General features: G+C 50.3%; 1 protein-coding gene across 1 annotated transcript; it reads right to left on the bottom strand.

The window, feature by feature from the left end:
- Window positions 1–35,545: 35,545 nt before the first annotated feature.
- On the bottom strand, window positions 35,546–68,511 carry NOL6 (nucleolar protein 6; the record flags this gene model as incomplete). Its single annotated transcript, XM_084278539.1, has 26 exons — window positions 35,546–35,888; window positions 37,114–37,215; window positions 45,485–45,682; window positions 51,098–51,187; window positions 51,345–51,469; window positions 55,262–55,359; window positions 56,101–56,253; window positions 56,706–56,869; window positions 57,097–57,251; window positions 57,394–57,511; window positions 57,814–57,954; window positions 60,020–60,095; window positions 60,843–60,991; window positions 61,130–61,252; window positions 61,642–61,819; window positions 62,225–62,340; window positions 62,872–62,973; window positions 63,133–63,191; window positions 63,572–63,692; window positions 64,102–64,265; window positions 64,388–64,522; window positions 65,258–65,426; window positions 66,148–66,327; window positions 66,556–66,672; window positions 67,605–67,885; window positions 67,953–68,511. 26 exons carry the CDS (start codon window positions 68,509–68,511, stop codon window positions 35,739–35,741), a joined length of 4,023 nt encoding a protein of 1,340 aa, XP_084134665.1. The 3' UTR covers window positions 35,546–35,738.
- Window positions 68,512–71,599: the final 3,088 nt, after the last annotated feature.

Here is a 71,599-nt window from a genome sequence, read left to right as displayed (position 1 = left end):
AGTCACCATCTCTGGAGGTATTTAAAAGATACTGTAGAAGTGGTGCTGAAGGACATGGTTTAGTGGTGGACTGGGCAGTGCTGGGTTAGTGGTTGGACTCCATGATCTTAAAGGTCTTTTCCAACCTAATGACCCTATAAAGTATACATAGTTTTCAGTTTGTTCCATTTTAATACAGCTGTATCCAGAGTGCCAGATTCTGCTTGTCTGAAAACCTGGATGGTCTTTTCCAACCTTAACGATTCTATAATGGTAGCACCCAGGGGCAAGTTATCCATTGTTATCTGCAGAGATCTGTGGCATAGAGAAGCTGTGAAGAGGCTCCCATCAAGAAGCCATCAAGGCAGGGAACAGGCACTGCACCAGTGCAAGACATGGCCACGCTCTGGTGGGTGTCTTGCCTGTGGTGATTGGAGCCAAGCTGTGCCTGCCTCTCAGGCGTGGGAGTGGGATGTGCTGGGTGCTCATGTGCCATGCGGGGTAGCCTGGCTGGCATGGGCAGTGGAGAAGCCTGTCACAGAGCAACACTTCTGGGCAAAGGAGGCAGGGATAGTTTTGACTCTAAGGTCTAAGCATCTGCCTGCACAGGCATTCTGCTGTGCCTTATTGCCACTGTTACGAGCACAGCCTATTGCTCTGCTCCCAAGCTCACTCATAGCATTGCCAAATAGGCACTGCTGGGGGTTGAACATTTTCTGCCTTGTTTGTTTGCCTCAATCATATATATACATATATATATACATTATATATATATACCTCTTTCTGCCAAGACAATTTCTAGCACTTCCAGAGGTAGACTTGTAACAAATCTACAGTTTTGCTCATCTTTAAATCATAATTGTAAAAACACTGTGAGGTGGTTTGACACCCACCAAAGCCACTCTATCACTCCACTTTCCAGCTGGACAGGGGAGAAAATACCTATTGAGACGCTCAGGAGTGGAGATAAGGACAGGGAGAGATCATTCCACAATCAGCATCATGGGCAGAACAGACTCTCCATGAGATGGTGTTTAGGAGGTAGGACCATTATCTGAGAGGTCACAAAGCCAGATTGAGGTGGAGGGACAAGTACACCATGAAATGAATGCTAGTGACAACAGGACTGGGAAGATGGTGGGAAGCTCTGTGCTTTAAAGAGAGGCAGGGAGATGGAAAGAAAAGGGATGAGGATGGGATAGGGTTTGGTATATGGTGCCAGGGAAAACCTTTCTTGGAGAGATCACCTCATGTTTCCCAGAGAGAAACCAAGACAGACAAGAAAGTGGTGTAACCCAGAGATGGTTGGGTGACAGGGACCACCATCCTGTGGAGGACATGGGAAGGGATGGGAGGGCTACAAAGAGACCTGGCATCAGGGACTGCAACAATGGCCAGGGAGTAGGTACATGTGCAGCTGATAAAGGGCTCAATAGAGGCAGCAGAGAGACTATGCAAGAAAGCTGTGCACAGAGACATTTTAAACCAAGACCTTAAACTGTGAGTTGAGCCTCAGCAGAAAAAGGGTATGAGTTTAAGAAAAGGAAGGGGGTTGTCTCCACTGAATGGCAAAGAAGAAGAGAACAGGCAGTAATTTAGGGCTTAGGAGGCTGAAAGCCTTGAACTTGAGAGATGGACATGGAGGAGGGCAAAAAAACTGGCCTGAACAGGAAGAATAAATCCAGGGAAATGATCATGTATGAACCACAGTAGCTCTGCTGCTGAGCCCAAAGAGTGTCTCTTCTGTCAGCAAGCAGTCATGAGGACTTGCAGGCAAATCATGCTTTAACCCCACTCCATAGTGTCCAGGGCCCCCCACCAAATGGTCATCCTGGGCTCCCTCTGCTCTGATGGAAGGGGATGAGGCGTAATGGATCATGAGGACTAAGATCTAGGTTTTGATCAGTTGGGTGTTTGGAGGGGGTTTTTTAACTATAGAGGATGTCCCCAGAGGCATGCATTAAAATAAGTTTGTTAAGACTTTAAAGTCCATCTCTCCATTAGTAGGAGCCAGCCTGAAAGTCACCCACACAGCCTTGGTCCAAAAATAGACCTATTTGTCTTCTTTGAGAGCGGTGCTCAACTCATAAGCAGTTATTGCATCTTCTTTTTTCCTCTTGCTGCTTCACACCTGTTTTCAAACAGTTCAACTCCATTCCAAAGGACCATCGTGACCTCAGCTTTCCTGTGTCAGTCACCCCCTTCCAGTTGGAACATTTCATTCAGGTCCCTTCACTCCTTGGGATGAGACCATGGGAGGGTGGCACTACCCCCTCTGCAGCTGAGCACAGAATTAAATCTTGGAGGTTCTGCCTTTTGATGCTCCCCATGTCTGTTTTATCAGAGGACACAGTGCTGCACATTCAGGCCCAGCTCACATGGTCATGCAGCATTGTACACTGACAGTAAAATCATTAACATGAAGAGCTCTCGGTTCAACCCTGTTGGAGGAGGGGAATGACATAAATCACACACCTGGTAGCCAAGGTTAACACTTGGAGAAGAAGACAGACCCTGTCCATAGCAGGCAGGTTCCCAGGCACACAGCTTCTCTTGGGTTGAGATCACCAAGATGCTTAGGAGTTTTTGGAGGAGAAAGCAGATCTGCCCAGTTCTCAGATATAAATTCTGGGAACACTCAGCTGCCTCTCATCTTGTCACACCATTGTCATGCAGACATTCATTAAGTGGGCAAGACATATGCACAAGCAAGGAATGAAGTCAAATCAGCTGACGTTGAAGGAAGACAGGACCATGACTGACAATTCTGCGGGCCAGGGTCTGACTTGTTGGTCTGCAGTCTTCCTGGTGCTACTGATTTCAATAGACCCAACACTGGAGAGAGGATACTGGTGGAGAAACCCAGTATACAATGAGCTTTGGGGATGAGGAGGGACTGAGAACTCTAAGGAGAACAGTAGGTCCTGCAGTAACCCTGTTCCTAGTGCACTATGGTAGCACCAGCAGGCAGATAGAGACCTTTTCCAAAGCTTCCAAATTACTTGGGACCAAGTGTGAACTAAATATAGGAACTGGGCCCAGCAGAATGCTTAGACTTCTCACCTGAATAACCTAAAACACTTTTCAGAGGGTGCTCACACCACCATACTCAATGTTTCAGATATAGCTACGTCCTTAGAGAAGGAGACTTGGATGCTGTGAAACACATGCACTGACAACATAGGCCATTAAGTGAACATCTGGGCCACAATTCAGTTATCCAAAACTAGGTGTCTCTGGGGTGTGCTGAGGAACCTAAATCAGCTGGCAGATCTGACATAGGAACTTCAGGAGAGCTTTGTCCTTCCACACAGCAATCAGAGGTCAGGAAGGACATCCAGGTCATCTCAAAGAGCCCCGAACCTCCACACTTAGGCAGCTGAATCAAGCCTAGATGTGAGACACGGGTATGAGTGTGTAAAACCCAGGCAATGTCTAGACACATCTCCCTTCACCCAAGTACTTTGATCTATATCTGGTCCTTCAACTGGCCATTACGAACTTTTGCAAGGACTTTGACTCCCAAGACGTTCAGGTGGTTTGACAAATGCTGTCTTTGGGCAACTGAAAAAATGTCTTTAAGATATCACACCAGATTCAGCAAAGGTCTAGACCCATCCCACTGTTCTGGCCCTGTTAGATGCCCACCTCACTTTTTGCACCAGAGTCTCAATGATTTCCAAAGTGTCAAACAGCAGCAGAATTATGAAGTGGTAGTGAGCAGGCACAAGCTGACAGGAATCAAGGTCTCAATTAGCCCCATGGGGGTGTGTTCTGAACATCAGGGGAATGGGATTTTGCCCTCTGGATTTTAGCCCAAACTTTGGCTTTGCTGTCTTCATAATAGGGCTGCAGCAGCTTTTGAGGCACTGCAAACCCTGCTCACAGAAGTTCAACCTGCCTGATCCTGATATTTCTTCCTGCCTCAGTTTCCCCTTCTGCACAATAAAACTTTATCTACCTCATGTGAGCTATGCAATGATGACTAATTAATGTTAATTAAGTGCTTTCAGATTATCCAATTTGAGGAGTTATATGATTTCAAAATATTAATTACTATTTACTTATTATCATGAAGCCAATAGCAAAACCAGCTGCTTATCTGCCTCAGCCATGACTCAGAAGGATGATGGTTGATAAGGATAGATGCATTGAGTCCAGTAATCCTGTACAGTGACACACGTGTATGTGTATGTGTGTGTGTGTGCATGTGCAACAGCACTTCACACAGCAGGGCCAAGGACAAATTAGGCCATACTCACCTCAAAACCATGCAGACTGGAAGTCCATGGAGATGATTAAAAACTCATCTTGCCAAAGACCCAGTTGGGAAAACGGATGTCTAGCAATGATTCACATTTGAAAATCATGGTCATGAAAGAGACCATGTGCCAGAGAGAATTAGCATAGTCAAAGCTGTCATAAATTCCTGTGAATGACTAAAAAGTTGTAGTAAGCATAGGCTATCTTCACAATGTGGTTGAGAACAACATTGTCAAAGATAGCAAACCACCTGTGAGAGGCAGGGGAGAAAAGAAGCAGGGAGAACAACATCCAGGAGTGGAGAACTTGGCAGACAGATTGAGAGGAAACTGAGATTAACATTTTGTCAAATTCTTGCAGGATCATAGAAACGAGTTTTGGGTTGGACTTTGAACCAGCTGGTGGTCAGAGGACTGGAGCACAGTAGGTATTCCACAAACAAGGACCAGATAGGTGATATCCTGTGATTAGCAGGTGTTTAGGGCTGACTGTGTTGATAGAGCAAACGAGACTGACTCTACCAGAATAGAGACAATTCCAAGCAAACTCTAGTAGACAGTTTCAGGAAGAACCCTGAAGAGGGATGAGGAGCACTGAGCTTGATACAGCTTGTTGAAGCCTGAGAAGAGGGGTGAAGGGCTCACGTTGCCAGATTAAGAAGAGTTGTGCTTTGCAAGGAACATCCTTTGGAGGAACAAAGGAGTTTTGAGAAAAGGGTGGACAGGGTCCACGAGATTCATAGAGAAAAGTGGGGGTGCATTTTGGAAATCATGGACAGTGAAGAGCTTTACCTTACAAAGGTTTCCAGGCACTTACAGGTGCCTCCAAATTACCATCTGACCTCAAAGGACTTTATGCAGTCTAGCACCCTTAACGACCTCAAGCTGCAGCCTACCATTTACACCGAAATGTAAAATAAACTTCCTTGTTATGCCATGGAAGAACGACTTGGAAGCCTATGGCTTGGCCTATGGCTCCTGCTTGGCCACTTGCACAGCACCAGGTGCCTCTGAGCTACGCAGACTTCCTGTGCAGGTCAGTTGAGGTACATATACCATCAGCTCTCCACACAGAGAAGCCAGACAAACTTCCATGAACAGGTCCTAAGGAGAACAGGAGGCGGGTCTGACCTACAAAAGCAGGACCCACAAGTCCAAGACCACTTGCTTTCAGAGGCATTTAGTTAATATAAATTGCTATAATGTACTAATCCAAGTTGATGACCCTCAGTAAGGTGAAAGATGTTGCAGCTGATGTGCAAACAAACCAGATGCAGAGCAGGAACGTACACGAGTCAAAGGCAACAGCCAACAGATTTCTTCACATGAAAAAGTATTAGCAGGACCTAAGTTGAATTATGGCTGGGGGGCCTGTGGGGCCCTCAAGCTGTTTCCTCTCTTCCCTCCAGAGCGCAAAAGCAGTCAGGCCCAATCTAAAAAGTGCCATGATTCAATGTCCTCCACACCCTCAGGACTCCCTAGAGACTATGTTTTGCTGTCCAGAAATGGTGATGCAGCTCTCACTGCAGCAGTGTCTGTGAGCAGTCTTGTATTTCATCCACTGTTCACTGTGGAAGAACTAATGTCAAAGTTGCCATCAAGTACTTCTTTTTTTTTTTAAGTAGGTTTTTTTTTTTCTTTTTTTCTTATCTCCTGCTTTGTGACTTCTGCATACCTCCTTGGGAAAGATGTACAGTAAGCAAGAAGCTCCCATCAGGAAATCACTGCTGTCCTCTGAGACACAGTGACACAATGATGTCTCCTCTAAGATCTTGGTGTTAGGAACTGTCTGGGTGGTTGCACTCAGAGAGTTGTGGTCAATGGCTCAATGTCCACGTGGAGGTCTGTGGCAGGTGGTGTTCCTCAGGGGTCAGTACTGGGACTGGCAGTGTTCCACATCTTTGTCAGTGAGATGGGCAGTGGGATCAGTCCACCCTCAGCAAGTTTGATGACAACACCAAGTCATGCGGTTTGGTTGACATGCTGGAAGGAATGGGATGCCATCCAGAGGGACCTTGGCAGGCTGGAGAGGCGAGCCCCATATGGACTGCATGAGGGCCAAGTGAAGATGCTGCACATGGGTTGGCACAATCCCAACCACAACTACAGGCTGGGTGGAGAATGGATTGAGAGCAGCCCTGGGGGGAAGGACTTAGGGGTGCTGATCAATGACAAGCTGAACATGAGCTGGCAGTGAGCAGCTCAGAAGGTCAACCATGTTCTGGGCTGCAACAAGAATAGCATGGCCAGCATCTTGTGGGAGGTGATTCTGCCCCTCTACTCTGCTCTTGTGAGACCCCACCTGGAGTACTGCATCCAGTTTGGGGGTCCCCAGTACAGGAAAGACATAGAACTGTTGGAGTAAGTCCAGAGGAAGCCATGAAAATGATCAGGAGGCTGGAGCACCTCTCCTGCAAAGACAGGCTGAGGGAGTTGGGGTTGTTCAGCCTGGAGAAGAGAAGGCTCCGAGGAGACCTAATTATGGCCTACCAATTTTTAAAAGGGCCCTACAGAAAAGTGGGAGATGGGTTGTTCATCAGGAAGTGTAGCAGTAGGACGAGGGGTGATGGTTTCAACCTGAAAGATGGTAGATTTAAGTTAGGCATTAGAAAGAAATTATCTACTATGGTGGTGGTGAGGCGCTGGAACATACTGCCCAGAGAAGCTGTGGAAGCCCGATCCCTGGAAGTGTTTAAGGCCGGGTTGGATGGGGCTTTGGGCAACCTGATCTCATGTAGGGTGCCCCTACCTATGGCAGTGAGGTTAGGACTAGGTGATCTTTGAGGTCCTTTCCAACCCAAAGCATTCTGTGATTCTGTGATTCTGTGATTCTGTGATTCTGTCTATCTCCTGATTCTATCCCCTCTTCTGACAAAGGGGCCTAGCCTGAGGAAATGCACTTAAACTTCAAGGTGTCTGCAAGATATGATCAGTCTGGAAGGTCCCAGTCTGATGAGGAAGTCTCCTTCTAATATTGCAGATGAAAGTTCAGAGGAATTGGAGGATTTGCCCCAAGCTATTCAGAGGAGCAAGCACTCAAATGCCTTTTGTCTGACATCTGAGCAACTGCACCAATACCTTATGAGACTATTGTGCCCATTCTCCTACTCATAAAGTGCCCCCCAGTTACTCCTGGATATGGTGGAGTCAGTTTGGGCAACCTGAACATCACAGAAGTTCATCAATAGGTTCTGCTGGTGGCTGTTGTGCTTCCAAGAATACGGTTATCTCTGTTTCAACATTACTTTTAGGAGCAATATTCTTCCTTATTACTTTCTATCATCCCCTTGAGATTCTGCTGTGTCTTTTGCACCGTCAAGATCCCATTGTGCATCTGGGATGAACTCAACCATTCAGAGAGAGAAAACAATTTAAATATAAACTGATTTTTCAGTATTATTTTTTTACAGCTACAGACCTTTTTATTCCCATCCATCAAGCTCCTGGAACCACATCTTTCCAAACATCTCAAGTGATCAACTTTTAAAGCCTTGCCAACCATGTCTGGGCCCAGATTTCCAAAAGCAACCCACGTTGCCTTCTTACAAAAACACAGCTTCTTACCTTCATGTCGAGTGCTTTTATCAGCTTTGACTGAAATTGTAAGTCTTAACAAGCAGAATTTATTCTTACAGCCTCTTGCAAGATCTCTTTTGTAGCCATGAATAAATCTGGGTGATGTTTACATTATAACACTAGCCTGATCATAAAGCCTAAACTAACATTTAATGGTGGTGGTATAAATAAGACTAAACTGTGCTAAACAGAAGTAAATGGATTTAAAGATATGTGTTGGGCCCCACTCTAACCCTGGAGTCTGGTTCTCTTCAGTCTCTTTTGTGTCTTCTGCCTGGAGGTCCTAAGAGGAGACATACCAGTGGCCATAAAGACTACTGGTTCTGGGGTGTGGAACTTGAGTTTGTGGCAGGGATCATTAAAGAGAGAACTTGCCTGGTCCCCCGATGAATGCAGAGTCAACAAGTAAATTGCAGGTTTCCAATCTGTCTCTTACTGTCCAACAAGAAGCAAAAATAAATAAATGATGAGTCACAGCATCTTCCTGTTTATGCTTCTTTAGCTAAGATGAGGTAGATTTTCATCTGAGCAACTCCACCCCGTCTGCATCTATTGTCTGACTTGTCCTGGCTCCTACACTTGCTTCTGTTACACTCTTACTCCGTCTACAGCACTGTATGTCCTTCCTCATCTCCATGTGTACCAAATAGTTGACCTCTCTTCACTGTAGAGAAGCTAGTCCTCCTGACCACCCTTGCAAACAGGACCTACCAGAAACAAGTTCTCGCCAGTGCTTCAGATTCAGTCCTAACAGTGGACCTACTTCAGTATTTCTGTGTTCCCCAACACAGAAGTGCTTATAAAGGCAGAGCAGACCTACCCACGTTTTATCAAATGATGTCTGCAAATCAGCCTAGATCCTTCAGTAAGTTGGGATTGTGCAAACATCTGAACTACTCATGACATGCATCTCTCTTGTAGTTGGGTTTCCTTCCATGGTGAAAGTTGTAAGGCAAATGTACACCAAGGAGAGGAAAGGAGAGGAAAGGAGAAGAGAGGAAATATTAGTGGCCTTGTGAAGCTGGGGCCACTTAATCCTCATCTTGCACCAGCTATCAGATCTCACAACTTCCTCCTCTATGAGATTCCTACTGGCTCTGGCCAACAATTCCACACTGGAAGGTGCCTTTATGTCAACAGGGACAGGACTGACAGCTGCCCTCAGGATGTCAGGTACAAACTCTCCCCTGTGTTCCACAGGCTGCAGGAGGCCACAGCAGAAGAGGCAAAAGTGGACTTTGGGTTACTGCATACATTCATCAGCTCACACTGAAATGCCCTCCACCAGCCTTCCCACAGCACTTGTATTGCTTGGATCTTGTGTGGTAGTAGTAGAATGAGGACAGTGGGCTCCAAATAAGAGATTTCAAACCTTCATAATGGTTTTCAAGCAAGTGGTCAGCAAACCTGGGGAGCTGACCTCAAGAAAAAAAAATGTACATCAAAAACATAAGTGCAAGGAGAGCCTGCATGCTATCAAAAGACATTATGGATGTTGTTTACTCATCACAAGCAATCAATTACTGCATTACTGCAAATAAACTGATGTGATAATTACCTATATACAAGGGACTATTCCATTGCAAATGGAATAAAAAGGATTTGCTTAACCCAGCCATGGAGATGTTTAAGCTAACCCATTTAATTTCACAACCAGGACAGGCTCAAACAGAAGGAGAGAGTCAGTTACTATGTTTCATCTGACAGGTAATAATTTCTGATGATGAGTTGACTTAATTCTCTTGCAATCACACGAACATGCCCTTAATTAAGCACACAAAGGCAAACTGTCCTGACGTGCAGGGGAGAGAGGAAGTAGAGTGACAGATGACAGTGACAGCATAAGTCACTGGTTGGTGACCTGGGAATCAGAAAGGAATTGTAGAACAAATGGAAATCCTGCTGTACAAGTAACAGTGAGGACTAGAAGCTAGTGAGATATAGAGAGGGTTCTATAGAAAAGGTTCTTGAATTACATTGGAAGTAAGTGAAAGATAAAGAAATGCAGAGCTGCTACTTGCAGGAAAAGAGGACCAATGGCAAGTGACTGAATGAAAGCTGCTGTGTCCTGTGGTGTGCTCCAGGTGGAGTAAAAAGTAAAATGAGCCAAGCTACCAACAACAGAAAGTGTTAATAAGGGGTGGGAGAAGGGTCCAGAATAGGAAAAGCACAAGTCAAATTCCAGTGGGAAGAGTCTAATAAACCAAGGGTACCAAAGGAAGCAGCTGGAGACACTTTGGACTCATTAGTAATTATCTCTGAGATCTCTTGGCATTCCTGTGGGACTGCTGCAGGGTAAACACAATATCTATCTTTAAAAAGCAAGCCCAGGAGGATACCGGGAACCCCAGCTCCGTCAAGCCACCTTCTGTACCGGGAAAGATCCGTCCCTGCCCTGTTAACTGGTCCGTTTGTAAGTGCTGGGAACAGAACAAGGTGATAGGTGCAGCCAAGATGGGTCTGCTGAGAAGAAACCACGTCAAATCAAACCTGTTTCCTGGTAGATTACTTCATGGTCTGGGAGGAATCAGGAGATGAGATACCATTCTTGGCACTGTCCTGTGTGAAATCCCAATACAAAATCAACAGAGAGCAGCTGCACTTCTGGTTGAAAAAGAAATCTGCACTTGGAAACTTTGTTGTGCAAAGCATGGTCTCAAATCTGGAAGTGTCTCAGAAGGATGCTCAGAGAGACCAGACCCAGGCATCCTTTTGGTCTGTGTTTTTCCTGAATCCCAGGCAGAAAAAGATGAGGTTTATGAGTGAGGGATTAGGAGAACAGGCTCAAGTAAACTACAAATTACTTTACTAAACTAAACTAAAAAGCTGTAGTGCCCAGGGGCAGGGGGAAAGCGGCTATTCTGTGAATGGTAAGGACAGGAAAGACAGAAATGGGGCTTGGTAAATTGTTTTCTTGTTTTTTTATGGGGCTGATGGAGCTGAAGTCCAGTCTTCAACTGAAACAGCACAGACAAGCCAGAGGGAGTCGGGACAGATCAGGGTTGGAGGTTTTGAATGGAGAGGCTTGATGTGAGTTGCAGCCTGCCTGGAGCACAGCTTCCAGCTGCCAGAAGCCCAGTATGAAGACCGTAGGCATTGCACATGGCAGGGACATGCAAGCAGGCTGGGGGCATCCATGGGATCTGAGGAGAATGAGGGTCCTGCAGGTATCACTGGGGTGCTGGTGCCAGTATTTGTGGTCTCCCAATTCTAGCATGTGATGGCATCACTGAATCCCCCTTTCAGTCCTCCCCAGAGTTTTGTATCAGAGTAGCTGGATTCACTGGGAACTTTGCAAGTTCCTGGCTAGTTTGGGGGAAAACAGCACTGTGTGTGCAAGGCATTTGCACAGGAGACATATTGCCTTTGCCCACACAGACCTGGACTTCATGGTTTCCACCAGTTGGTACCCATTTGTGGCACAGACTTTTCTCCCAGTTTGGCCAGAATACACCAAAGGATATAAGGCCCTGGCTGGAAACCAGAGAGATGGACATGTTCAGCAGCAGGCATCTAGTGGGGGCTGATGAGAAGCCCACAGGAGCAAGGCAAGCAGGGTAAAGGGAAGTAGCAAGGAGCCACTGTGCCCCCATCTGTTCAGTTCCCTGAATCATGCCTGAGTGACAGAAGATTCAGTGAGGATAGAACCAGCACCCCACTCTCTTGAACCCCCCATGAAATCCCTGTTCCCCTTGCCACCCCCAGTTCCCCAGACAGAGATGACACTTGGGTACCCAGAGCCAGCCTGCCTTCATACACCCATCCCCTCCCTACCACAGTGCCACCTCACCTTGTCCTCAGTCATCCTGGGCAGAAGGGATTCTGCCAAATCATGATGCAAGAGAATTATTCATTGGCAAATGGGAGAAAGGGAAGTCAGGTTTTACTTTCACAGTGACTTTTTTTATGCCATTCCCTTCCTCAGGGGATGCCTGTGCTGTTGGCATTGACCAGGATAAGCCAGGACCACCAAGCAAGATTTCCATCTTCATGGGGCTGAAGGACATTCTCCCAGGTCAGGGATGCTCACCAGTCACATCAGGCTGCTACTGCAATATTCTGAATGGGTTCAGGAAGGAGATCAACCCAGAAGGTGTTCATGCGCACAAGAAATAGGTTCATGCCAACATTTATGGCCAAGCCTAGCATCATCTGCCCCCAAACTGAGACATGTGGGCTCAAGCACGGCCCCATTCACATGAAGCCCCACCTTACCCATTTATTTTACATCACCTGTACCCAAGATGCTCCCCCATGCTCTTCATTGCTGCAGCAGAGTCCTTTGGGTGGGGGTCCATCTTTCAGAAAGCAGCCCTCAGTCACAACAGCCCACTCAGCACAAAGCAACATGGTTTGCTGTGCCCCTGCTTATGAGATGGAAGCTGTTACCACCTAATCCCAATTATTCCCCAGTCTTCCCCTGTTTGCAGGCATGGTACGTAACACATCCTTCCTGATTAGGTCCACAGCCCCCTGCTCCTGACTTCCTTTCTTCCTCATGTTGTCTAAAAGTAGACAATTTTGGACATTGACCTGAAAGAGAATATTGATCCCTACCCACCAGTGAGCATGGCTACTGGAATTTATGTCAAGTACTGAGCTAATCAGGCCCACGTCCAACTTTTTTACTGGTGTCCATGCTCAATCCCCATCCCACACAGGGGCAGGACTTGGTGCTACCAGTCCCAGTGTCCCCAGCAAGCTGCTTAAAGAAAATCCCTTCCATCTCAATTCCTCCTGCACAGAGCCTCTGCCATGGCTTGTGCTTCCCAGGGCAGTCATGGTGCCTTGGGTCCAGCTTCATCCAACTATGCACAGCTCAATGAGGTTCCTCAAGACCTCCCACTTTCACTGAGAGAGCAGAGTCCACCGGGACCTGGCAGTCTCCACATCCCTTGTGCTAAGATCTGCCCTTGCTGAACAGCTTGAGTCATCTTTGCCCCAGCTTAGAGTTCTGCACAAACCGTGGCACTGCTGAGAGAGGGTTAAAAACCCACTGCTTGCATATTGGCAGGGTGCTTTGGAAACCATGAGGAGTTCAAGCTACCTTGCACCAGGGTGGAGAAAGAAACCCAGAGAACCACAGGTAGCTTAAGATGTGGTTTAGGAACCTCTCTGCCAGCTGCCACCTCTCAGTTGATATGTGGTGCTGTCGTGTGTAGTAATTCAGATGCAAAACAGCAGATCAAGACATTCACCTGAACTCGATAACAAACCAGAAAATAGCCTTTACATGCAATTTATAAACCTGCTTTACATAACAGGTTATCAAACCACAGACCTCTTGGTCCAAAAGTCAAGGAAACAATGTCTTCTTATGGGAAGGCAACTCCTACACATAGAAGACATCAGATTGAGCATAGACACAACATCTACGTGAGGAAAGCAAGGTTTGTAAGATATTTATGTTTTTCAATGAGCTACTATTGTGCAAGAAGTATTATATGTCTTGTTGGCTGGGAATAAAGATGTAGGAGGGTGTTATTAGAGCCATTACTTATATCAGAAAAACATGAGCCTACGTTCTGCTTGGGAAAGATACTACTTTGAGAAAGACACTGGTTTAAGTAAGGGCAAAAGGAGCTGCAGATTTTGTGTGAGAAGTATGTTCTTCTGGAGGCATTTTCTGTGCCCCAAATGTCTAAGATTGATAGATGGCTGGGTAAGTTTCTACATTATTGTTCTGATTCAAGACTCTAACTCTCCTTGGTTACTCTTTAACTGAGTGCAATGTCAAAACTCTTTGAAGAAGTTTAGTGTGGATTTTTTTCACCTTATACCAACCTTTGTGTAATCAACCCTTCATTGCTTTTTGTGTAAATCACCAAGTGTTTATGGTGCATATGGCTAACTCCCTAGAAAAATTATCACGAGCAGCACATGGACATCTTCCTTTGAAAATTCAGAAAGATCTGAAGAATGCTGGAAAGAAAAGGCAGTGGGATTTTTAAAAAGAAATTAAGTTTCAAGACTTTCTTCAATAATTAATATAATTAAAAAGACAACTTGCCTGCTCGAGGACTTTTATACAAATAGTAAAGTTTGCTCAGTTTGTCTGGAACAAACTCTCTACTCCTGTAAGACTAAAAAATCTAGAATGGCTTATCACCACATTGATAAATCCATTCAGATTATTTCTCTAGTCAAGGGAAAAAAAAAAAAAACAACCCCCAACAAAAATAGTTTCTGTGAGAATGAGAGAGACAACAAAGTCATGACCTCAAATTTTGACAAGATAGCTCCACAAGGACACTGACTCATTGCAAGGACGTGGAAGCAACACAACAACTTATTGCAAATCCAGACAAGTAAGAACTGTATTTTCTTTCTTCTTCAGGTCTTTGGAAATAAACAATCATCAAAAAAAAAAAAAAAAAACAACCCTCTGAACTGAACATGTAAATGTGTCCTCTATCTTCATCCCTCAGCACTCATCACACCCTCTCTGCAAACAACCTCATCAAGAGGAACAACAGAAATGAAAGAGTTTATCGCAGAGCACAATTGTCAGACTCAGCAAAGTTTCAGCAGAGTGACATCTCAGAGACTTTTGGGCTCTGGGTGGGGCAAGGCACTTAAACCACTGCCCACAAATCAGACTGACACCTTTATAGATGTTAATGGATTTTTTTTTAACGTTCTGGTTAATTCAGTATATCCCTGTTAATCTCATGATTGGGATGTGTTTCCTGGAGATGAAACACAAGCAAAATTTCAATGGGAAAGAAAACCAGTAGGATTTGATTGCGCTTTGGCTGGTTACTGAGATTTGCTATCTGAAGACAAGTCTTTAGCTGACTTCATCTGAATAATAGGCTTAGAGGATTATTAATAATGCTTGTGTTTGTCCATTCAACCTTAGAGTTTATTCTTGACATGCCTGTAAGGATTCTCCAACAAGGAAATGGAACTGCTGCCTGTGAAGCAGGCATTACTATTACCTACTGATGATACTTGCAGCAGCTCTTCTAATTTGGGGTAAAGAGTGAGCCTGCTTAGCTCTGTGATCTCTGCAAGGCCTCTCTGCAGAGGTGCTGCAGCTAGCATGAAACACTGAATCACCCTAAGCTAGCATGAAACAATAGATCACCCTACAAAATAACTTTGCCTTTGACTATGTTGCCCCATAAGTCTGGGCAAAGACACCCAGAAAACGTGGAGTATCTTTTCCTGGAGTGGAAACCCCCCTCTCCACAAATCAGCATTAAAAGAGTGTGTTATGAAAGGTTAGACAGCACATGTAAGTGCCCTGAGTGGTGTCCACACTGAAGTGAGCTTCATTTTCATCAGTGCTGTGATGCTGTGTGAGGCAATGAGCTATGGCATGACAGAGACACAATGGCTGCCCAGTTCTGCACTGTGCCTTGATTTACCAAACTCTTTTAGACACATCAGTCAAGGATTTAAAAGAGAAGAAGCTTTTAAAACTGCAAATGAACTGCAATAGAACCAAAAAAAACCCAAGAAAAAAAAGTCCCTGCCCTTGCACTGGCATTACAGAGGTAATCTACCCATGTGGAGTGCAAGTGAATCACCTCACCTGGCTCATCTTCATTAAATACCCCGTCCTCCAACTACCTTCCAGGTCCATCAGCTCTTCTACTCTTTCTCATACTCCTTAGTGAGGTCCTCTGCAAGAAGGTCCTCTGCTCTCTAAAGCTACATGTACAATAAGGCTTTGACCTGCTTTCAAACACCTCTCCTTGCTAGCAAACAGAGGTATTGCGCTCAGTAACTGCAGATTTTGCTTTCTTCAAGCCACAGCAAGTGTTTTTATAGGAATCGGATCCTTGTCAAACAACAGCATTAGCATCACAGCCAAGGGTTCTGCCTGCAGTTCCTGGAACTTTTGTCTCACTGCTACCAGATTAGGGGAGAGGTGGATGACGCTCAGGAAGGTTTGTTCGTCAGCGCTGTGAAAAGTTAGGATTAAATCTGATGCTTTTTTTTTTTTTAAAAAAAAAGACTATCTGAGGCTGCTGGTTTTCCCTCCCAGAATCAACATGCTGGTCTTGTGATGCAGAATCATAGAAAAATATGATGGGAAGGTCTGCCTAGCAATTCATCGATACCTGGGGCTGAATTGGTGGATTAGTGTTGCTCAATATACTTTTACTAATCCAGAAGAGGAAGTGAGCAGTTAGGTGACAACTAGCTCACTACTCATCCCTTCTCAACTGTGTTTATGAATATATTAAATAACAGTGACCATAAATTAGCACTAGTTCATTACACAATGGTAGAGAATTGGGATGCAAAGTGACCTTGAGATAGCCAAGAAGGGGTCAGCCCTGTCCTTGTAATTACGCAGAGATGTTTATCTAACCTGTTCTTTGAGATTCCCTGCCAGGAATTTCAAGCCAGCCCAGATGACACATTCCAGCACCTAGCGATCCTACTACCCTAAGATTTCGCTCCCTCCACCTCCACTGCTACAATGCACTCTCCTACCCTTCTGCCTGTCCAGCTGAGAGAACAGCTTCATCGTTCAGTAGTATTTTTTAATGCATTTGGAAATGGGCAGTGGGCTCTTTCGAGTCTTCTCTGTGCAACAGTAATGGTTCGCCATCTCTCACTTCAGTGTTGGACCCAAAATAAGTTCTCCTACAAGTGCAGACTTTTTTTAGAAATATCATATCTGTGGACAGCTCTAAAGCACATAGAAAATCACTTTTCTTACTCGCCCATTCCAGATACTTTAAAAACAGACCAGAAGACAACAAACCATGGTTTGAAAAATCACTGCTCTACATGAACTATCTCATCAGCCCTTCACCTGCCATGTTTTCCCACCCTCCAACCACCTCTGTTGCATTCCTCTGGACAGCCTCCCACTGGTATGTACCTTTCCCAAAGCGCAGTGCCCAGGGTTGGTGTAGGCATGGTCTACACTAACAGACAGTTGGAGCCATTTCACGTGTCCTACAAACAATCCCACTGTTTATATGTCCCAGGGATGTTTAACTTTTCCTTTCTTTTTTGCAAGACCATGACACTGTTGACTTACAGTCAGCTGATGGTTACGATAACTACCTACAAAGCCTACCCAACTGTTTGCCTTCCTCTCCCCTGTTTGTACAGAGGACTGCTCCTGTACTTGTACTGAGACCTGGGCTGTCTTCCTCGAGTTGCATTCCTTCTCTCCGGTCAGAGCTGACAAAAATGGTGAATGAATTGCTGATGAGTCTGGGCATGGTGACCTTACAGTGGTCTCTCATGCTGGCAGATGGAACTCCATAATGCCAACTGCAAGGAAAACAACATAGGAATTTTTCAAAGCATTTATTGGTCCAGTCTTTCCTCAGAGACCTGACCACCACAGTAGACAACTCACTGACAGCTTCCATTGCATCTGTGACAAGTCACATCATTTGTTTTTTAATTAAATCCCCGTTTCTATGTGGGGAATTCTCCCAGAACCTTTTGATTCCTTGCTGGCAGTCTGGAAGACAGCCCAAACAGAGCATGTCACATAACAACCTGTGCAAAGGAGCATGTGATCGAGATGCTGGCACCACGCAGCTCTGGTTATCTCTGAGGAACAAGGAAGTTCAAGCAGGGATTCCCAGATGCAAAAGCCATTCTGTTACCCAGCACAACCTGTCTCTGCAAAAATCTCATCTAGATGCAACAACGTGTTTTCACTTCACATTTCACCTGTGGAGGATAATGACCCTGTGAGCTCCCAGCAATTTGGATCTTCAACATCTACCTAGGGCTCTACACCTTGGCTGCCTGGGGCGGTGAAGTAGATAAACCAGGTGATGGTGGTGTCTCTTGAGAACAGTGACCAGCAAAACCTACCCTCATCCTGGCTTTTCTTACATGCTTCAGAAAAAGCTGAAATTCAGAGCAAACTAGTAGCAAGAAACAGGAGGAGTAATTGAAGGGGAAGTCTCAGGAAATTCTCTAGCTTTAAAGAATTAAGTCTGGAGACCTTTGGCTGAATACCTTTACTCTGAAATTCCCCATGGATCAGAGTCCTAGAGGATGTCTCATGTAAGGTGTCCTGTACAGACCATGCTTGCTGATGAGACAGGGTACTCCACCTCTTGCAGAGGTGGTGAGGACAAGCTAAGCAGATCCATGAAGGATCTGGTAATGCCTGTCTCATGAAATTTCCTTCTTTTATTTCTCTTCTTGCTCAAGAATATTTGAATTGGCATCAAGTTTCTCAGCTAGTTCAGGTCACCAATGAAGACATAGCAAAGATCCATCAAATTATCTGTATATCTTTGCTTTGTATCAGGATCTCCTAATGACTAGAATGTCCCTTACTAATTAGAAATCACCTGACTGAGGAACAAGAACTTTAGCAGGTGTCAGGGGTTTTCTGCCATTGAGAAATACTTCAAATTTAAAGAACTACAAAGGAATATAAAATTACAAGCTATCCCACACAGCTTCTGTAATACAAAAGGGTATTGCAAGGGGCCTGGTGCTCTGTGAGATGGATGGGTCAAGGCCCACCTCACCAGCCATGCCACGCCACAGCCACGACTGCAGTACATCCCTGGAAATCCCAGCAAGAAGGACACAACTTCTCCTTTAACAGGCTGGAGAGGGCTGACAGAGGTACTGGGGAGGCTCTGAGGTGCTGTGGCCCCCCATTTGACCACCCCTTGGGACAACTCACATGCTCGCCATGCAAGGGGCCAAGGGTGCTGCTGATCCAGAGCCTGTTTCATGAGAAGGCCCCATAGCTGTTTTTCTTCTATTTGGCATCTGCATTGTCTGTTTCCAGCCCATTAGCTGTTCCACTACAGCCTGGGTGTGGATGCTTCCACTCCTGGGGCACGGATGAGGCCCCATTGATGGATTAACCACCTCAGTGGGCAGCATGAATGGCAGGCATGATTTGTGTGCTCAGGCTACAGCTGCCAGGAGGAATTGGATTTTAATCCCATGCCGCAGGGGTCATATCCTCAGTTCAGTGCCTGAATCACGTTCTCACCTCACATTCCTGACCCACCTTCTAAAAAGATCCAGCCCCCCCGGCGAGGAAATGGCAAGGGCTAACTCCAAGCACATCACCATGGGAAAGGGTGCCTGAGAGTCCTGCTATAACTGGTGGAAAATGTGAGCAACTGAGCCCCCTCTAGACCTGACCCTCAGGAGGACAAACACAAGTCCTGTCTTCTTTCTATTTAAGGAGAATGGGAAGACATTTTTTTGGAGACGGGCATGGACCATGAGTCATCAAACCCACCACAGCTGCATGGGTTTTCTTTCATGGCCCTCTAACACAACACCTTCCTAGGGAACAAGAAGCCCAGAAAGAGCAAACCCTTCCGTGGCACTCCACTTAGCCTTCTCCCATATAACAGGAATTGGGTTTGATCCTTGATGCGGCAAATGACCTGCAAATAAATTACACAAGAAACCTCTGATTATATAAAGCACATTGCACAATGCATTATATAAAACTCAGGTCATGGCCCAATCAACGAGCACTCAGGTTCCTTACAGCAAGAAAAATTAATCCGAAGAGCTGCAAGGAAGGGAAAGAGAGAGGAGGATGCTCTCCTCTTAAGGAGGTGAGTGGCACCCATGTGGCAAACGTGCTCACTGACTGCACCTCCATTCCTAAGCTGACCCAAGAGGAGCAGCTCCCAGCCAAAGCCTGCCTTTTGGCTCCAAGCCCACCTGTAGGTCACCCCAAATGGAGGGAGAGTTATGATTTCCACCAAAAAAAAAACCCCAAAAATGACTATACTCACAACCACCTCTCCATTAACATCATCTAGCTCAAATCTGCTTGCTCAGAGTGAGGGAGTTGTCCATCCACAGCTATAACACACCTGGGAGGGACTAAATTAGAAACTTCTCTTGCACACATTGCTTGAAGAGGCCTAGCTTTCTTTTCTGGCACATTCTAATGTCAAATCACCAGGAAATAGCCATGGGGAGTGATTGATTTCAGATAGCAATAAAGCAAGTTTTGCACCAGAAGGTGGAAACCAAAACAAAGTAGGAATGCTGAGCTGAGTCTGGCACCAGAGATGCCCCCAAGAGCTCAAAGGTTCAATTTCCAAGCCTCATTATTCAGATTTTTCCAGGTACAAGGATTCAGAACTCATAGTGTTTAAAGCCCAAAACCCCCATTAAATTAGACCAAACACTTCCAATCAATCCACCATCAGGACAGCAGGTGGGACCTTTTCCTCTCCTTGGAAAATCTTGCTGATGCTACCTGTGGTTTTAGTACAACTCTCTCACTCAGCTTCAACAGGTCTTGGACAGGATTTTGAGTTTGCAAGCACTTCAGGGTAGGGATCTCAGTGAAATTAATTTGTAGCCGGTGCTTTTTTTAGTGCTAATAGTGTACATTACAAATGAAAAGCAATAAATCCACTGGGGAGATACACTGAAAACAAACAATGAGGTTTCAGCTGTGCTTTGAAGTACCGTGGAAAGACCCAGAGGCAAAGAAATGCTGGAAACTGCTTGGTCCATTGTGTCAGATCAGCAGAGAAGTTTCTTGTGCCAGTGAGGAGAGTGGAAGGTAAGCAGAGGAGAAATACCATTTCTAAGTGTTAGTTTTGCTGCTGGGCTGGGCTTTCAAATGGAAGGTGATATTCTAAAAAGTGAGATGGGGATGTAGAAAAGAGCAAGGGCAGTGCAGAGAAGTCCTCATGGGATATTTCTGAGCCTTAGAGGAAGATGGTTCCTACTAGCTCTTCCCAGAAGAAAGGCCATAAGAAAATCCAAGAGAAGCTGGGACTTTGTGCATTGGCACGTTTCCCTTTGGCCACTGCAGCACCAGTGCTCAACATGGGAAGCCAGGGGTGGGCCAAATGCGTGACACGCAGATGGAGGGGTCTTACATCTCTCTGGCACATCCCAACACAGATGGCAGCAGATTTAGGGTAAAACAAACAAACAAGCAAACCAAAAAACAACCCCAAACCCCCCACCTAAAACAAACAAACAAAAAAACCCCCATCAAATAAACACCAACCCCCAAATCAACACACGGAAGAGAAACCTTGCTTTGCATAATAAAATCTAAAGGGAAATCGTGAGAGGTGGAAAGGGAGGCAGAGCACGCAGAGTTCCCTGTAATCAGCCTTGCCCGGATAGGGAGTTCCCACCACGTCTCCTGAAGAAATGAATGAGTCAAGGAGAAGTTTCCACAGGCACACCGGGGCACGCAGGTGTGCACAGGCAGAGGAGGGAGACAGCTCTCCTCCTCAGGTGATGGGAACGGGGAGGATAACTCAGGAGACCTTTTTTTACAGCCAAGGTCTCCATGAGTCAGGGCAAACAGGTCCTCAGGAGTGAAGGCACCACTGACAGCTTGATGTGCCAATGCCTTGCTGTGGCACCAGGAAAAATCCACACGCTTGTAGCCTGCCTGAGCTCGGTGGCTGCTGTGAGAGCCAGTGGGTTTGGGTTGCAGAGAAGAGTCAAGGGGTTGCTCCGAGCCACCTCTTCCACCCATCCTCCTTTTCTTCCAGAAATGATGTTATCTAGGGGTTACTGGGTACACAGGAGCATTTCTGTGCCAAGGTGAGGTCTTTGAGTCACTGGAAGGAAAGCAAACCCATACTACCGGGGAGATAATGTGTGTAATGCAAGAGCAAGAGGGCTCTTGCACAAGGCGCTGGGTTGCTGACGATGACTGGCTGCACGCCTGGCAGAAAGCTACCAGCTTTTAGACTCCAAGTAAAATCCCCTGATGTGAGATGCCAAGCCGTGGGGCTCTCAGGCTGGCCTCACCTCCTGCTCCTCCAGTTGGGAAACTGGTCCTGCAGCATGACCAGGGAAACCTGGCTCTTGCTGGTGCCTGCACCAAGTCCTCCCTTCGTGTGAAACACTGCTGGAGAGGTGTTTCCATGCACGCTTTCCCAAAAAAGACTGATGTGCCACCCACACTTCTGTCCCACACAGATGGTGAGTTCAGGAGATCCCTGTTTATTGGCGACACAAACAGACTGCACTGCAACCTGTGCAAGAGGAGACAATCGCAGGACCGTGTCGTTCCCATTCAGATTAGGCTTTGAAGCTCATAGGAAGAAAAAGCTCCCATCAAAGTCAAACAAAAGAAAACAGAATTTGACAAAATGGCCTCACAGTTGGTCCCAGCAAGCCTCAGTGACAGGTAATCCAGAATCACACTCAGTGTGCAGACTGATACCTCTCAGGGGGTGTTTTCTGTCACTGTGGGTAGCAGCACACGATTGCACAGATGCACAAGGGAGGTGAGAGCCTCTGCCTGCAAAGCAGCAACCACATGGGTTACGGCAGAGGCAAAGCAGACCAGCACCTGGCTTCCTGCACCAGGGACTTCCTGGGTCAGGGAACCAACAATGATGAAGATTCTTTGCACTGAAGACCAAGGCTTGGAGGAGAACACTGAAAACTAAGGTCAAACCATTCACCAAAGCAATGGAAATTACTAATCACATGTACTTGGCCAAACAACTATGTTATGCATGAGAAGGGCTCCTGGGCCATCAGTCCATCATCCAAGGTTTGTCAAGTCTCAAATATAATGCAGAGGAGTCAGTACTGACCTTCACCCAGTGGGTCTTTATCTGATCATCAGAGGAACCCATACTCAAATCCCTTCTCCCTCTGAAGAAGCCAGAGCCAAGACTGAAGAGATCAGCCCCTGTGCTAGCAGCCACAGGGTCAGATGGTCAGGGGTGGGATTTGCACATTTCTCCTTTGGAAAGCTTTCCCATGTTTCATGAAATAATCAAAAGATGAAGTGCAAGTCACTTCCATCAGAAAGGGCATGGCAGAGGGCCTCCAGCAGGAGAACTGGGGAGAGCCCTTCACCTCTCAAGTCCACTTGAACGTTCATGAGAGACTTGTGTTCAGGTCCCTGCAGGTCCTTGGAGTTGGACCTGGTTCTCCTGGAACCACGTGATGGGATGGAGAGGAAAAGCAGCCAGGGAAGGAAAGCAGGGTAGATGTAAGAGAGGACAGGCCAAGGCTACATACCCTCCCATGCCTTTAATTAAGGAAGATGGAAATGGTGGATACTTAAACACCTCCATCATCAGACTGGGGCATTTTGGGAATCTGGGGAATTCACCTGCTTGCACCGTATAGAGGCCAGGGCAGTGAATACTGGGTTTCCTAGATGGGAGAGGCCACTGGGATTAGAAGTGACCCTGCTTCACAGCAGTCCCCTTCACCACACACCCTGGGAGAGTCATGCACAGGCTCTCCATGCCTCAGTTGAAAATCACTACGACGGAGCTGCTGTGCCTGGGGCTGAGCAGGGAGGGTCACGGGGCAGAGAGATGCAGGAGCAGCAACACTCAAGTCACCTACAGCCCGGTGCAGAAAAGATCTGGTTGCTGCTGTGGGGTCACTAACGCACCCCAGGAGACAGAGTGATTTACAGGGAGCTCTTGGCGAGCAGAGGCAGATGTGTGTGTCAAATCTACAACCACTCTCTGCATGGTGCCCACCCCTCCCCAGGTTCTAACAGAACAAAAACCACGTTTCTTCTTCCCTTTGGTTCTGGGGTCCCATACCTGCAACAGAAAGTGATATTAGGAGGCAGGTAGTGGGGACATTCACAGTGATAGCTACCTCTTGCCTAAATTATATGGACACCACTGTATACTTCTTGCCACAATAAAACATGTGCCAGCATATTTCTGTCATTTTTATTAGTTACCACAAACACTGAGGTATTTTCAGGGCTCTGATCTACATGCACAAGGTCAGGCACAGTGCAAAGCTGTGACAAAAATGGCCCACAGCACATGACAGGAGTGAGTCCAAGGGATTTACACCAATCAAGAGGTTGGCTGCTCAGTCCAACTCAGCCAACAGACCTCTCCTGCTCAGAAACTGGAAGATGCACTTTCCAAGAAGGTTGTGTGTCTGGTTTGGTCACAGCAGCAGCAGCAGCGTTCACCACAGAGGCTGGACAAGGAGCACTGACAAGCCAACCTGCTGATGCCCAGCACGTGGCATAAAGCAGGCCCCCCTGCTAAGGCACAGGAGAAACACTGGCATGGTGTCGAGGGCAAGGCAGGTTGTCAAGCAAGTGGGTCTCCTCCTTGCTGGTTTTTTTTGATCTTTTACCTTTTTTACCCCATTGCTTATCTGCTGCCAGAGCTTTGGGGCACCTCTAGCTGCACAGCCACCCCTTTGTCTTTTCACTACAGCCTCATCAGTCAAGGCTAATGAAGTGTTAGGAGGCAAGGGAAGCTGACACCTTCTTGAAGGCATCAGGCATGGGCAGCCACGAGCAGAATAGACAGATCGTGGATGCCACAGGGGAGTTCTCACTTCCCCTTCCTCAGGTCACCCAGGCACTCCCTGCACCTTCGGCTGCTGCTGTGCACTCTCCCATCTCTGCAGGTGGGGGTTGGTTCTTCCTCACATCCAGATCAATGATAAAAGCAGGGAATAACTAAATAAAGTAACTTGAGAAAGATCAGCTTATCAGGCACAGTGCAAGCACTACTCATCATCCAGGGAGCGTCTCGTAACGAGTGAGCGGGAACTGATAGAGATCCTCTTCCAAGGGCTGATCCTACTCATAACTGGCAGATGCCCTCGGCCAAAACTGCCTCCCTCATATCTGGGTGTGAGCAGCACTATCTGGGGCTGCATCGTGCACAGCCCAGACCTCTCACAGGCCGTGAGCAAATCTCAAATTAGAGAGAGGAGAAACATCAACAGTGGTAGATCTGTTGTCCTCCAGCCCAGCAAGTGAGCAGTCCAGCAAGAAAGGTGGCGGGGGGAACATGCATTTTTAGTAAGTCACATTCTTCCATGTGGAAGAGAAGTGCTAAACCCCTGTGGTAAGCCCTCCCTAGCAGAGCGAGCCCAACTTCAGGACTAGCCCGTGGATCTCATGCTACAGCCCACTGAAACATCCTTGGGATGCTACAGCCCACCTTAGGAACATATCCTGGGGCTGACACCACAAAACGACCCAGTGACAGGCAGTGATAACCACAATGATGGAAAAACAACCTCACTAAGGAGTCAGGGCTCTCAAGGCACTGCAGGGTTCTTCACAACTGGTCTCATACTGTTTTATTCCCCTGGGGATGCTGAGGCATGGGAAGCCACCTGAGACCCCTTGCAGGAAATGCTGCGATGGGGAGGGTGCCCAGAAGAGCTGAGAGTCTCACCTCAGTTCCATTGCATGGGGCAAGGCTGAAGTAAGGCATGTCTTAGGATGACTGAAGGGGAGGTAATGAGGCAGGATGAAGAAACAGTGTGGTCAGAAGGTCAGATTCCTTAGCCCAGGCCAGGACACACAGCTTTGTCCTACTGCTGGCGTTATTGCCACTTGACCCCACGTGGGCCAAACACTGGCATCCAGGGATCTGCAAGGTAGATGGGCCATAACCATCAGGGCTGACCACTGGTACCACCCGGGACAAATAGCTCCACATCCAGCAATTCCCACCTCAAATCTGTTTGTCCTGCTTGGGGGAGGGGTCCTTGCTTTCAGAATCACACCAGGTCTTGGTGTTGAAAGGCTGTGCCAGCCAAATGCAGTGCCGGGCAGAGAACCCCTCACAGCAGCTCTGCTTGACAGAGGGTGGTGGCTGGAAGCAGTTATGAAGTAGCACAGGCAGAGCAGCCAGCTAACAGCGGTGTACAGCACCCTATGGCCAGTCCTGTTTGTCCAGCATGTGCTGGGCTACCTCCTCCCAGCCCCACACAGCCTCCCCTAACCCCAGCACCTTCCCCAGCATGCACGGGATGCTCAGGGCCAGGGAAGAGGGAAGGAGCATCAGGATGTCGTGACTGCACCCAGCTCGCTCACAACGGGCCTGGATGAATCAACCTGCTGAGGGCAGAAAAATGGGCTTGGCTCAAAAGTGTAAAGCAATTATTTATTGGCCAAGGCAGGAACACGGAGGATAGCTAGGGCTCTGTGAGCTCAACTTGGCATTAGTGTGCTCACCACCTTGAAAAGGTGACCAAAGAGCCTTTGCTGGTCAGGGACTGTCTGTTGGTCTTTACATCTCCTGGGGATGGCCGCCCTGTGGTGTCCATCACGCCTCCAGACTCTCTGAATTTTTTCCTTTAGAATTTTGCATTGTTACCTGCTGCTGCCATCCCAACCATTCCTGCAGCCTGACCTTCTTCAGGGTGGGCACTGCCCCAGCACACAGCCAGGGCACGTCTGGGTCAGGGTTGGGATTTCAGAGTCAGGGAGCTGAGCTCTCAGAGCAGGGGGTCACACAGAGATGAGGTTATGGAGAGATGGGGGTGTCCTCTTCATGCCTTTTGCTTGAGCTGTTCCACCCTGAGCCCCTTGAGCCAGAGAGCACATAAAAAGCCAGTGCAGCTCCACCAAGAGTCACCTCTTTAAGACAGGGAAGTAAAGTTGATGTTTCCCACTCCCAGAATCCAGGAGACCTTCTGGCATTGTCACTTCATGCCAGGGGACTATGTCCTCTGGGGTGAGAGACACGCTGCCCCCAGGACTTCACAAACCAAAGCTCAGCCAAAGAGGAGCAAACACCATGTCACATCTGACACGTGGTTCACAGCCACATGTCTCGTGACATTCAGCAGCATCCCTTTGAAGTCCCAGCTTAATGGGATCAGGGCAAACCACTCCCTGCACATGTTCCTGCTGAAATCCCAGGGGGACTGAAGATGAATGCAGGAACGTCTCACACCATCACCACACTCCCACTGGAATGACCAAACACAAACCTGCCCTCAGAGCAGCCCATGTCCTTTGCTGCTGTAGAGAGAGCAGAGCAGCATGAGAAGTTTCTACCTGCTCTGTCGTGACAGTGCTTGCAGGACCCACAAGACTCATGATGCTGGCTAGGGCCACTATGCTCCCTCCCCAGGACTGGGCAGTGGTCATCCAGACACCCTACAAGTTCAGTGGGAAGGTGGATACTACCCTCGGGCCCTGCACCAGGCAAGCAGGCGTATGACCTCAAGGCACAAGCTGGGTGGATGGTGCAGGAGGTTCTCCCCTCAGGACTTCACACACCTCCAGGGTCATACAGGTTCGGGGTGTCCCTGTGGGCTGGGAGACAGGCATACTACAGAAAGCAGCGTGGAGGCAGCTTTAGGCAGTGCAAACTCCATGTTCCTCTTGCTCCACCACCAATGCCTGCCACCCCTGCTCCCTGGTTAGGTATTTTTGCTGGCAGTGCACGTGGGCTAGACCCAGGTCTTCTTGATACCTCAGTGTGGATGATCCCCAAACAGACCTCAGCTTCCCGGGCCCCAGCGTGTTGCAACAGTCCTGCTGTGCACGCTGCGCCACTCCTCAGAGCTCCTCAGAACCCGCCTTTCAGGGACAAGCTTTCTCCTCTCCCAAGCCCCAGATGGCAGCTGGAGTAGCCAACTCACCTGCACTGTCTCTGGCAGCTCCCAATGGAGGCTGTTGAGGTTTTTTTTCCTGTAGAACAAGACCTTCCCAAGGGCCGCAGCGCATGTGCTGGCACAGCCAAGGTCTGCCCTGGCTGTTGCCAAGACCCGTTTGCCCCAAGGGTATCAGTTCAAGCTGTAAATCCCAGCTCAGGCCAGGCCTGCCAGCTCACGTGGCCCAGCCAAAATTCCTGAAGAAAACCTAATACTAATAAATAAAGGTTTGCTGGAAGTGCTGGCATGAGCCAGTGGGAGGCTGCTGAGCCTTAAACAGAAACCTACCAGCATTGCTGTGGTTTCAGATGAAACTCAAGACACGTGAGCCCTTGGGACAGGTTTCACCAGTGGGTTTCAGCATCACCCCCAAAAGCGGGAGCCAGCTGCTGTTGCTGGACATGGCCAAGGCAGCATTAGGGGACTGAGCTGATCATCCATCCCCTCCAAGGCTAGAGCAGTTGAGGTGGTTCAGGAGGAGTTGGTCCACCCCATACCTGCAATAACAGGGTGCCCAGCAGCCCACAGGTACCAGATTTTGGTTCACTCCCTTTAAGGTGCCAGGGAGGCAGCGCACCCCTCTCCAGCTTGCATGTGGGGTGCAGCAGAGGCTCACTGGGCTGGGATGGGGCTGGCACCTGGCTCACAAGCTGCAAAACTCAGCAGGGACCCGACCTGCTGTGACATCTGGGTCCCCTCCATGCCAGTCACCCTCTCCATTCCTGCTGTCACCAGCACTGTCACCAGGAGCTGCAAGCCCTAAGAAGCATCCAGCTGCACCATCTCCCAACTGGCATCCCTGAAACAACGTGGATTGTGGACTTGGGGCTACTCGCTGCTGAGCAGTCTGTTTCCTCCACCCTCTCCTCCTCTCACACCGCTGAAGAAATTTCCCCCATGCAAAACTGCAGTCAGGCAGGTTTTTTTTTCCAGGGGCAGCTGCCTCATGGGGGGAAAATCCTTCGCTCAGGCAGGGCTCGCCTGCCCTTATCGCAGGGGGCACAGAAGCTTCACAGCATCCCACTTCACAGAGCTGCTGTAGCTGCACACCGGCACACAGAGGTGCCAGAGAGGCCTTGCAGAAGCGTGTTACGGGCTGATAGTTTATCTTGGATCTGTTCAAGCAATCCCACGCCCCTTGGAACTAAACACACTTGGCAGCCTTGAACATTATTTTCAGGCACAGCAGCAGGCTCATGGAAATACTTGCATGTTCAGGAGCAAGCTATTTGGGAGATGCTGCACTGCTCCTCCCAGCCTGCAAGGCCCCAAAGCTGTGTCTGCTCCTCCTGAAAAGGGGACAACAGCAGCTGGAGCCACATCCTCACCCCCTGCCCTGCATGGGACTTGCTCTGTGGCTTTGGCCCCATCGTCTCCAAAGTCTCACAGCAGGCAGCAGGGACAGGAGAATAAATGCAGCTGCATCCCCACCTCACCAGAGGGGATGGTGGCTGAGGCGTTTCACAGCGCTGCCTGCATGCAGGCAGCAAAGCACACAGCCAGGCAGGAAAGCTCCACAGTTTGCCCCCTGCCGCTGATTTTCACCATCAGAGCTGCAATCCCATCTTGGGATGGAAAGCACATCCCTGAAGCAAGCAGGGATGCCAAACGTGCTTTTGGATGATTTTGTGGAGTGATGAGACAAAGTCCACGTCCATGGCAGGTGAAGGGGCCCTGTGAGTCCATCTGGCTGCCAGCCAGTATGAACAAGAGGGAGAGCTAAGCTGGAACTCAGCAGAGTCCAGATGAATCCTGCTGCCTTGAGTGACAGGGACTGGCTATCCCCATTTTTTGTGTCATTCCAGGACTTTTCTGCCACAGCAGGACCCACGTCTGTGATGTACCACAGCACCTCCATCCCAGACCCCGTGCCCTCCACAACACTCCTCATAGGGAGTGAGCCCCCCTCCACAGGGGCTGTTGCTCACCCCCTGTGTCTCATCCCACCTCCCTCCAGCCATCAGTGCTGCAGGAATGTATCTCATTGCCTCTTGGACAGTGGCAAATCACTGATGGCAAACACACTGCAGTTGCTGATGAGAAACGTCACCCTCACGGGGGAGGAGCTGTGAGTATTATTTGGGGAATTTCCTTTCCCTGGGTCAAAAGGGGTAGGGACAGGAGCTGCAGGGATGAAGACCAGGAGCCCCTGCTCATTGCTACCAGTCAGTGACAATGGGGAGCCCAGCTACCTGTGCTGGTGAAAGGGAGGTGGTTCCCCCACATCTCACCATCCCCCAACAGATACCCAGGGCACCCCAAAAAAAAAGCAGAGGAAAAGTTGCAGACATACCTCCGTGAATACAAGGTATAGGGCAAGTATCAGGCAGGGTAACATATTGCCCTGCATTGAGCCAGGGGGGTACATGGGGGTCTATTCTGAAGGGCATTGGGGAAAGGAAAGATCCTTGGGAGGGAACAGCTAGGGGAAGAAGCAGTGAGGTTCTGGTGCCCTGACTGGGAGGAGGGTTACCTTTCTGCACCCCAGGTTGGCATGGGAGGAAGATTGGGATTTGTTTGTCCATTATTCCACTTGGCTGAGCTCTTAGCAGAGCTAATCCCCACAGACAAGACCTAACAGCAAGAGCTGGCTCAGCCCCAGGACACCCCTCACACCAGGCAGTCCTGGCCCGTGAGCCTGATCCCACCGGATGGATGAAAGCCAGCCTTTGCCCTTCACCCTGTAACAGCACCAGGGTCTCCAAGCACAGGGAAGGACATGGTTACCCCACAACAGCACCTTCAGGCCACAACCACCCTCAGTTGCCTTCAGGGAAATCAGGCTCAGCTCCCATGTGATTTAGTGGGAAGAGCCAGAGAGCTACAAACTCAGACCGGTGGAGCCACCACGGTGCAGCGCTGCGAACACCGTGATCCTCTGTGTTATAATACACACAGAAACAACAGGCAATTCAGCCAAATGGGAGAGACTCCAGCTAATAAATCATCCTCCTCCCAGGCTCTCATCATGCCCTCTGTGACACCTCCCTCAGCTTTTCCAGGCACATCCAGAAGCAACATGAACAGAACAGTCTGACCGGTACCTTCAGCAGCACAGGAGCCATTCCCATGCCAGCTCATGGCCTCTGAGAGCCCTCAGCACCCTTGTTACTCACCACAAAGAAAGCCCTGAGGAGCAGGTGCCCCTCCTCTTGCTCGCTGGTGGGAAGAGGCAGGAAAGTTGCTTAGCCTGGTCATGATGCTCAGCCAGAAAGTGGAGTACCAGGGAGATGTGTCACCAGATTGTTCCCCTGCAGAAGGCCACCACCGCGGCATCGCCAGCCATGGCCATGCAGCACCTCCCCACCACGCTCATGCCTGATGCTCATTGTTCTCCTGAGCCTGTAGAACCTGGGTTTGGTGCACAGGCTTTGTGGCACCAGAGGCTGCATCCCTGCACCAGCTCAAATAGTTTGAGCAACTTGCAATTTCCTCCTGCTCCCCCGGCACAGCACTGGGGGGTCAGTAGGAGCACTGCTTCCTCCCCCCCTCCCAAACTGCTCTTTTTTTCCCAGCTCCAAGCTTTTTCTGGACAGCATCTCTTCCATTTTTCAATTCCCCCAAAAGACCTTTTGTCTTTCCCTTCCCTGTCATGTACCCTGCAGTTGTTAAGTGCCACCCTCATCCCTTGGTCAGCATCCCTTCTGCCTTCCTGGGAAGACCATGCCCATCAGAGGCTGGCCCCTGCCAGAGCCACTTTGCTACTGGGACTTCCCAAAAGCTTCTGCCTTGGCCAGGAAAAATTACCTCAGGTCCAGAGTGTCCTCCTGATAACAGAAACAAGCCAGCCCCCAGCCAGACACTACAGTTGCTTTGGGAACAGCAAACTAAGGGAGAATGCTCCCTTTCTGTGCCAAGGAACAGGCAACTGCTCCTTCCCTGGCCAGCCATGGAACTTGAGCCTAAGGGTTTTCAAAATGGCCAGTGACTGTGGGTGCCCAAGCAAAATGCCCCCTACAAACGCCTTTGTTTCCAGGGAATACAAGTTTCTGGCACTGAGGGAGTCACCCTGCAGCTAGACAGCCACAGGTACCCCAAACCACCTCAGAAATGATGCGATGAACGAGGACCAAACATCTCAGTGGGCAGGAAAACCCCACAGCACTCAACCTGCTCTGATCATCCTGTCATCCCAGCTGTCCTTTATTAGTTTGCTTCCCCAGATTTGTTTCATAAATCTTGCAATTGCCCCTCAAGACTACAAAAGATACCTGGCAAGCAGGGGTCTGGTGGCAGGAGACAGGCTCCATCCACGCCCCCTTTTCCTAAGCCAGCACCAGTGGCCTCCCTACAACCCCTGTTTCAGAGAACATCCTTGCAAAGCGTGACCTGACCCTTTTAGGAGAAAGCTACCCAAGGAGGTAAAGGCCCAGGAGGACACACCAACTTCTGGAAAGGTCTGCTGGAAAGCCAAAACCCTTGAGCCCTGTCTCTGCTGACTCCATCCACCCGCTGCATATACCATCGCTCCAGCTCCAGCCCATTTGGAAACACCTCCCCACCAGCACTTGCACCCCATGCATGGGAGGCCCACTGTAAAAAGCTTCAAGCAAGTTTCAAAGGTAACTTTGGAGTATGGACACAGCAACAGTGGCAGTTCACCAAGGCCCACTGCAATCACCTCAGCTCCAGCACCTCCTTCTCTTCCCCCTTGCCTTGGCCTCTTGGACAGAGCACGGCACGGGCTCTCCAGTGCAGCTCTGTGTTTGCACAGCTTCTGTCTGTGGCTGGGACCAGAGCTAGGCAAACACCTGCAAGGCAAGTGTCACAGAGCTCACTCACTGCTCTGGAAGTGGAAACCAGCACAGGCTGTCAAACAAGCATGCTCTGAATAACCCAGGCCCTACCCCAGCTTTCACAACAGAAATCAGTCACAACGCACCACGAGCAGTAAATCAGGCAGCAGGGGATAAAGTTTGCAATGGAGACCTTGTTTGGCCTCTCTTACGTACTTGAGACACTCCTTTTATTTAGATCCTGCCCTTCCAGACCGCTCAGAGGCACAGGGACCCTCTGCCTCAGGTGCTTTGTGGTTTGCCTTAGATCACAACTGTTGCTCAAGAAGTGAGGGAGCGCCAGTCCCTAAGAGCATCCCCAGGCTTTCTGGGTAAATTTAAAGGTGTTTTTTACCACCTACATTGGCCACAGGCACCTGACTTAAGCAGATTATAAAACATGACTCAGAACATTTGTAATGTTTGGCCATAAGCAAGGGCTCCAGAAGAGGGCAATGGAGGTATCGAAGGGCTGGAGCACCTCTCCTGTGAGGACAGGCTGGGAGAGTTGGGCTCATTCAGCCTGGAGAAGAGAAGGCTCTGGGGAGACCTTACAGTACCTTCAGTACCTACAAGGGCTACAGGAGAGCTGGAGAGGGACTGGTTACAAGGGCATGGAGTGACAGGACAAGGGAAATGGCTTTAAGCTAAAAGAAGGTAGATTGGATATTAGGAAGAAATTCTTCCCTGTGAGAGAGGTGAGGCCCTGGCACAGGCTGCCCAGAGAAGCTGTGGCTGCCCCCTCCCTGGCAAGGTTCAAGGCCAGGCTGGATGGGGCTTTGGGCACCCTGGGTTAGTGGTGGATGTCCCTGCTTATGGCAGGGGAGTGGGACTAAGCAGTCCTTGAGGTTCCCTCCAACCCAAACCAGTCTGTGATGCTGTAATAATGGCTCAGAGATGTCTGTAAATATTTGGCTAAGGGGGTTTGAGGCATTGAGGAGTTACTCATCTTCTGAAAGAGGAGGCAGGACCCCATGGATGACCCACAGCTTTGGCCACATAAGGAGCACTGCAAGCCCTGCTGGGATGTTAACCTGGCTAACTTCTGCTGACACTGGTACATCCCCTTCCAGTGACATAAGCTGGGTGAGCAGGGCTCAGGTTTGCCAGCCACGTGCATCTTATTTCGAGGCTTTTCCTGAGACACCACTACCGACCAGACCTTCACACCACAAACATCTGCAGCAGAGGCCTGACCTAGGCTCACATCTGGCTGCTGAGCAAGGGCATGACACCTTGTGTAACACCAGCAGGTTGGGACTCGTACGAGGGGCTGGGTACCAGGGAGCTCACTCATCACCACTGAGCTCGGCATCGCTCTCTGCAGAGGGCTGGCCTGGACTCTTCTGGCCTTCGCTGCACATGGCAGGGTTTTACCCAGGGACAGAGGAGCAGAGGGGCTCCAATACACAGCAGGTTGTAGCTACACACAGTTTTACATCCTTTAAAAGGCAGAAAGTAAAAGGAGCAGCAATACCTGACTGCAGAACACAGCAGATAAAAGCAGGGCTTCTGCAGGACTACCCCAACCAGGTGTATCCTTCACATACCCCACAAGCACCACCCCCCAGGAGCTGGGGAGCACAGGGCAGGGGCACTACAGCACTGCTCAGCTGCAGCAGCAGAGACTGTTCCTCCAGAAGTATTCCCAGGCAGGGAATAAGCCAGTTGAGGGGTCATATTCCTTGACAGCCCTGGGGAGTGGGGGGCAGGATCTTCCTGTCTGTGGGGCAGTTAGTGGGGCTGGAAGTGCTCTGCTTCCCTGTGAACTCACATCTGCCCTAGGGAAAAACATGGATAGCTGCAGAGAGGAGAGCACCCCAGCTCAAACCCATTCACATCTGCAACATACAGCAAGGGGAAAACCAAGGGCAGGATGGGGTGTGGAGGGAACAGGCAGAGCTCTAGCACAAACAACTGGTGCAGCAACCTGAGTGTTGTCCAACAGCTGTGCTGGCAAATCTACAGGATCCTGATGTCAAGCTGCAGGTTCAGAGTGAAAGCAGATAGGCACAGAGAGCAGGAACAGTCTTGACTACCAAGGAAAATTACAGCCATTGCTGAAGGCAGATTGGACAGTTCCAACATCTAGAGGATGATAGAACAAAGGGAAGCTTAGAAGTTAATCCTTATTTAACTGCTGCTGAAATCTGTCAAAATCACCACCTGCATCTCATTTGCTAATGGACCTGTCAGCAGCTTCTTAGGCTGCAGGGGTCATGGCAGCAACAGAAAGTGCTGCTTTGTTCTCAGGTTGGTATCTCTTCTGCCCACTAAATGTTTTTTCCTTTTGGGTGTACTCAAAAGACTCTTGCAAGGACAGGTAAAGGATTTCACCTACCACCTCCCTCATCCACCAGTACAGGAAGGAGGGGAAAAATGTTACTTGTGATTTTAACAGTGCAAATACACCCACAGCCCCAGGGACAGTTCCCACATGCACCTATCCCAGAGGGGACACTACATCATGTCCAAGCACTGGGATGGCATACACTGGGTAGGCAGCATCAGCCCAGTGTGACATCATCTCTGCCACAGCCCATTTGCTTCAGAGGAAACATCTGAAAACCGAGTTGTGAGTCTCCCCCACAAAGCCACTTCCAACAGCTGGGGAGACTGGTATGTCTTGAAACAACAGATTTAATATCCTGTCCAAAATGCTCCTTACCAAGCAACAAGTGAGCACAGGTATCAACAGCCTGAACACCCATTTGTTGTTCCAGGTTTGATGAATTCTTGGTACCTGCAGTATCTGCTGTCACCAAGTCTCTTACTCACTGTGTAAGTGATCCATCTGTGCTTTGCTACTGGAACATCCGTGCTTCTCCATCAGAAGATGGGAGAGGACTGGTGCATTTGCTCCCTCTCACTTCTCTCTCTCCCCAGCAGGACTCCCTGTGACCAAGGAAGTGTTGCAGAATAGCTGAGGCTGGAAGGCACCTCTGGAGATTGTCTACTCCAAGCCCCTAACCAGAGTAGGGTCAGCTACAACAGGTTGCCCAGGACCAAGTACAGTTGGGTTTTAAGCACCTCCAAGGATGAGGACTCTACCACCTCCCTAGGCAAACTCTGCCAGTATTCAACCACTCCCATAAAAAAGTGTTTTTAGCAGAATTTCCTGCATTTCCATTCCTGACTCTCATCCCACCACTGGGCACGACTGACAGAAGTCTTCTCTACTGCCCCATCAGGTACTTCACACATTGCTAAGATCCCTATGGGCCTTCTCCTCTCCAGGCTGAACAACCCCAGCTCTTGCAGCCTCTCCTATGATCCCTTCAGTATCTTCACTGCCCTTCACCAGGCCTGCTCCAGTGTGTCCATGTCTCTCTTTCACTGGGAAGCCCAGAACTGGAAACAGCACACCATGTGTGTCCACCAAGGCCAAAGAGAGGGAAATAACCTGGTCATGTTTGAATGGCTCAGTAACCCTTTGATTTTGCTAACCACTAGGGTTAACAGCAGCTGCTAAGAACTCTCTTTAAGTAGGAAACTGACTTCCTCAGCCAGAAATTTCACGCCTGGACATTTTAACATGAACACAGCTTTTGATTCCCACAATGAATAGAAACAGTTCCCAAAACTTTATCCCATCTTTATATTTTCTTCAAAATAAAAAGGCATTTGTGTTCTTGGAAACAATAACAGGTCCCACTGCTTCTTCTGAAAAGGCATATTAAGATAAATAGAGTAAAACACACAGTTCTGGGGTTTAAAAAGCTGAAAGCCTTTTCTAGGTTTGATTTATAAAAAGGAAGAGTCCCAGAATGAACAAGCTCTGCTGCAGGACAGGCCCCTCTGACACTTCTCAGTGGCCTCAGATAGTCCATTTCTCTGTACGAGCTTCCACACTTTTGACTAGGCCTTCTCCCAAAACCTCAAAGTCCTCCAGAATTGCCTCCACATTGGGAACACAGACCAGATCGTTGTTATGAGTTGTAACCATCCTTCCTTTCATGCTGGAAACCTGTAAGACACACACAAATATTGTACAATTGGGAGTGCCTGCTCAAGCTGCTTTGCACCCTCTGCAAGCCTCAAATAAGAGAAGTACATTGCCAAACCCTGCCACACCACCATGCTCCACTTTTCTGAGCTTCACTTCTCCACTACATTGATGCCTGGTGCAAGGTGGAAAGGAGCTCTTCCAGCTCCTTCCCTTCCAGCTCCTCTCTGGGTTTACACTGGAACCACAGTCTGAAGAGCACAAGGGAGGGGGAGAGGCAATGGCCAGGGGCATGGCAGAGGTGTTAAGAGGGCAGGGGCATGGGGCAGCCCGTGTCAGCAGAGCAGATGGGGTGTGCAAACTGGACCACACTGTGACCCTAAGGAAGAGCTGCCTGGGCTCTGGTTGTGCTCTTTGTTGTGTGTCAAGACCTTGAGTGGGAAAAGGTCCTTAGCTCCACCAGAGGAGAAGAAAACCCAACCCTCCTGTTTAATCAATCCACACTCAGCTCAGGTGCAAGCATCTCCTCCTCTCATTTCAGACTGTGTTTCACAACTGCAGTAGGCTGAATGGCCAATACCCCCTGGCCATGCAGAGGGGAGATAAATCACCCAGAGACTGTCAGCAGAAGAGCCTGGGCTGCCAAGGCTGAGCCATGAGTCACCAGTTTCTTTGCGTCTCTCCTTCATAGAAAGCAGGGTGAATCACCCCAGCCTGCCTCACACCCAGCTTAACCACCCTCCAGAGTTTGCCAACCCACACAGTGTAGCTGGAAAGTATCTTCATGCATGGAGAGGCCCTGGGCATTATGAACCCAGGCTTGCCACCCCAGCTCCTTGCAGGTTGGGCATTTCTGGGTAAGACCCCCTAAAGCCATGAGAATAGGACAGCCTTCTGCACACACCAGACATCTCCAGCAAATGGGGTATCACCCACCTCCCAAAAGGAAACCAAAGAGCACTTAGGACCCATGTTCTGGGTCCTTAGAATTGTTCTGACCCATGATTAAGGTACTGGGGCTTGTCCAGGGACACACATTCCTTTCTCAGCTCTGCTGATGACTGGACACTATGGCCACAGTCCCATCTTGGTTTCACCCTTTCTAAGAAGGACAGAAGTGTGAGTTCCATTTCTCAAAGGACACTGGAGCTGATGAGAGTTAGATAAAGGAATTACAGAAAAAAAAAGTCCTTCAAACTTTCAGGGTATCAAGATAACATGAAGCTTAAAGTAGTCAAAAACTCACCTTAAAGGGCTGAGGTTGAAAGCTCAAAGGTTTCCACAAAACTGCAATCACTTCCCCACCATGCTTGTCATAGAAGAACAAGGCAAGATCACTGAAGGCATCCTGGGTAGAGAATAAACAGAGGTTGTACCAGACATCCCAGAGCAAGAGAACATCAGGTTCACACAGTAGCTCCACACCAGCCAGGCCCAAAATTGCAGCTCTTCCAGTGGATTCCCATAAAGAAAAGCAACTGGCAGCCCATGGACGAGTCCTACGTGCCTCCTGCTGCCTCTTCCTCCAGCCTGGATGGACATAGTATGCTGCCTCCAAGTTCTGCATGCAGACTTAATCACTGACTACCTCTTGCTGCCCCATTAAACAGAGACATGATCCATCACTGCCCACAGACCTACAAGAGCATCCAGAATTCAGTACACAGCCATAAACCCTGGACCCCTTGTTTGACAGCTCCCTGAGTGTTCCTTCCCATGGGTCCCCATCATCTGGATCAGGCACTACCAAGCTGTCCTATCCCAGTATCCAACAGCCATGCCAAAGAGTCCACAGAGCACCAGATAGCAAGGGGCAGGACCTGCCACAATACGTTTTGCTCTACAGCAGCAAAGACAAACCCCAGTCAAAGGCCTTTTGCTGAGGCCAGCATCCTGAGCTCTCATGTGCACAACTCAACTATCAAACTCCTCCTTCCCACAGGACAAGCTCAACATGTGCTCTCAGCACACACCATCCCAGAAGGAAACACAGCAGAAGAACTTTTACCTAACACAAAGACCTATGAGGTGCAAAGAGATGGAGAGCTCAATGGAAGCACCGCAGGAATCTGCTCTCCCTGTTTCAGCAGCTCCTTTGGTGGTGCTGGGCACCGGAGCTCAAAGAGATCTTGCACAAAGAGATGGCTGAAGTCCACAGACTGGATTCCACAAAGCCCAGGCAGGAGACAGGGCATGAGCAGTGCAGAGGTAAACAGTGATGCATGTAAGCAACTTCTCAAACCCAAAGGCCTGGCCCTGCAGCTCAGCACCCAACACACTGGTACATGGAGACAGCTCCCCAAGCCAGCAAAGTAGCTGAAGAGAGGGTGTAGAGAGGTGGGCGATGGTCTCTGCAGCCAGGTGATAGGAGACAGGACAAGGGGAAATGGCACAAAGCTGTCCCAGGTCAGATAAGATGTTAAGAAAAAAATTGACTGAAAGAGTTGTGAGGGCCTGGAACAGGCTGCCCAGGGAGGGGGTTGAGTCACAACCTCTGGATGTATTTAAAAAATGGCAGATGAGGTACCTGGGGATCTGATTTAGCATAGGATAGGAATGGTTGGACTTGATGATCTTAAAGGTCTTTTCCAACCTTGTGATTCTGTGATTCCCTGACACCACTTCATCTTGGTGCAGATTAACATCAGGAAACAGGACATGTTTTCCAGGCCAAGCAAACAGTCCCCAGCACCATACAGGACAAGGTTCTGCACATGCCCTTTGGAGCAACCAACTGCCATAAATACAGGTGCTCTGCTCCTCTTTAGTCTTCTCCTCAGCAGCAGCTCTGCCACACTTAGAGAGGTCTCTGCTGGCATCGTTGTATCATGAGGCTTCCATCAAGATGTGCATGGAAAAAACCCAACATCAAAGGCAAACTTGGAGGGGATCTTGTGTGGACATACACAGACTGCAGTGGGAGGAGAAAAAGGTGGATTACAGCAGTGATCCCAAAGGGTGGGGTGGCATTTTAAAAGTAAATACCTGATAAGCAGGGGAGGGTGATGTTGCCTGCAACCCTCAGAGACAGATGTATGAGTTGGGACTTGAAGTATCACAAACAGAAGGCAACACGATTAAGCCATCAAGCTGTGAAGATCCTGAGACCTGCCAGCTCATCCCACTTCGTGGGATCTTCACAGGGGCAAGGCTGGTCAGGGCATTATCTCTCCAGTCTGGCTAGGAAAACCACTGTCTAAAAATACATTGAGAAAGAGGCAACCCACCCTGGCACTTCTCATCCAAGAGGGTTGGGTTACACTCAGGGCCCAGACAAGAGGGAAGACTCCTCCTTGTGCCAGAAGACAAACAGTGGGAGGGAGAACTCAAAGAAGGGCACACTGACCCCCAGTGTGCAGCTCTCCAAACCAAAGGGGAGCACAGTGGGGACCTGAAAAAGCCCCACTACTCTAACAGAGAGATCTGGAGTGCCATATGATGCTCCCTATGAGAAAGGTAATGAGGTAATTTCTACAGGCATGTCTTGCTGGACAGGAGCCAGGAGCATTTGCAGGAAAAGGAGCCTTCCTAGGCTCAGCTCATTTCCCAGTAAAACCACAATTTAACCTGATACCCAGCACCTTTTATCCCAGCACCTCTGCACCCAGCAGGGAGCAGAGGGCAGATGCTAAAAGGATGGCATCCAGTTCAAAACCCCAGCAAAGGGCAAGCTTCAGCTCTTGCAGAACCATCCACATGATCACGCTGCAGGCCAGCTCCACATGTACATTCAACTCTTGGGAAAGTGCAGCACTAAAAGGGTCTGGTGTATTAGTCACCACACTTCTGTTTGTACATAGGCTTGGGGAGCAAAAGCAAACAGAGCTGACCTCTCTTTCTACATCCCATGCTTCATACCTAGTTCCACTGGGCTTGCCTGAGCCTGCAAACACCTTTCTCAAAGAAAGGCTTAAAATAAAAGGGCAGAGAGCACATTTGAACTCCAATTCCCTTCTCAAGATTCTCTACCTCTGGTTGCAAATCAGTGTTAAGGAACCTACATGTGCTTCCCATCTTGCAGAGACACAGGGGACCGACCTGCAAGCTCAGGGCTGTGGAAGGGGTATGTGGCTCAAGCTTTGTAAGGAGCCATCTGGGCTGTAGGAATTAAAGGATGGAGAAAGGTGGTGAGTAAAACAATGCCCTGATCTAAAATGGGATTACTGGATTAAGCAGCTCTGGCTGAAGCATGGGTTTTGCAATGAGGCAAGTGCTCACTCTTAGTTAAGCAACTACACGGCTGCTTGCTCATTGCATCACAGCTGCTGGAAAAAAGGGAGCCTTTTAGGGAGGTCTCTGCACCCAAAATGTGCCTAGCAGCTCTTCCTGGTGTGACTGGCAGTTCAAGTGGCAAATGCATTAGACAATATTTGCTCAGTGCTTAGAACACTTCGAGTGCTCTCAGCAAGGGATGTACCAGAATAAAGTCCTATAAAAGTTACTTTCAACAAATGACTGCATCTGTGGTTAAAACATTAAGGTACTTGTCATCCTATCAGACCTGCCCTGATGCTCACAGGTTATGTCATACAGAAAGGGCTTTCCCTCATGCCCAAACAGAGCAAGAAAAGCAGGCTCAGTTTGCTTCTGCACCAGAAGGGCTTCCAAAGAGAAAATAAACCTGGGTGTTAGGTTTGGGGTTCAGCTAGTGAAAGCTATTTCAAACTATCTAAACTTTTCCACTTCTAAGTGCCTCAGAGCCACATGCACATCCTTTTCCTGGGGACTTGGGGCAGTGGCAAAGTACGGCAAGGAAGACACACTCATGTTTCTCCTGTCTGCATAAGCAAACATGCCTTGTCCACCAACCTACCAAATCATCTGAGACTGACATCTTCAGTGAATTCCTACAGGACAAATCCTACAGAACATCTGGGAAGGCATGCCAGCACAGAAGGGCAGCCACAAACACCCTGTTAGCTCACCACAGAAGCACAAGGGGCTGATACTTTGCCCAGCACATGTGTGCCTGTAAGCATATACACACATGCACCCACCCCCAATCCTTGGCACTATGCTAAGGGTCATGCAGTTGCTCTACAGTTGTAAGAAGAGGTAATTTCCTGCCACCATTGTCCCTCCAAGGGCACAGATCCAGACAGAAAAGCTTCTTCCATGCTGCAAGAGCCCACAGAGCTGTTTCAGTTCATCTCTGCCCTGTCAGTCAAAACAGGAAGGGAGCAGTCTGACCTGAAAGTATTTCACTGTGTCCAGCTACATCCCCTACACACAGTTTATATATTGTAAGAGTCTGAGAATTTTTAGTATTACTAGTTCCTTCCTAACATGCAGTAGCAAGATACACATTCCTACACCATGGGAGGAAGAAAGGGAAGTGCTACTAAGTCTTCCAGATTGGTCTTGCCTGAAGGTGCAAGACATGCAAAGCACTGCTTTAGGGTGAAAGATGTTTAAAGAAAAGCAGGAAGCATTTTCCTGTGCATCCACACAGGAAAGATCTCCTGTGTATAAGATGGGCAGCTTCCCTGCCACAAGCTCTTCCACAGGCATGTGCAGCCAGAGAAAGCCCAGTGCCAGTGAGGAAAGCACTTCACATCCAGGCACCTAGCGAGACTAAAGGCTCAGTAAGAAATGTCAGGTCTCTTCACAGCCACTACAGACCTGCAGATGGACATGGCACAAGCAGCTTCTCCTGATTTTCCCCACCATGAGAGAACAGCTCTGGACCTCAGGGAGGTGACCAGAGTCTTTGGGCTTTTTGACCTCTTGAATGGACACATGGCAACCATGTCCCTAAGTCCTGTGTCCTCTCAGTCATCTCCTGAGTCTGCAGGGCAGCCAAGCCACCCTGGAGCAAAAGCTGCACTGATCAAGCCTCACCATGCCAGGTCCTCAGCAAACAGATGGGAGTTCTGCAGTCATGGTGGAGATACACTGAAGATTAACATGGCCTTGCTGGAGAATCCACACCAGGACCCAGCCCAGGGTTTGGTCACAAAGATGCTTGGGATCATAAGCATGAGAGAGGCAGGTGATGGGCTGAAGATCCAGGGAAGCCCTCTCTGCAGCATGCCTGGCACCTGCTTTCCCTCAAAAACACCTGCCTGCAGAGCCTCACAGACTCCCAGAATGGGCCTTTTCTATCAGACCTGTCCTAGAATTGAAGAATTTGCCACCTGAATCCCATGACCAGCCTTTCACCCCTACCCAGAGCCTCCCAGGCACCAAAGCAACTCGGTCAGACCAGCTCCTGCAGCACATCTCCTTGGAGCAGGAAAAAATTAGAGCAGTGAGAACTCAGCATCTCCCCTCCTTTCCTTTTCTCCTATGATTAGGATCCTTGGGGAAGGCAACCCTTTGGCTTCAGACCACTCCTGCCTTGCTAACCCATTTTATTTGGGAAGAGCAGCAAGATCTCAGGACCAAACAAGCTGGACAGGACAAAAGTGGGTCTCCTGGTTACTGGGCCAAGGATACTGGGGAAAATGCTGCTCCCTGCCCCCCTTAATCTATATGCCCAGGCATTTAAATCTTTTTTTCACATGGGAAGCTCAGACAAGGGCAGATGCTTCTTTTCTGCCCACAGAAAAGAAAAACACCCCACAGCATTGCTGCATGGCAGATACCTCCCTTTATTGCTATAAACTCACCATGACCACGCTATTAGCCTTAGCTACAACCCTGTTGCTCAATCCTGTGGTTTGTACTATTAAGGGAGAGCAAATTACTCTGAGTCAAAGCCAGCCAGTTCTGTGTCCAAGTGCCTTCTGACAAAATGTCTCAGGAGGATCCACACTCTTTTAGAGCAGCAGCTTCCTGCTGTGTTTGTATCACCCCTGGGGCTCCCAGCCTGCAGGGACAAGGAAGAGCTGAACACTGCTTAGAGCAGCAAAAGTCAGGGGAGGAGAGATACAAAATTGTAGGAGAGGCTACCAACCAAAGTCTGGGGTAAGTACAAAGCCAATGCAAAGGTCTTGCTTTTATGTAACAACGTCAGCATGCCAAGACACAAAAATGGATGATTTCTGATGGGGTAGTTTCTACTGACAGCTCTGCACCACCCCTTTGCTGGTGACCCTGTAGTGAGAAATAACTTTTGAGGCCCTCCAACACAGACAGATGTGGCTGAGTTACCTGAGAGCACATGCAGCACCACCTCTGTGATTCTCCCATGAAAAAAAACACCTCTTTGCCCAGAAAGAGGTATTAATCTGCATCTTCAGTCTGCTTGCTACTGATCCAGAAGCTACAAAAGCCAAGTAAATTGGTGCTGCAAAATACCTCCAACACAACTGCTGCAAGGTAGCATAGCTGTATCTATCTCAGAGCCTTCAAGAGGAGAAGTTCTCTAGCCAGGGATGCTGAGGTAGATTTCAGGTTCTCTACCCTGTAGCTCACTCTCTGGAGAAAGCTGTGACCAATTCCTGCTCTGTTCCCTCCCAAGCGTCCTCAGGCCAAAGAATGAGCCACAGCAAGCAAAAGCTATGCTGCTTCCAGTGAGGTACTGTGGCCATTGCTCATATCCTTCATTCAGGCATCAGTACACTGGATTTAGGACCAGCTGTAATCTGTAACCCAAACAACCCTTATTCTGAGTCTATTATTACCAGAATTAGAGAAAACAGGCAATAAAAATTCAGACAGCTTGGATGTCACTACTGACTAGACCAATTAAATCATAATTGCAGAAAGAACAATGAAAGTCTCTCTCAAGGAAAGCACTATTCACATCTGGAGCCAGTTGCTGACACCAAGTCGACTAGAAGCACCCGAGGCCTATAAACTGCAAAGCCCTGATGAATTTCTGGACTGTGTGCCTCAAAACACAGCTAATTTGCTGCAAGCCTGTTAATAGCCTCCCCAGGGAACCTGCTCTTCCCATAGGCTTGTCCAGCAGTCTTCAGTTCCTCCTAAAGCAAGAAGCCAGCCTCCCCCTGCCAGGTCTCAGTGACAGCCACTCAGACACAATCCCTCCCCAGACACTGAGGCCCCAGCCACATGCACACAGGCAGCTCCACTGCCTTGGGGAGCTGAAAGGCTCTGCTGAGCTCTAACCTCCATTCCAGCACGGGCTGGAGAAGGATTTCAGGCTTAAGAAACCCCATTTCCTACCCAGATCTACGTCTCATGGTCAAGGTTTCATGATGGCCAGGTCTAACCAACATTTAGGTGAGAAAAGTGAGAGGCTGGTCTTGATATTCCTCCTCAGATGCTGGGTAGAGAAGAGCAAGATTTGTTCCGAATCACTGAGCTTCCTGCTCCCTCTTGGAAGTCTTGTGCAAGGTCTTTTCCCTCTCCCCACATACCTTGGGCCCCAAGAAATCCCCCAATGTTCTCCATGATGCACCTGCAGGACCTTCCAGGTTCTCAATGACCTTCCTTCTCAAAGGCAGAACACTGGGCACCTCCTCTCCCCTGTCCTCCACATCCTCCCAGCTACACAAGCAGTGCTACTTGAAGGGAAACTGTAGGACAATTTTCAGGTCTTCCTCAATTTAAGGCAGTCTTGCATGCAGCCCTGTTCTTTCCTTTCCTGTCCCCCCTAGGCTCTCCCAACTTGCTGCAGGTGGCAGGAGGACTGAACTTGCATCTTCCTACTCCTGTATATCAACTGAAACCAGAGCAGATTCCCACAGACTGGGCAGAGATCAGCAGCAAAGCAGTTGGCAGGCAGCTAGGGAGGTAATGGGGCTGTGCCCAGGGTGAGGAAAACTTCAAAGAAACCCTTGTAAGTCTTCTTTGGCCACCTCCTAAGGTACCTGGGTTAAGGTGAAAGGGGAACCTGAACCTAAAGGGCCTAGCATCTTCCATCCTGAACTGGAGTTTTACTTCAGGCTCCTCTGCAATTCTTTCAGTTCTTTCTGTGGACCATGAGGCAAGATCTGGCCCTTTTTGTTGTCCTTCCTTGCAGATACCATGGCCAATCCTGACAGGGACAGCAGAGAAGCACTTGGCAGCTATGCAGGATCAGCCAGCTTGGGGGGCAGCAAATGTTCACTCCCACAGAGCACAGAGGAGGCTCACTCACAGCCCAGGAGAAGAAATGCTACCAAAACCTTTCTTTTTGTGTAGGCACACCTCCTTCCCCAGCTGCCAGAACACAGCTCAAGTCCCTTCCAGCAAGCTGCCACTAGCACAGCCCAGCTCTCAGGTCCCCAGGGAGCCAAGACACACTGCAACAAGACAAAGCCCAGCCTGGTATCAGGAAACAAATTTTCACAACAGTAGCCAAACACTGGGACAGGGAGATAGGAAATCTCCATTCCTGAAGACAGTCAGCCTTCAGCAGGACTGGGCTCTGCACAGCTACTTTAATGTCAAAGCTAGCTCTTCCCTGAGCAGGCAACAGAGCCAGAGACCACTGCAACACCCTTCCTGCCAAAGCCAGCCTACAGTTCCTGAGGCAGTTCTGACACTGCTCACAGCCCTTCTGTGGGTATGGGATGATGGCACTTGAAAGCCAAGGCAGGTTTTGAACAGCAGCACTCATTTCCATGAAATGGGTGGTGCATCCACCAGATCTTCTGCTGAAGAAGCAATTTCAGATGCACACACAGAGCCACAATGACAGCCAAAATACATAAAGATGTCACCACCTAGGTCCTGCAGTGGCAGGTCACTAAGGCCCCTGTGTCTCCCCAGCAGGTTGTACTTACTCTCAGCTCCTGGAGGTAGCACTGTACAGGGTCATAATCCACCACAGGGAAGAGGATCTTCACTGAACTGCTGTTCTTCACCACGCCCCGGGTAAAGGACTTCAGTGGCCGGTCTACACCCTCCAGATGCCGAGGAATCTGGCTTGGATTCAGGTGGATGAGGACATCATAGAAGTCCAAAGGAGGGCGGAAGACCATCTGCAGGAGGAACACACCAGTGCTACTCAATATAGGACACAGGAGAGGAGGAGAGATTAATAGTTTCCCAAGTCCTCGGCTGCATTTTATTCCCTTCTCCTCAGAAAGTCATCAACCAAAGCTGACATTTTTGAGATATTAATGCCAGAAGTTTTCCAAAACACTCACATGAAACACACAGGTGTGGTGCAGTGTCACATTAGAGAGTAAGGTAGTTTGGTAGAAAATAAAACCCCTTGTGTTCCAGCTTGTCCTCAGGTATCAATGGGGCTGGGAGTGGCTGGGCTTAGATTCTGGGTGATTCCCCACTTGGCACTGTAAGTCCAGTCACGTTCAATACACTGAACTATCATGTTTATGGATGCATAAACACTAGGAGGCACCTTCAGTCTAGACATACTCAATGGACTAGCATGGCCAGGCTTGAAGAGTTTGGTCACATCCAATGAGAGCTCTCACAGCTGGATTAATGAATGGTGCAGTTCATGAAGCCACAGAAGTACAGGCTCTTTTGGATGGCTGACACATGCACTGTCTGCAAAGCACATGCAAGTACCAGGAGTATGAATAATACTGCAAATGGATTAAATTATGGAACAACTCTATAGAGATTTCTAAGCCTCCTGGGAAAGCACTTGGTTATATCAAGTGTTCAAATCTCACCCAAAAGGCATTCCAAGGGGGGTGGAAAAGAGGTTCAGACCACCGACTGATCCTAGAAGTCAGCAATGTCCTCCCAGCTTGTCTGTAATGGCATTTTCCCTCATGGTATCCCTGCCTCCCAAGATGTTTTTATACAATTTTTCTACTTTTAGGTGGAGTTCAAATGACTCTAGTCATACATACCTCTGTTATGATTGATGTAAGATCTTCTCACTTTGCTTTTAAAGGTACAGGCTTAAAGAAATTCAGAGCACATGCTCAGTGAGGGGTGGTTGTGTACTTTGGGGACAGGTAGCCTTTGGGGATGAAGGTTTGTTTTGGTATTTTAATGAGATTATAACAAGCAAGGTTCAACCAAAGGACATGTTTTGGAAAAAAAAACAAAAAACAAAAACCGACCTGAAACTGCTGGCTCAGGGTAACAACTGGGCAGTTTTTCAGTTCCACAGTACCATCAGTACCATCAAGTTCCCACCTCTGCAGTGTTATCACAGAGCCTGACCATGGTGTTTCCACTACTCCATCCTCCATGCTGTTTAGCCCATTGTTCTCACACTAAGCTCCCCTGGTGCTGCCAACATCTGACACTACAGGTCATGATGCTTAGGGAATTATCACAGAGCAGACTCCCTGCATATCAACCACCTTCACCCTGGAAGGTTCCCTAACGCTGTACCTTCTCTTCAATGAGTTACCTCCAGTACTTAACCCACACAGAGCCACAGGCCAGCCACACTGGCCTCCCCTTTCCCTCTGAGCTGAGATGCATCCCTGATTCAATATGGGTTCTGCTGACCTCAGAACGATGTGACACTGACCCCCTTGCACCTCATGCAAGTGCTGTAACAAGCACTCTGTCAAGAGCAGGGTGGCTCCCCAATGGCCATGTTAAATGTTCTCTGGACTGCCAAAGCACACCAGGAAGGACACATTGATTGCCACAGTCCAACTGTCCAGCAAGCTCAACCCCTAGAGAAGGGAGCTACTCCCTACCTGCATCAGACATCTAGCATGAAGGGCTACACTCTACCCTGCTGGTAGAAAGCTGGTGGAAAAATCCAGCCCCAGGACTCAGGGACAGACCTTGCAGAGGAGCTTTCCAGAGGGCCACAGTCTGTCCAGCCCTGACCACAGCAAGCCCACTAAAGTGCATGACAATGGGGTGGGCAGTTGAGAGAGTGACAGGTAGTGATCTGAGACAGAAAACTGCGGTAGAATCCCAAAATAAAAAGGGGAGACAAGAAGCTAACAAGAGCCAAAAGACATCTAAGGGTCACAAGGAGTTATGTAACAACAGCACAGCTGTGCTGTCCAATAGGCATTGCCACAGAGGGCAGCAGCATCCTCCATCAAGCAAACAGAGGGTTAGAGCAAGCCCCATTAATGGAGGGGAGCAATCCCAGAAACATAAATAGTTGGACAAGCAAATGGGACAAACTAAAAACTGCATATGTTTTATAGAGTCATTTAAGTTAGAAAAGACCTTTAAGATCATGGAGTTCAACCACTAACCTAGCACTGCCCAGTCCACCACTGAAGCATGTCCCTCAGCACCACATCTACACATCTTTTAAATACCTCCAGAGATGGTGACTTCATCACTTCCCTGGGCAGACTGTCCCAGCGACTGACAATTCTTTTAGTGAAGGTATTTTTCCTAATGTCCAATCTAAACCTCCCCTGGCACAACCTGAGGCCATTTCCCCTTGTCCTATGGCTTGTTACTTGGGAGAAGAGACCAGCACCCACCTGGCTACCTACACCCTCCTTTCAGGGAGCTGCAGAGAGTAATAAGGTCCCCACTCAGTCTCTTGTTCTCCAGGCTAAACAACCAGATCCCTCAGCAGCTTCTCATCACATCTGTACTCTAGACCCTTCACCAGCTTCACTGCCTTTCTTTGGAAACACTCCAGCACCTCAATGACTTCCTTGTAGTCAGAGGCCCAAAACTGAACACAGAACTGGAGATGCAGCCTCACCAGTGCTGAATGCAGGGTCACTGCCCTGGTCCTGCTGGTCACACAGTTTCTGATAAAGGCCAGGATGCCACTGGCCTTCTTAGCCATCTGGGCACACTGCTGGCTCATCTTCAGCTGGCTGCCAACCAACACCCCCAGGTCCTTTTCCAGGAGGAAGCTTTCCAGTCACTCACTTTTCCTTAAGCCTGCAGTGTTGCCTGGGGCTGTTGTGACCCAAGTGCAGGACTCAGCACTGGGCCTTACTGAGTCTCATGCAGTTGGCCTCAGCCCATCCATCCAGCCTGTCCAGATCCCTCTGTAGAGCCTTCCTTCCCTCAGGCAGTTCAACACGTGCTTCTGAACAACTTGTGTCCAGCTTGTGGAATACATGAAGCAGAAGCATGAACAGAGGTGTGGGGCACTGGGTAACTTGGCACTGGCAGAAAACCCACTGTGTGGAGCTGGTTTATAGCCAGGCTGAAGAGAACATACATGAAGAACAGCAGTGACCAGCACTGAGTGCATGCAGAGGTCCTTTCCCACCCAGCTGAAAGACTCCATGGCCTACTGTACCCCCTTGGAAGCAAAGAAAGAGAGCTTACAAACCCACATCTCCACCTGTCGGTGAGCAAAGACGAAAAAGCCTTGGAGCACCCTCTTAGATATATCAGAAGAGGAGACAAGTGCAAGATGCACTGGAAACATTTTTCCCTTCTCACAGCCCCATGCTTTGCATACATACAGATTAGCAGCCCTGGAAACACTACCACATGTTCACCCCTAAGGAACACCATAGGCCTGTGGGGAAGAGAAGGATCTTGCTGCAACAATCCAGGGGAGAGAAGGGGATAGGAGGATCATAGTGGAAGCGTCAAGAAGTTGGAAAGATGTTGTGGACAGGCAACATCTTGTTTTGGGAGCTAACAATCCCCAAGCACATTGCACCTCCTAGGTTTTGGTTCTAGGTCAACACAGCAACTCCAGCACCACAGGCACATCTCATGCATACAGCCCCTTCACAGCCCTGTAACACACACTGGTCCCCCCTCAAGCAGATCTCACCCCTGTAACACTTTCAGCACAAAATGCACCAGAACTGAAGGTGATGTCAGTAAATCTTCTTTTCTCTCATTGCCTAGGCACAAATTACCAAAAAACTGATTCAATGAAATGTAATCATGCTGAATAGATTGATACAGGTGTAGCTTAACAGACAATTAATATAACTTTAATATAAGAATCTTCATGGGTTTAAGAATAGATTAGTTTAAGAGAAAGCTGAAACTGTGTAAGCTGCTTGTGAGAGCAGCTGCAAAACTTAACCGTAATGATGCAATAGTAACAGCCTTGAAGATAAAGAAGTAAGAACTTGTGTGTTTTTAGGAATAGATTAGTTTTGGATTTTAGCAGAATCTGGCTGTAATCACATAAGCTGTTTCATGAAAGCAGCTGCAAAACTCAACCATAATAGTGTAACAGCCTTGAAACTAGAGGAAGTAGAAGACAGGGGAGTCATAAAGAATAATGGCCAATTAAGAGACAGAGTTTATCTTGTTTTAGGTGAAAATCTAACTAGTTGGTGCAGGTGTTGGGAGCCCAGATAAGCATGGAGAGGAGACGTGGGGAGCGTGTGCTGAGAGCGAGGAGGGCATTCAGTCTTCATCCCTGGGGACCACCGAAGGACCCCCTGGGTGTCACTGAGCATGCTCTATCTGTGAGGAATTAATATAAATGACTTCTTAGAAATAATTTGACTAAGTCTGCCCTTTCCTAGAAATTACAATGAATATGTAGAGTTAATTTGTATAAATATGAGAAATTTGTCTTTAATGGGCTCACACATTCGGAGGAGCGCTTGATCCCCTCTGTGCCCAGTGCTGCAATAAAGGATCTCTGCTTCATAGTCACCAAGGCTAGTGAGTTTTGACTCCAGCTTTACAAGGCATCAGTCTGGCAACCCAGATGGGACCCTCTCTGCTCAGCTGCAGGATCCAGTAAGGAACAGGATTCCCTACGCACGCCCCGGGATTTCCCGGAAGGATCAAAACCAAAACCAAAACCTCCAAACCACTCTGTGGTGGCTGTTTTCCAGTGTGAATCTGTCACATCTAACCACTCTTTGGCTGTTCAAGTCCTCTCAGCTTTAACTGCATAGGTCACTAATTAGAATACTAAGCACCCTTCCAGAACACACATGTGTCCCCTCAAAGGGCACATAAACCCAAATGGACTTCCCTGGTCCACTTGAGTAATAGATGTTTTAACTTAAAAAAAAGGATCACTGAGAAAATGAAGAGCGTTAAACTCCATATGGTCTTGCTCCTTGACTCAAAACAAAGTAACAGCTTCCTAAAGTGACTGTTAAACTTCCTTCCAAAACCTCTGCCACCCTGGGTTTGGTTAGACTTGAGCACACAAGCCAGATTTGCACAGCTACATCAGAAGAAAAGAGTCTTCCAAGGAAGCTATTGGCTGCAGGCACAGACATGTAGCCAGTACAGCACATGAATATTGCAGCTTTGCTCGTGCCCCAAGAGTAACTGAGAACACAAGGTAAATTGTCCCTAGTCAGTGATACTTCATGCCAAGTTGCTATTCAGAGTTGGGTCCCCCAGAAGCAGAGTAGTAGACTGGGGCACCAGCCTCCCAGCTCCCACCCTTACCGCTCTTCTTCCTGGGGCAACCACACGTGGCCACAGGCTGAATCCTAATGAGACATCCCAGTGACCATTACCAAAGACCAGTATGTTTTGCCAGAGCCTGAAAACCCTTGTGCTGGTGCCCCCAGGGTTACCTTCACATCCTGGCTATTGAGTGGGTCCAAGAGCTGCTCTTCCAGGGCCCGGAGAGACTCTGAGGCCAGCACGACAAGGCGCTGCAGGATCTGTGCAGGAAAGAGTCAGAGGGTGGAATCTGGTAGTCCTCCATGCAGCAGGGACCCCTCTCAACCACAGACCACTGGAACTGGCTCCAGCACTTGGAGCAGGGAACTGCCCCAAGCCAGCAGCCACCATTGGGCAACGGCAGAAGGCCCAGCTTACCTGTGCTGAAGGTCGCTCTTGGGTCCACATGGAGCTCCACCGGTCTTTGGGGGTGGCGATGAACATGACAGGGAGACGAGAGCGAGCAGCCACGAACTTGTTCTTGATCTCTGTGCAGTCAGCATCTGGAGACAACAGGCAGACAGGTGAGATGCTCTACTCCATCCACAGGCCCAGCCTCCCCACCCATTTATTGCAGCCCAGAAAAGGGCAGTGCAATGGGCTTCTACCCCCTCCCACCCCAATCCCACATCCACGTGCAACCAAAGCTCCACCACCACAGCCTTGCTCTACTCACACACTTCCCCCAGCACCTAACTGTGGGAAGTTCTACAGACAGAATATAAGGCTAGATGGATTCTCCTAGAAACTATGCTAAGGCACATGGAAAACAGGGAGATGATTTGTCACAGTCAGCATGGCTTCACCAGGGGCAAATCCTGCCTGATCAACCCAGTGGCTTTCTATGATGGGGTGACCATGTTAATGGACAGAGGAAAAGCAATGGATGTCATCTGTATGGACTTCTGTAAAGCCTTTGACACACCCCCCACAGCGTCCTTCTCTCTGAACTGGAGAGAGGGGTTTGATGAGTGGACTGTTTGTTGGATAAGGAATTGGCTGGATGGTTGCACCAAGAAAGCAGCTGTCGATGGCTTGAAGTCTAGATTGAGAGATGTGACAAGTGGGGTCCCTCAGGGGTCCCTCGGGGATATTATTTAATATCTTCATCAATAACACTGACAATGAGGTTGAATGCAACCTCAGCAACTCTGCAGATGATACCAAGCTGAGTGGTGCAGCTGACATGCCAGAAGGACAGGATGTCACCCAGAGAAACCTGAAGAAGCTGGAGAAGTGGGCCCACGTGAACTTCATGAGGTTCAACAAGTGCAAGGTCCTGTACCTGGGTTGGGGCAATCCTCATCGTCAATAAAGGCTGGGAGATGAAGTGATAGAGAGCAGCCCTACAGACAAGGACTTGGGGGTGATGGTGGAGGAGAAGCTCAACATGAGCCAACAATGTGCGCTCACAGCCCAGAAAGCCAATTGTATCCTGGGCTGCATCAAAAGGAGCATGGCCAGAAGGTCAAGGGAGGTGATTCTCCCCCTCTACTCCACTCCTGTGAGACCCTGCCTGCAGTATTGTCCAGTTTTGGAGTCCCCAACATAAGGACAATGAACTGTTGGAGTGGGCCCAGAGAAGGGCCATGAAGTTGACTGGAGGGCTGGAGCTCCTCTCTCACTGAGAGAGTTGGGCTTGTTCAGCCCAGAGAAGGCTCAAGGGAGAACTTACAGCAGCCTTACAGTAGTTGAAGGAGCCTAGAAGAAAGCTGGGGAGGGACTTTTTAGAAGGGCGTGTAGTGATAGGATGAGGAGAACGGTTGGAAAGGGGTAGATTTAGATTGGATATTTGGTAGAAAATCTTCACTACCAGCGTGGTGAAATACTGGAACAGATTGCCCAGGGAGACAGTGGCTACCCCCTCCCTGGAGGTATTCAAGGCCAGGCTGGATGAGGCTTTGAGCAGCCTGATCTAGTGAGAGGTGTCTCTGCCCGTGGGTGGGGGTTGTGACTGGGTGATCTTTAAGGTCCCTTCCAACCCAAACCATTCTGTGACTCTATGGACCTTTGCTCTCAACCCACCCAGGTGGGTCCAGATGTGGCTTATGACACAGCAGGCACTGGGACAGACACAGGCTGGGAACTCACATGATAATCACTTTTTTTTTTTCATTTCCTCTCTCAAGTGAGAGGGGGGAGAACTAGCTCTTTGGCCAAAAACACATCCCACTTCATTCATTAGTAAGTGCTGGAAGGCAAGTTTCCAACACCTAATTCTCTCTCTCTCAAAAGAAATTTAAAAAAATTAAAAAAAGAAAAAAAAGGTTGAGAGTGCTGAAACCCACAGAAACAGCTGATCCCACCACACCACTCCAGAACACTTCAGTTTTTCTTTTAAATCAGCTTTAAAAGCTGGCTGTAACTATCTCCCCCACCTCATTACCATGCTAAGCCAAGACAACCTTGTGATGTCTTATGGCCCCTGGGGAAAGATGGCGTGCATAGGAAAGATGGTCAACAGACAATCCACAAAGCTGAGTGCAGGACCAGAAATGTGCTTAGATGCACAAACCTGCTCCTTTGTAAACCAAAGGCCTTTATCAGGAAATCCCCAGCACACAGGAGAGTGGAGGGGATGCCTGGAGGACTGCAGCCCCCTTCCCTTGAAGGTTTATGAAATCAGTACATCACCATTACCAAGAGTGGTCAGCATGGATACACCAAGGGGAAATCATGTCTGACCAATCTGGTGGCCTTCTGTGGCAGTATGACCAGCTGGGTGGGTGAAGGGAGAGCAGTGGGTGGTGTCTACCATGACTTCAGCAAGGCTTCTGACACCGTCTCTCGCAACATCCCTGTGGACAAGCCCAGGAGGTGTGGGTTGGGTGAGGGGACGTGAGGTGGGTTGAGAACTGGCTGGATGGCAGAGCTCAGAGGTTGGTAAGTGGCACAGTCCAGTCAGAGGCCTGTAGCCAGTGCTGTGCCCCAGGGATCAGTTCTGGGTCTTGTTCAGCAGGAGCAGGGACAGAGCGATACCCTCAGCAGATGTGCTGATGATACCACATTGGGAGGAGCGGCCGACACACCAGAAGGCTGAGCTGCCCTTCAGTGAGATCTGGACAGGTGACAGAACTGGGTGATGAGATTCAACAAGGGCACATGCGGGGTCCTGTGCCTTGGGAGGAATAACCCCAGGCACCAGTACAGGACAGGGGCTGATCTGCTGGGAAGCACCACTGCGGAGAAGGACATGAGACTCCTGGTGGACAAGTCAACCATGAGCCAGCAGCATGTCCCCATGGCCAAGGCCAACAGTGTTCTGGGGTGTATTAAGAGCATAGCCAGCAAGTCAAGGGAGGCTCTGCTCCCTCTCTGCTCTGCCCTTGTGAGGCCACACCTAGAGTTCTGTGTCCAGTTCTGGGCTTCCCAGTTCAAGACAGACAGGGAACTATTGGAAAGAGTCCAGGAGTGGACTACAAAGAGGATGAAGGGACTGGAGCATCTCTCTTATGAGGAAGGGCAGAGAGAGCTGCAGCTGCTCAACCTGGAGAAGAGAGTATCTTATCTACAATTGTAAGTATCTAAAGGGTGGGTGTCAAGAGGATGGAGCCAGACTCTTCACAATGGTGTCTAGTGACAGGACATAGGGCAATGGGCACAAACTAGAACACAGGAAGTTCCATCTGACCCCTTCTGTACTGTGAGGGTGACAAGAGCGTTGTGACAGGCTGCCCAGACAGGCTGTGCAGTCTCCTTCTCTGGAGATACTCAAAACTGTGCCAGACACGATCCTGTGCAACCTGCTCCAGGAGATCCTGCTTCAGCAGGGAGGTGGGACTACATGCTCTCCAGAGGTCCCTGCCAACTCCTACTGTTCTAAGATTCTGTGATGTGAGTGGTGCTGTGCTGCTCTCAAAGCAAACACAGCACAGGAAGCTTTGGAAGCTTCCTGCTCAAAAGCCTGACTGTTCTCCCAGCAGAAATGAAGGTTTGTCCCCAAAAAGCCACAGCAAAACCTCGAGCAAAGATGCAAAGGAGCAAACAGCTTCAAAGATGCCACCACATCCAACACTGCCCAGGCTCTTCACAGATTTCAGCAAGACCAGAAGCAGCAGATCACCACCACCAAGACCCACTTCTACAAAGACAGGCTAGGGCAGGGGAAATCCCACACCACAACCAAACACACCCCAAAGTCAAATTAAGCACAGCAAGATAAGAAAGGGAGAGGAAAACCTCCTTGCCCCAGCAGAAGCTGTGATGCCTCCACACACAGAAGACCCCTGGAGACAGGACCTGACCAAGGAGGGCTCAAGACCTTCATGCCACAGCTCTCCATGCTGCCTGCTCACCTGTAAGGCCGGAGTTCAGGTTGACAATCAGAGGGTTGTTTTTCCAGTCAAAGGTTGCCAGCAGGTCAAGGAAACGCAGGAATCCCACCTGGGGAGAGCTGCAGGCAAGACAAAACAGTTCAACAACAGCGTTTGCTACCTTGACAGCAAGGACTATGGGTCACTTGCAGTGCTGAGCCCACATGCAGCCCAAGAAGGGATGTCCCTGGTGGGAGAGTAAGTCCAGAACAAGCATGAGACATTTCCCCTTCTCTGAATCCCCAGGGAAAGCCTCTCCCCCTTGCTCCTGCCTCCCCAAGTAAAAGAAACCCTCAAAAAGTGAAACAATGACCCCGCTTGCTCCACCTCCTACCACTCCCCAGACTCCCAGGGTTGGAGCAAGGGGGATGTGGAGAGAGGCCTGCTTCCATCTCCAGTACAGCTCGAAACAATGCCAGCCAAGCACCATGCAGACCTCATCCCTGCTTCTCCCAGCCATCACACTCAGGACAAGGGGCCTGCCAGTCCTCAAGAAGGCACAGGAAACCCTGTGGGTGTATCACCAGCACCCAGAGGCCACGAGGATGCTTGATTGCACCCTTACTTGCTTGATCCCTTTCTCTGCAGCAGATATGGTAGGGGAAGCCACAGCCCTGCAGCACCAAGCATCTCAACTTCCTCTGCCCAGCCAGTCACAACAGGGCTTGGGACCAAGCGCTGGGCAGCACAGAGGCCTCATTCTTGCTGCTGTGCACCCTCCCAGCACCTCCTGCCCTAGCAGCATCACATCTCTCCTTCATCCCAGGCAAGGAAAAAGACACTAAATCCTCATCAGGCCAGCCTGGGCTCCTCTTACTCACCTGGGAGCCGTGAAGGGGGCTGGGTGGAGGAAGAGAAATGCCACAAGTAGGTCCACACACTCCTGAGAGATGTTGTCACTGAGGAGCTGGGCGCTAATCCAGCGCTTGGCCAGCCGGCAAGTGCTGCCAAAGACAGGATGCTGCTGCTGGAGCCTGTGAGAGAAACAAGCCACTGCTCAAAAAAACACATCACAGGACACAAAACAGCCTTTCGGCATTCAGCAGGAGAGAACAGTGGGTCAAATGTCTGCCAGGAACATGCGTGCAGCATCAAAAGCACTTGATACTGTCTATGGGTGTTGGGATTTTGGGGAAACTAAGGTGAAATGCTGCCATGTTTCCCTCTTAACTGTGAGGCTCTTTGGTACTTGTGTCCCCAATACCAGTACCCTTGGATGCAACAACAGGGACAGCCAGTGCCACCACCGTGCACATCTGTCCCTGCAATCTCCTGCACAGCCTCTGACAAGACGGGCTGAGGGGTCACTATCCACAACAAGCTCCTCTTCCCACCATCACCCTCCCAGATCCAAAAGCACCTCCGAGCTGGCTTCCTACCACATCCCATGCCCTGGTCACCCCAAATACCACCCCACATCACCTACCCATGCAGGGAGCTTGTTAGATAGGGCAGATGCAACGTCTCCAGCTCCAGCTGACGAGACTCCTCTGTGTCCTGGTACTTCAGCATCCCTTCCGGGGTGACCACCTCCTTCAAGATGAGGGGTTCCCGGTGGTAGGCTACTTGGAGACGGAAAACATAGCCATCCTGAGACAGGTGCAGAAGGTGAAGTCAGGCTTTGTGGGAACACAAACAGGCTGGTGTGCTACACTGCACTTCAGGAGGACAGCCACAGGTTCCTGGAATCAGTGCAGTCTCACCATGCTCCAACCTAAGCCCACCACTCAAATCCTGGTTTTGTCCACAGCCATAGGCCCCCACCCACCTCCTTGGTAATAAGTCAGGCCTGGAAAAGGTCCAAGTTGTCCCCCTACCTTGTACACGTCAGTGTGGGTGACTGCAGGCCTGCAAACCAGCTGGTGCTGCTGCTGGAGGAGCTCAGCCAGCTGGAGGTGGAAAGCTGCCTTGATGCGCTTGATGGCTTCTTTGTCCTGTGGCCACTGGCCGCTGCCTTCCATGTGGCAGATGACTGGGGGCAAAGAAACAGCAGGAGACCAGTAAGCCCCAGACAGATATGAGGTGTTGGATGAGGGTGTCTGGGACTAGTGGTTACAGCCTGCCTCCACTTCTCCCCACCAAATCATGTGTCACTTGCATGTCTCCCCACTTACTCTTCAAAGGGTCTATGAAGGCTGGGCAGGGCTTCTCTTCTGAGGGAAGCAGCAAGTGCTTGGTCTTGATTCGGGTATGGAAGGAATAAATCGGCTTCATGGGGATTGGAGGAAAGACCTGGGAGAGAAGAGCAACCTGGGGACTGAGAACAGGTAGCAGAAACCTTGCAACACTGTGCACCCCCTCACCCCAAACCTCCCAGTCCACCAAATTCCCCTGGCATGCAGGTCTTCGACTACTTGTGCATTGCCAGCCCAAGGGACAGAACAGCAAAGAATAGGAACCACATGGCCCTGAGGGCTCTCGGTAGCCACAAAAGCAAAGCCACTAACTGTGTCTGAACCCCCTCCCCTCAGGGGATTGCCCCCACCCCAGCTCCTTGCATGGCCCACGCGCAGGCTGTGCCCAGGGAGACTCACATCTGTGTACCGGAGCGCGGGGTGGACACCTTGCACAGCAGTCACCGTCAGCGGCAGCCCCGTCAGGTTCCACAGCTTGCGGCTCAGGTCATCGTAGGAGCAGATGACGCTGACCATGGCTTCCTCACCTGTCCCAAGTGCCTGCAGACACACAGGGGGTTTCTCCTTTCACCTCTCCCACTCCTGCATGAGCGTCCACCTTGCCTCCTTCTCAGGCTGGCATTGCAGCCAAGCTCTGAGAAGCCAGGACTGACACCTCTTGGAGCAGCAAACAGGAAGGTAAAAGAGAAAGGGAAGCCAGGGACAAGACTGTCTGTGGCTCTGCAGCAGCCACAAGCACTTGAAGAGACTGTGTGTTACGTGGCAAGTGAAGCTGTTTCCTGTGCAAGACATTAAGGCAGCACCAAGTTATACTACCAGTGTTCTCTCTAGAAAAAGAGAAACCAAGAATTGGGAATAAAGAGGTCAGATATTGGCAAGGCAAGAGCTCTCCTATTGCCTTCCCAATGATTACTGCTGTCACCAGGGGCAGCCCTTAACAGAAAACTGCTCCAACTGCATCTAAGGCAGAGGTATGAAGCACTGCAAAGGCACAGAGAGAAAACATCCAGAGCATTGCAGGAACCGTGTGGTGCACAGATGAGAAGCACCAAAAGGAGAACTGCTATTGCCCTTGCTGGAGTCGGGTATCGCTGACTCCAAACCACCCGGCACAGACGCGGCTGAATCCAGCCACACGCGTCCGTTCAGCCTGGGCTTTACGGTAGAGCAGCAGCACCCTCTGCGGGGTGCTCCAAGAACGACACACCCCGTCCTGCCTGTCTCGAAAGCTGGCTGCACTGTCCGTGTTCCTTCATCCCCCACGTCCCTGGACCGCCACAGGCTCCCCGGGATGTCTGCTCACAGAGAGCTGGAGGAGCAGAGACAGACACCCCTACAGCAGGCAAAACAGTGAGTTTCTCCTCCGTTCCTCGAGGACTGGCAACAATGACACCCCTAAATGCCCCTCAAGCTCCAGGAAAGCGCAGCCCCTTTCAGGACATGGTTTATCAGCCCTGCTCACCCCAGGCTAGCTTGCAGACTCACGACGCACACAGGTTTTTGCTGCCTCAACAAACAGGCTGCACACACTGGCATTTCATCCCAAATTTGACATGCAGCTCTGCCAAGACCACAGCTGGTCCAGGCACAGGAGATTCTCTCAATCAGATTTGCTCCCTTTTGCTTATAAAGAGGGGAAAGGAAACTATTTCCTCCTCCATTCAACAACCAGGTAAAAAAGCTGGTTTTACTAAAGACCACTGAAATGCTGCCAAAGTGCTCATGGCTCATCTGCAGGCTTTAACCTCACAACCCAGAGAGAAGTAAGGAGGGGGACATTTCCGAGCTTCCAAGATGCATCTTTTCTGTCTCAAAGTGACTTTTCTTTGTTTCAGCTGCACATTGAGCTGAAGTGCTGAGCAGGGTTTGGTGGGCAGAATCACAGAATCACAAGGTTGGAAGAGACCTTTGAAGGTCATCAAGTCCAACCATTCCCATCCTATGCTAAACCAGATCCCTAAGTACCCTTTTTTTGAACACATCCAGGGAAGGTGACTCAACCCCCTCCCTGGGCAGCCTGTTCCAGGCCCTTACAACTCTTTCAGTAAATTTTTTTTTTCCAATATCCAATCTGTCCCTGCCCTGGGGCAGCTTCTTGCCATTTCCCCTTCTCCTGTCTCCTGTCACCTGGCTGAAGCCAGGCTGAAGCACTTTGCACCACGACAGGAAAGATCCTTCTCCTGGGTTTCCCAGCTGGATCTATGGAATAAAGGGATGGAAGTGTCTGGCCCATAACTTGAAAGACACAGGACTTGCAACCATGGAAACACAGTGGGACATGGATTTATACTGAGATAATACACAGTGGACACAAGCAGAAAGGGGAGGCCAGTGTGATGCTTGCAGGGGAAAATGGGGTGTGGAGACTACCAGTGCAATGACACTTCAGCAGCTGTGCTTTGCCTGGCACAAAAGGCTTGGCAAAGCCAAAGAGAGTATTACACTGCCCAACAAAGCGTTCACAGGCAGGAATTCCAACCCAAACTCCTCTCAGGAACCACCCAGGTGCCTCAGGACCACAAAGCTAACACACCCTCTCCCTTTAGCCCTCCCCATAGTGCCCTTTCTCAAGAAACCCATAGCACCACTGGGAGAGCAGCCATACCTCTTTCCCAGGCTTGATCACAGACTCCAGGAGAGCTCCCATGTAGCAGAGGGAGGATTCAGGAATATCTGCATGGCTACATGGAAGAAGACAACAGAGCATTAGAGCTACATCATGCCAACCAACCCACCCCAACACTGCATGCTGTGCCCACAGGTAAGAGTTGGTCTGAGGATGAGGAATCCCTCTATATAGGAAGGTCACAGTGAGTTCAATCTCTATGTGTTCCTCTTGTGCCCAATTTATCTACCCAAAGCAGTCCAGCAACTTATGGAGCTTCACAGGATGCAAAGCTAATGCTGCCAACACACTGCCTTTGCTCAGAAAACTCACCATTAAGTTGGGATAAAGACCTAGGCAGCCCCGTTGTGTGCAAGAGGGTTTCAGTTTTGGCAGAAGGTATAAACTGTTATGGGGAGACTTTCAATGCTGCAGGGAGACCCAGTCTTGTGAACTACTATAGTGGCTCAGAGGATATCATAAAACACCCTGCAAGATCCAGACAGCTTCTCTTCCAGCTCTGCCAGCAACAAGTGTCCCAAGATCCCATCTGCATGTAAGGCCAGGTCCCTGCTGACTTCTTGCCTCAGCATTACCATTAGCAGAATCTACAGCACCATGCGCTTGCCCTCCCCAGTTTCTCTTGGGAAGCAGCTTGCAGCATCGGAACCACAACTGAAACAACTTCCAGATTTCAAAGCCAAAGTCCCCCAAAGCACAAAGCCAACAATGGGGTTACTAACAATGAGGTTACTGCTCAGGAGAACAGCAGTGACCCCCACATGCAGGTTCCCCAGCCTCAGCAGCTGGTCAGGCAACTTACAGCTTCAGCAGGTGCCTGACAATCTGCTCAGGGATGAGGCGTTTCTGGCAGATGCTGTCAGCCTCCCACACCACGGCCTCACAGATGCTGCCATCCTGGAACCGCCGCAGCTCTGACTTCTCTCCCCAGAAGGTCCGAAAGTCCAGGGCCTGGGGGAGCAACATTGTCCAAGTCAGGTCAGGGACACAAGTCACTGCTGGGGACAGCTGAATCACTCCCATCATCGTCAGCCACCCATGTACAACTACAGCAAGGCACCAGCTCTGCATCAGCAGGGCTCCCCTCACCTCAGGGTGATCGGCCTGTGGTCCCTTCTCCAGCACGCTGGCAGCAAACTCAGGGACAAAGAGGATCCCAAACATCAGGGGCCCGACATCCTTGTGTTTTGGGGGCTCAGCATCAATTGACCACTGTGGGAAAATGGGTAACATGAAGCACAAGGAGAGATAAGATTTCTGGGGCTGTGTCTGCTGGGATATTTGGGTGGCTGGATAAACTTCTTGCTACATACTACCAGATCCCCAGACAAGCTTGGACAGAGAAAGCCCCATTTACCACATCTCCCCAATAAAAAAGCAGTTGTCTTCACCCCGTCCCATTACTAAGCCAGGTACTCTGCCCACACCAAACCCCCTCTCCACAGTGCAGAGCCTCAGGTTCTGTAACCCCCACAAAGGGGACAGGCTTGGCTCCTTTGCCAGTGAGCAAATATCCTCTCTGCATGCCCAGCAGTGCCAGGAGGGACACACAAGACCCCATATGATGCACAGGATGCAGAGTCATCATTAAGCTGCATTACCTCAGGGATCTGGGGCAAGGAGTGAGCTACGAGCAGTGCTCTCCCAGCCAGCCCACGGACCAGCAGCGAGACAATGAAGGGAAGAGCTGCAGCCACGTAGTTCCCACCACGATCCATCAGCTCATTCAGCAGCTGCATCTTTTTGCAGGCACCCTGCAGCTTGGAGACGTGCTTCAGGCTAGAGAAGAAGGAGAGAAGGTGGTCACAAATTTCTGTCACCAAATCCTTTCTTGAGAGATGATGGAAGATGGATGAAGTGGGGAGCAGAGGGTCCTGGCCCAGGATAGGGGATACAAGAACCCTCACTGCACTCTGGCATCTCAGGATGCACCATGGGAGATGCTGGTTCTTAGGACAGCCATCATTCCCAAACGCCAAAGCACTGCTCTCCTCCTCCCATGAGGCTATCTAGACAGTAAAAACAGAATGGACATATACAAGAGGCACCAGTATCTATCTCAGAGCTAGCAGGTCCACCTCCCACCACACAGGTCCAAACCCAACCCAGTAAAAAGGCAGAAGCAGCCCACTCCTCTCTGAACAGGCTCCCTCAGCATAATTTCACCAGCAGAGTGAGACTCACTGGAAGACATGGTCAAAGGTCCTGAGCATGGGCTTTGCAGTCATGAGCAGCACCTGAAAGCCATCCACCATTCGATCATCCAAAACTTCCATGGAGCGCTTGGCTTCAAACTGGACCTGAGCAGGGAGACAAGCAGAGCAAGAACATGAATGGGAAGGGAGAATGAAAACAAATCCCTCCAGCAATGGTCACTAATGGTCCCGAGTCAACCACAGCCCCCCCATCTCCATGGTCATCAGCAGACCCTGATCCCAGGCAGTCTCTGTCCTCAGCATGAAGCCAAGTAACCAAGAGCTGTGGCTGCTGGGTAGACAGTCCCTGCTTGATATCCCTGCCACCAAGGTGCTTTTTGTTCTGCTCCAAAACAGTCACTTTTGTCCCACACCTGCCTGGATTCACCCAAACGTGCCCGCAAAGAAAACTTTCCTCCACCATTCACGCAAGAGAGCTAAGGCAGGAGCACATCCAAATCTTAACATTCCTTTCCAGCTCTGAAGCTTAGAAGTGAATTTTAAAACCTTAAAAAAGCAACACTGAACCTCCTCCCCACATCCCATATCCGCCTCCAAGACATCTAGCCACCTTCTGCCTGCCTCAGCTCACCCCTGAGGCAGCATCTTAGGATGCCATCACAACCTGCGTGGTACCTGATGGTATTTGCTAGCAGTCATATCAGCGCAGAGGTTCACCAGCCCAGAGGGATCCACAAAGACCACTTCAAATGCCTGGTGGAAGTCATCCAGGACAGGCTGGAGGAGCAAATGGAGTCCTTAGTGGCACAGCACAGCACAGACACCAGGGCACCACCTCATTGCCATGTGACAGCCCTGTAACAGGTTCATCCCTACCCCAGCTGTGCTGGCAGCAGAGCTGGGCACGGGCACCACATTCTCCAGAGAGTGGCTTACCAGGGAGGCATCCACATCCTTCACCAGGCTGATCCCCGTCACGCTCAGGTCAGTGGTTGCTGTGGGCAGACAGGAAGAAGCAATTTACACCACCATTCACTTGTGGCAGTGGTACAGCTGTTGTGACAATACCACCATGGTCTCACAAAATACCTGTGCTGCAACACAATGCTGGCCTCCAACTTGTGATGGGACCTACCCTGCTTTGGCAGGGGGGTTGGACCCGATGATCTGCTGAGGTCACTTCCAACCCCTACGATTCTGTGATTCTGTCTGCAAGCTGCTACCTCCAGCCCTGTTCTGTTGTTCCTGTCCATCCCACCCTTAAGGTCCCAGCATCAGAGAGAGAAAAGCCATAAATCCCACCTCCCCCAGTGTGTACAAGCTGCGTGTAGGCTGACACGCCTTTCCTTGCCCAGAGAAGCCCTTGGACACTCACCCAGGAACTGCAGGGTGCTCCTCAGCACCTGGTACCCACTCATCATCTTGACAATCTTGCGTTTCATCAGCAGGTAGGCAACCAGCATGGAGACCAAGAAGCCACTGAAGCACCCCAAGCCCTGTGGAAACAGAGGGCTGAGCCAACAAGAGCTCATCAAGGCACCACGAGCCCTAGAGACCACAACTGCTTCTGGCCTCTGTCAGAACCAGGAGGGTAGCCCCCAAGCCTGCCAGAAACATTGTGATAAAGCCCTGTACAACAAGCAAAGATATATGTTTTCCCTTGCAGGAAAGCAATACCCCAAAGTTATTTGTGAAACTGAATGAATTTCATTGCAGGGATCTCAAAGAAGCACTGTTGCCTGGTACACAGTCTTACTGCAGCCCACAGGGTTGAAACCTAACACAAGCACCCCGCACCACACACTCTAACCAAACCACCACCATTCCACCCCTAGGAAGGGAGACCAGGCCAAAGACAGGTTAGCCAGGTGACCAGTCTTCCCTGTCCCTTAGCACAGGACACACCTTGCTGAGCTGCCGCTGGTTCAGCCAAACTTTGAGAAGGGCCACCCCATCCTTCATGCCTGGGAAGTCAGCAGCTGCACTGGACAACAAGTGCAAGTGGGAGAGCAGCACCGTGTCGCAGAGGATGGAGTTGTTGTAGTGTGGGGTTGGGGGCTCAGTGGCTCCTGTGCAGGGAGACAACAGCATGTTGGACTCAACCACAAACCTCCCATTGACAAACTCACATCCAGGCATAGGGTGCAGTCTCTGGCTGAACTGAGCACTCTCCTGTTTCCCCCAGCCCCACCTTCTTTGGGGGTGCTCTGCTCCATGAACCAGGCTGTCCGGACATTGTTCTTGCTGGGATAGAAGCGACTGGGCTTGAAGAGATCCGGGGCAGGACAGGCATGGAGTCGGACAGTGACCATCTTCTCCTCCTTGCCTGCAAAAGCACCACGGGAGAAAAGGTGCAGGAGGAAGAGATGTCAGAATCTAACTTAAGAAAGCAGGGAGCACACCCAGTTTTGGGAAAGGAACAAACTTCCCAGCAAAGATTAGCAGCAGTGAAAATCATTTCAGAGCAGAGTGACAACATCCCAGAGTGAACAATAACCCAGAAATCCATTGCACACATCCCAAGTCCCATCTTTATTCCACTCACCAGTCTGGCACCCCAGCACTCTCCTGCCTGCCCTGGCCTTAACACACCACTGCCTGTCCCAGACCAAAACCTGCTGTCGCCTGGGATCTGCAGAACAAGCAGCACCCAGCAGCCCACACATCCCATGTCATCTCCAGGGGCCAGGCTGCACAAAGGTGCCTGGGGAACGCAAGGAGCACGGGTGGGGAGAGTAGGACGTGCTAAACACAGACATGTTTTTGTCTGCTTGACTCCCAAAGGTACCTACATGTTGGGCCAGTCAGCATGGCTAAGACCAGGGAGCCCAGACAAGCTGCAGAAGGGTAATAGGAAGGGAAGAGACCTTAAGGACTAGTGTGGAGTGAGAGGACAACTGGGAGCATCAAAGCTTCAAAATTTACCACCAACTGTGATGACAGCCCCACAATGACCCCTCTCCAAAGGCCTTGTTACGTGGTACAAGACCACTGCACCACCCTCCAACTAACACCAGTATCCATTCACACCCCCCCAAACAGAGCAGGGTTCAACTGCCACCTTGAGGCCTCAGGAGCAGGATGGGCTTGAGGTGGTTGCTGTTCATGTAGGCAAACTTCATGCTGCCAAAGAGCTTCTCCTTGGACAAATGGTGGGCAATGTGGGCCAGGTACAGAGCTCTCTTCCGGTGGTAGCGCTGATTCAGGTTGTCTTTGTCCTGGAAGATTTCCTGGGAAGAGAGGGACAGAGCAATCCCTCCTCACTTACCTGCAGAGCCCAGTTCACCCCAAGGTACTACACCACCCGCAGTTCCACTCTCTCAGGCACACTGCTACAGCCCCAAGGAGTTCTAAGTCAGTCAGGAGCGCTACCTTGCTGCTGGCTCACCAGGCTCTAGCATCACAGGAGACAGAGCAGAACCATGCAGCCAAACAGGGCACTGTAGTGAGGCACTGGAACACGCTGCCCAGAGAGGCTGTGGAATCCCCATCCCTGGAGGCCAGGTTGGATGGGGCTTTGAGCAACTTGGTCTAGTGAGGGTGACCCTGTCCATGGCAGGGGGCTGGAACTACATGATCTTTTAGGTCCCTCCCAACCCAAACTATTCTATGATTCTGTGATTTTCATTGTCTCAAACCTCATTAAAGCAAACCTGGGCAGCCAGGGGAGGACGCTCTAGCAGGGTAGCAGCCTGCAAACGTCACCCTCCCCATAACACTGACTTGAGAGCTGGAGCAGACAGCATCTATCTCTCCAGCAACATGAAGAGGTTCGGCCCAGGCAATGAGAAGGAAGATACTTATGATCTAAAACCCAAGCAGCTGAAAACTCTTGAGTTAGTGGTGAGGTTGCACCCCCCACCTCCAGCACATCCACACATCACTCAAGAAAGGAGAGGACAGGGCAGGGGCTGTGGGGGCAAGAGAGAGCAGAGCTGAGCCTGGACTCACCCGTGGCATGGTCACTGCCAGGTCCACATTGATCTCTGGCTTAATGCAGGTGCCCAGCAGGTAGCTGCCCACCACCTTCAGCTCAGAGGGGGGCAGGAAGCGGAACTTGCCCTTCACACTGAACGGCACCTGCAGGAACGGGACCGTCACATCCTTGGGGAGCCAGGTCTGGTCACTGAGCTGGGAACAGATGGGACACACAGAATGCTCTAAGCATCACCAGAGAAAGACTCTACCCACACAACTGCAGACACGAGCACCCAGGCCACCCCTGTTCCCTCCAACATGAAGGTTGTTCTATCAATCCCTGAAGGGACCGTGCTCCACAGGGACCCAATGCCTGCACAGCAAGAGCAGAGCTTGGTCCAGACAGGGGCCTCCTGCCTCCTCCATCCCTCTGGGACATACTTCAGTTTCTGGAGTCTCTGGAATAGCACTCAACAGGCCGTTAATTTCATGGAGGAAGGCATCAATCTTCTTCTTCTTGGCTTCCTTCAAAGTGACCTCCTTTAAGAGCTCTTCAATCTGTAGGGGGAAAGGGGATCAGAAAGAGCAGCTGTAACACTGGGATTGGTACAGCTCTTTAACTTGTCCTCCAACACCAACTACTAGCCCGGTGAAGAGGGAAGCAGGTGACCCAGGGGCCTCTCTACAAACCCTGCTCTGAGCTAGGAGTCCAGTCAGCCCATGGGCAGAAGGATAACATAGCTCCTGCCACCCCCTGTTAAGTGCTGGATGGAAATTAACTCCATACCTCTGGCTTCTGGTGTGAGGTCCAGCTACAAAAACTCAGCATCACACAGGCATCACTCTCAGAAGAGATTTTCATGTGACAGAATGTCAACTTCAGGAAATGACCATGAAGGTTCACACAATGAACCCAACCCTGAAGACAATGCCACCAACACCAGCAGATCAAAGCTGCTCCTCATAACAATAACCAACGTTGCAACCAGCAGGACCCATCTAGTCACCAGCCTGACCACGCCCTTACACATGCAGTTTGCTTTCCCAGGACATAAACCAAAACCCTCCTGTCCCATCAAAGACAGGAGATGGGTGCCCCTGGTAACAATACTTCCTCACACCAACAAGCAACAAGACACAGCAGCAAGGGATGCAATGGGTGCACTTCCACGACCCTACAGTAATGCTCTGGGCTGTGTGGGGTGTCAGTTTTAGGCTGAGGTGTCGGGGGGAGGGGGTCAATTTTAGTGGTGCAAGAGAAGCAAAGAGCCTGGTGACACATCATAACCAAACTTATGTTGGAAATGCCAGTGATATGCTGGTGCCTTGTAAAAGCTGCGCTTCCTGCCCCTGCCCCGTGCCCTGCCAAGGGCTGACCAGCCCAGGAGGCCTCAGCGGCCCGGGGACTCTTCCCCAGGAGGGCCCAGCTGCTCCCCAGCCTCCCTCCCCAGCTTAGTCCCCAGCAGGGGCCGGCGGGCCTCCCGGCTGACCTGCAGGCGGAGCAGGCTGGAGTGGAAGAGGTCCTCCGTCTCCTTCAGCTGGCTCAGCTCCTCGCTGGTCGGAGGCTTGTAGAGCTCGGCCCGGCTCAGCTTTGCCGGCTGCAGGGCTCCGGCCCCGGCCGGGGCGGCCCTCTTCCCGCTCCGCGCCGCGCCCGCGGCGGGAGGCTCCCGGCCCTCCGCCTCCGCCGAGCCCTGTGAGGGGAAGACAGCACGGGTCACCCCCGGAGCCCCCGCGGCCCCGCCGCAGGGACCCCCGGGGCGCCGATCCCCCCCTCACCCCCGCCGCCGCCTCACCGCCATGGCCGCCGCCTCACACACGCGCGCGGGCACCGTCCCCACGTGCAGCGCCACTCGCCCCGCTGGCCGCCGAGGCCGCTCCCCATTGGCCCCGCGCAGCGGCGCGGCGCTCCCATTGGCCGCGCCGGGTGCGCGCCCCGCCCCCTCCCCCGCCTCCAGAGCCGCCCACGAAGCCCCGCTTCCTGAGCGGGCGGGGCTGTTCTCCCGCTTTACGGCAGGTCGCGCCGGAAGCGGTGTGTTTTGCGGCGGGTGAGGGCGCTTGGCGGCAGCGCGGCGCTGCCCTCAGGGCTGGGGGATGGTTCCTGCAGGCCCGGCCCTGCCGCCCCTCGGGGTCACCCCGCTGAGGCCTCCGCGCCAGCCTCAAGGCCTCCAGCAGGCCCCCCCCACACCGCGCCTGAGCTTCCCCGACCCCCTCGGGGCTTCCCCTGCCGTCGCTGGGGGTGCCCAGAGCCGCCCCGCCGCCTGGCCCGGGCTGTAACGCGGATTCGCAGCCCTTGGGAGCAGGGCCGCGGGTCCCGGGGCAGGCTGGCGCCGCTTCCTGCTCGGGATGTGCGCGGATGCCGGCTCGCCCCGCGCAGCGAGCCCGGCCCGGGCCCGGCATTGCCGCCCCCGCCAGCCGGGGCCCGGCTGCCGTGCCTCCTGGGGACCCCGATGTAGGAAGTGCCGCCCTTTTCTTCTCGTGCTCAAAAGGAGCCTTAAAGTCATCGCGGAGGGAGACGTGAAATGTTTTGGGGGGTTGATAAGGAGTTTCTCAGTCTGGTCTGACTTTGCAGACGTGGTGAAAGGCTGTTTGGGCGTTGGGGTACGGTGAGTAACCGGAGCACGGGCTGGGCTCAGAGCAGCTGACACCGGCTGTGTGTCAATTAACTGCGGTTTGCTCGGCGCACGTGATAACGGCAAATGGCTGAACTGGGTCTGAAAAGTCATCCTGGCTGGTTCTGAGCCTCAGGTGTCTCGGTGCCAGAGCTGTGTGTGCCTTCTAACCTGAGGATTTTTAAAACAACTCTGAGTTACTTGGTGGTTTTGAGACACAATGAAGAGAGAGAACTGTTTCCTGCGTCCAGAAAAGAGCTTTATTTACCCAGGAAGCCAGGTTGCAGGCAGCACGGTCGGGTTGATGCTGGATAGGGCGAGCAGAGAGCTGCCTGTGTGCCACAGAGCCAGACTCTGGTTCTTGGTGATTAATCGGGGTGGACATCCCTGACGTGACCTGCAGAGAGCACCAGGCAGAGCTGAGGCGGCCTGACCCAGCTTGAGTAGCTCCCACAGGCTGGAACAGGCACTGCGAGCAGGGCTGGGCCAGCAGCAGCCTACGTGCAGATTACTGGGGCTGAGAAAAATATCTCCGTTATATTTGCCTTTACATACACATAGGCCTTTACTTATATATATGCCTTTACAGAAACAACTCCAAGCCTCAGGTCCAACCAGATTTGGATTGTTAGGGTATCTAAAAGCACACCCCATGTGATCTTCCTGAACAGGGGAGGGTCAGAGATTTGAGAGTGAGATCATTTTATTTCTATTTCCAGCTCTTTGGCTTTTGTGTGAGTGTAGACAGCTTAATTCACTTCTCTGCACCTGGCTGTGCACCACTGTGAAGCAGGGATGCTGCGACTCCAGTGGGACTGACCTTTAGAAGGACTCAGCTCTGGGATGACAAACCCAGCCTGGGGTCTGTCATCTCCACACCGTGTTCAAACTCTTTCTCCCTGAACCCCAGCCATCCTCAGTGGCACTGTGGGAATGCTATGGACAGGATGTCTTCAGGAACAAATGTGTACACATGTTAAGACAGGGTCTAGAGGATCACACATCCCTCCTGAAGGTAAATGTAGGGGTTCTCAGAACTCCCCAGTGAATGGAGCTGAGCTCTGTCCCCAGCACACAACCCCCAAGCTATGGGAAATGGGAGGATTTGGGGAAAAACAAGCAAATTTGGAGGAGGTGGGGGGGACCAAGCTGTGTGTTCAGAGGGTATTTCAAGCTGATTTTCCATCTGCCCCACAGGTCTTTGCTACACCTGGGTTGTCATGGGGCTGGGCAGGGTCTCCCCCTTCTCTCTGCTGGGGGGGCACAGCAATGCCATGTCCCTCCGTGTCTGTGGCTGCACAGCTTTCACCTGGCAGAGCTTGTTTCCACATGCTGCCACTGCAGCATCTCTGCCTTGGGAATCCCTGCTTAGGGCCAGGCACTGTTTCTGTTCCCAAAAAAGGTTGGCATCAGCCCCTGTGCAGCCTGACCTGCTGCCTAGCTGGGCGCAGTCACCAGCACCATTGCCCAGAGCCCCCTCAAGCCTCCTGTATTTAACAACCTCCATGCAAGAAAACCTGCTGAAAGCCAAGGCTCAGCATTACATCAACCAGGGGAGCAGGACTCCTGCCAGGAGGCATTTGGCCCCTCCTGCTTTCCAAGGAAAGTCCCCCCCAGATCCGAGCTGACCCGTTGTTGCACTTGGGGACCACTTGCACACAAATGCTTGCAGTGGGGGTGCAGGTGGCGGGTGTAGGGGTAAGATGAGGTGTCTGATCGCCATTATTGCTCACCACAGCGCCTGCCAGTTGATGCATCATGGCCTCCCTCAATCCCAGCCACCCTCAGCAACACCCCCAACCCACTCCTGAGCATCCCAGGAAAAGGATTTTTGCCTGCTATAACCTCTAAATCACTTTTTCCTCCATCTCCATGTCCTGGGTCAGGTCCCACAGGCTTACTGCTGCCCCTTGAGCTGGGGAGACAACCCCCCTTCCATCTATCTGCACCCATGCTCATGCTCCCCTGCACTGCTTTGCATCCCAAGGTCACCTCCAAAACTGACTTCCAGTCATTGCAGGTGTTTAGCTCCCATCCAGTTTTGCAAGTAATTCCCCAGTGACTCTGCTGAGTACAAATTACAGTGTCACCTAACTCAGGAGGAATTCACCCTTTGTGCTCCCAAAAGAAACAGCTTCTTGGCCAGAGGAGCCCCTGTTCCTCCCCCTTCCCTCCCACACCTGACGTGACCAGGGCTCCTGCATTCCGGCTCTGCCACTCTGCACCATTCCCAGTCCATCACCCCTGTGCTATGCTGCTCCCTAAGACATGATTCACTGCCCAGCACCTTTGGGTGCTGTGGGCATAACTAATAGAATCATGGAATGGTCAGGGCTGGAAGGGACCTTAAAGATGGTTGAGTCCCAACCCCCTGCCATGGGCAGGGACACCTCTCACCAGACCAGGCTGCTCAAGGCCCCATCCAACCCAGCCTTAAACACCTTCAGGGATAGGGCAGCAAATACTTCCCTGGGCAACCTGTCAGGCTGTCCTCTGATTTAAGGGGAGGGTAATTACAGCCCTGCACAAGATTTTTAGGAAGACTGGGAAGACCAGTTTGGTCATCCCTGGGCCCAAGGTCACCTCCCCATGCTGCCTAAGAGCAATAGGGGAAGAGGACCTCAGTCACTTGGGGAATAAATGGCAGGTCCAGGGTGGGTCGCTGGGGTGCAGCATCACCCCTTATCCCCGCTGCTGGGGTGGGGTGTACTGCCCAGCCAGGGTGGCAGAAAGGGGGCTCAGGCGCTGGTCCTGCTGGGGGCTGGATAACGAGGCAGCGCCAGGAGCTTCTTCAGCCTCCTGCCACCCTCCAGCACTCTGCATCCTCCCACTTCCAGGAGAAAGTCCTCACCCTGTAGCCTCCAGAATGGAGATCC

This window comes from Gallinula chloropus, assembly GCF_964237585.1.
Source record: "Gallinula chloropus genome assembly, chromosome: Z".
Classification (NCBI taxonomy): Eukaryota; Metazoa; Chordata; class Aves; order Gruiformes; family Rallidae; genus Gallinula; species Gallinula chloropus.
This window is presented reverse-complemented; position numbering and strand designations above follow the sequence as displayed.